Below are 72,089 nucleotides of genomic sequence, written 5' to 3' on the forward strand. Positions count from 1 at the left end.
TTCAGCAAAGGAGTCTTTGGAGCTTCCATGAGCTGGTTCAATAAACAATCTTGCTGCGAAACACAGAGCTTGGTATTTAGAAGGGTTTTAGCTGGCGCATCCACAAAGTCGAGTGTCCCGTCCACCGGCTAATTCCACTGTGCAATGTTGAAATACAGCTCTTAGCTCCAAGAAAGCATGTAGGCCTCTATTTGCATGCAAATCGCTGCTATCCATGTGTGCACTACAGTAGGTAACGGCTTTGCCAGATGGAATAATTTGGGGAAGGGCCATCCTCTTGCTAAAGGACACAGGTATTCACACATGCTACAGTGAGTAGCTCATTCCTCTTTTCCACATCACCTCCTGGGGAATAATCATTTTAATAATGGGCATCAAGGAAAGGAAACTCCCTTCTACCCCGTCATCATCTAGTAAACAAAATGCTACTAATTAGTGTAATACTGAGCGAGTGTAATATTTGATGTAATTACTAAATTGAGTCATAGAAATTGAGAAGGATAACAGGACATGGTAAATTGATAGATCAAGAAACTCCCTAGGGCTTTGAAAGGATACAGATTGCATGCAGCTTTCATAGGAAAACCTAGGAGGTAGTACCGTGTAGTGGTTAGGGGATGTATGTCCTTGGATCAGAAGGACTGGATATAAACATGAGCTCCACTCGGACTAGACAGGGGATTTTGAGTGAGTCATTGAAACTTCCTAAGTGTCAGCTTCTTTATCTGGTAAATGAGACAGTAGACGGTTGAATTTAATCTACACATGAACATGTGGGCTAGATCGATTCAAGAATTAGGATCAAAGGCTAGGTCAGCATTTTTCTCTCTCTTCCTCTTTATTAAGACGTCTTATCCAGGAGCTATTTGCACTCAAGGCCAAGGAGTTCACCGGCAGTGAAGCCAGGGAAGTGACCAGCTCTTTCGGTTCCAGCTGTTACTGCTACTCCAAAGGTCCTTGAGGCATGTCGGCAAACTTCTGAGGACTTCAACCTGAAGAGAGCTGTGTTTAAGTAGCCCCTCGGCATTACAAATGGTAAATTCATTAGTTACGGGTTTAAGTCCATCCAGAGGTTCCACATGCTGCTTCTATTCATGAGCTAACTGACAACCTGTCAGTGCCAGCCCATAGGGTTTTCAGTGGCTAATTCCCCTGAAGTGGACAGCCTGTTCCTTCTTTGTTGTCTGTTCCGGAACTGGAAACTCTGCTGAAACCTGTTCCCTTTAGGTGACCCTGCTGGTATTTGAACTGCCAGGGATGTAGCTTCCGCACCATAAACAAGCCACCGCAGCATGACAAACGTGACAGGCAAGTGATGGTGCACCCAAGGTGGAGGGCCAGCAAAAAAGAGGAAGGCTCTGGACAAGATGGACTGACACAGCAACGGCAACGAAGGGCTTAAACAGGAGAACAATTGTGAGGATGGCGCAGGACCTGGTGGCCTTTCATTCTGTGTACAGAGGGTCGCTATGAGTTGGAACTGGTTAGGGAACACCTAACAACAAGCCCAACCAAAGTTCCATGGAAGAAAGATGGATGACCTTCTCCCCCAAAGGCCGCTCCGTGACAACTCTGTGGAGCACAGTTCTGTGCTAACTCACTGGAGTTGGAATGACTCCATAGCAATTGGTTATGTTTAGGAAAGACCACGAGCAGCTCTATAAAGATACAAGCGAGACCAAATAGAAGTTTGCTGCAATAGCAGAAAGGAGAGATGATGAAGGATTGCATCAAGGTGATGGTGGTGAACATAAAGAAGAGGAACAGATGCAAAGTCATATTTGAGGTACAGCCAATATCAAGTGACTTCTTAGATACATAGTATGAGCGAAGTAGGCAGGGGCGCTAAGGTGGCTTGAGGTCTTCTGCTCAGTTTATATTGATTAGGGGATTCTAAGCAGTATGTGAGAACCAATACATGGAAGGTAGTCCTCAAAAATGGCACTTGCCTGCTTGACCCTCCCTCACATGAATAGATTACTGAAGACATGGGTGCTATAGCAAAGTGGTGAAGAAACTAGATGGTGCCTGGCTATCAGAAGGAATAGCATCTGGGGTCTTAAAGGCTTGTCTTAAAATAAGCAGCCATCTAAGTGAGGTGTCACCTAAGGCCACCTGGAAGAAGCATACCAGCCTGTGTGATCCAAGGATTGTAAATAATATAATCCAAACCTAAAGGCGGACTGGTATCAGAGCTTAAATTGTGAACACTTGGTTTGCAGAAGGCTATGGATGATGGTGGAAACCCCAAATCCACTTGCCAGATCTGTAGAAACCCCTCTGATGTGAATAGTTTTGTTAACAGACAGCACTGTACAGTCAATGATGGCAGACAGAGTTAGGTTAACATGTAATCATTTGATTTCCCTTTTCATCCATTTTAAAGTTGTTCAAGTTTTAAAAAAAGAGGAGGGGAAACACATGTGGATTAAACCTCTGGTGACTCCCCTCTGACCCAAGACCAGGGATGTGAGTATCATGCAGAATGCATTGCAACATGGATCATCGCAGAGGCAGTTAGGTTAAAATTTAACACCTCAACATTTGCTTTCCCTTGTGATCCGTTTAATTTTTTTCTAGTTTTTAATATTTCTGCCTTCTTTTTTACTGAGATTTTTACTGTTTTACTTTGTAATTGTTGTTAGTTTTAAAAAATGTTTTTCTGGATGTGAAATCCCAGATAGGTAAATCTATAGACACAGTAACTGGGTTAATGATTCCTTGTGGGTATGACAGGTGGGTGGGAAATGAGGAGCTATTAACGATGAGTTCAAGAACAAAGAAACTGTTCTAAAACATAGGCAGTGAGGATGCTTGTTCAACTCTTCTTAATGTGATTTAACCATTGAAGTAAATGATATGTGAATTATATGCCAATGAAGCGCTTAAAAATAAATGGGTCTTGGGAAGATAAAGGGAGTGATGAACGAGCTTCTAGAATGGAAAGCAGCCTCTGTAATCAAACAAACCTTCAAAGGAGGACTCACGGTGGAGAGCTCTGAAATCCTGATGTTTTGAAAAAGGCGAGGAGGATTTGTAAGCAGATGCCAGAACACCATGGACTGGATTGCAGGTGGGATGATTGTGGCAGCGACAGGCAAAATTGGAAACACAGAAGAAATCAACATAGAATGGATGACAAAAATATATGACATCCCCCAAAGTGACACACAAATTCTGGAATTTATCAAAGTACATACGTTTTGACTGAAAAAGATCCAGGAACTTAATGAATATTAGATACATAAAGGGTAAAGAAGACCCCAGAAGAATCAATGAATTTGAATTATGATGTTGGTAAAGAATATTGAAAGTACTATGGACTGCTAGAGGACAAAAAATTTGTCTAGAAACACGTATACCCAGAATGCTCCTTAGAAGCAAAGATGGTGAGACTTTGTTTCACATACTTTGGCTGTATTATGTGGGGAGACCAGTACCCAGAGAAGGACAACATACTTGGTAAAGTAGAAAGGCCTTAAGAAGGAGGATGATCCTCAATGGGATGGATTGATCCAGTGGCTGCAATGATGGGCTCAAACATAAAATCAATTTTAGTGAGGATGGAGCAGGACTTGGAAGTGTTTTGTTCTGCTGTGCAAAGGGCTGCTATGAATTGTAATGGACTCAGTGCCTGACAATTTCCAAATGTAAGCCAGTTCCCCAAAGGGAACTCCCCAGAGCCAGTGACATTATTGTATTCACAATGTATTTCTAGAACTTTAAAGAATGCTTACCATATTATAGATCTCAGCACTTATGGAATGAATGAATAACATATTCAATGTGCCATGCTGCTACTGGTTTTTCAGTAAGTTGAGAAACACTAGTCATGATTCATCTCTACTGTTTTTTAGTCCCTTTGTGACAATTGCCATTAATAAAATGGATGACTATGGTTAGGAGATCAATCTATTCATCTCAAAAATAGAGGAATACTTACTAGCTTTCAGGGATCAACCCATGACACAAATCCACTGAAAAATATCCTCTACTAAGAATTAAATCAATGCACACCTAAAATGACCCCAGAAGGAACTGAATCCATGAAACATGAAGTCTGAAAAAGAACGAACATGTATGGGAAACTGATGTCTGAGGCTCTACTGAGGAAAAAAAAAAGGTGTATGTAGTATAGGTATAGTGTTTTAGTTTATTTTGACTGCATATAAAGAAAAATAAATAAGTGAGTAAATAAAGTCACGTATTTAAACATGGGAAGGGATTAGAAGTCCTAGAAATATATTTATGAGAAAGTCTTATGCTACTAAAAATACTTCCAGAGTCACTCAAAACAAATAGGTACTTGGGTAAGTACAGAAGTATTGTCATTCTGGTTTCAGCTCATGCACACACGCATTTATTTTGAACTAATGTGCTTAAAATGTCTGCAATCAGTGGACAGAAACAGACAAGTTATCTCAGCAATGCATTTATCTTAGGACACATACACAAAGGGACTTACTAAAGATCAGAAAATATCTCATGTCTCCATAATCCACATTCCCAAACACATCAACATGCACATGCTGATTGTGCTTCATATCACAGTGTAAGGCAGTCGAGAGGTGCCAGAGACCAAATCAGTAGAATTTGAGCAGACAGGCTTCATTGGGGAGAAAAACCCAGCCTGGGCGAAGTCCCATGGTCCATTGTGTCTGGGCCGAGGGAGTTGCGCCCCAGGCTAAAGGAGTGGTGTTTATATTGCCGGGGAACATGTGACTGGGCTTCCTTGAGTCCATATAAGGTAGACAGGGATTGGGAAATACAGATCTGTCTGGGTTTCTGGAATGTAAGGTGTCTTCCTGGTTCCGGTTGTATTCGTGCGAGGTGGAGGGCAGTGGGCTGAGAACAAAACGGGCCATGAGCCAAACAGGCCATGAACAAAATGCACCGTGAGCAAAAGGAAAAAAAAAAACTTGCAAAGCCACTGACAGGTTACATTAGCCAGCTCTGGTCAGCTCTGCAGGTGTGTGTGTGTGTGATTCAAGGTCATTCGCTGCTAGTTGTTTCAGCCAGCTCTGGTCAGCTCTGCACGGGTGGGGGAGATTCAAGGTCACTTACTGCTAGGAGCCAGCCTGATATTGATCAGGCCAGACACACAGGTTGAACATATCAGAATGTCTCAGCATCCCATAGCCTCAGCTAATCAGTGTTCTTTCTCTCTAATGCATCTGATGCAAAAGTTATTGATTGGCTATACCTTCAAAATGTCTTCTGAGTCTATAGGCTGTTTCCTTCTTTCCTGTCACTTGCTATCATGTTTTCTTGGATCAATAAAATGGTTGATTCTACTCTTCAGCCTTTACCCATATAATACACTCAGGCAACTCTAGTTTTCTTTAAAAAAACTTTTTTTACACCCCCCTCCCCCACACAACTAGTTTTCAAAGAGCAGGGTGAGCTTTTCAGACTGCAAATTTGAACTTGTTATTCCAATTCTCAAAGTTGTCATTGCTTTCCCATTTTTTTAACCTTGGCTTTGCAGTGTTATTTGACTCTTGCCTAGTAACTCAGTAGGCATTATTAATGTTTCCCACAATCGCCACGATAACTACCTATAAATCTTGTTACTTCAGCCATGGCTATACTGATTTTCTTGCTACTCCTGCAGCACGCAAGCTGGGTCTTTGTCAGGGCCTTTCTGCGCACTTTCCCTTCTGCGCGGGGTGCAGTTTCCCTCTCTCGACTTGACGCACTTCCTTATTTCTTGCAGATCTCTAACCAAATGTCACCTACAAGAGTTCTTTCTAAGGTTTGCTAGTGGCACAACAGTTAAGTGCAGGATTGCTGATAAAAAGTTGGTGGGTCAAATCTACCCTGTGGCTCTAGGAGAGGAAAACATGGTGATCTGTCGCCGTAAAGATAATAACCAAGAAAACTCTATAGGGCAGTTCTGCTCTGTCACACGGAGTCGCTGTAAGACAGGACTGCTGTAAACAACAACACTACAACCCTATCTAAAGTAGCTCTACTGGTTATGCCTGTTTACTTCCTAACCTGTTCACGATTCAGAGTGTTGTTAGGGCCATTCTGCCAGTCTGACTCATAGCGAGCCGATGCACAACACCGAGTAGTCCTGAGCCATGTTCACATTTGTTCCTATGCCCGAGTTCATTACTACAGACGCTGTGCCAATACATCTCTTCGAGAACCTTCCTCTTTTTTTTTTTTTTTGCTGCCCCCCACTTTACCAAGTATGATGTCTTTCTGCAGGGACACACCTCTCCTGACAATATGTCTCAAGTATGTTCGGTGGTGTCTTGCCATTCGTGTCTCTAAAGGGGCACCCTGGTCATGTCTCTTTAAAGGCACATTTGTTTGACCGTTTATCAGTCTGTGGCAGTCAGAAGGAGAATCGATGCCTTTGAGTCATGGTGCTGGAGAAGAATATTGAAAGTCCACGGACCATCGACTGCTGATTCAGAGTACAAAGTAATTGTGTATGTGGGGAAGTACATTTATTTACCTCTTTAATGTGTGCCTACCTTATCACAATGTGACTTTTTGAGGAGAGGAATTTTGTTTTTTCATTACCATTGTCCAATCACCAGCGCTTCCTACAATATCTGGCACATAAACTCCCCAAACCAAACGCACTGCCATAGAGTCAATTCTGACTCAGAGTGAATAGTTAACATCAATGTATTATTATTTTAAACAGTCTTATTGAAACAGAAGCCATGCATATTATCCAAGTCAATAGTTCAATCATAGCAACAAGAGTTGTAGAATCATTACCAAATCAATTTAGAACATTTCCTTCTTTCTTGTACTAGCTCGCCATTTCTCCCCAAGCTCCCTTGGCATAGCCCCAAGAAACCACTAATCCAGTTATTGTCTCTGAAGAGACACTCACTCTGGATTTCATATGCTGGAAAACATGCAAAACAACCCCCACAAAAGCTAATAGCAGTAACAAAACAGGGAAAGACCTCAATCAAAAGAAAGCAACAAACAAACAAACAAAAACCAGAATAACTTTAACCTGAGTCATGTTAACCCGACTCCATCGGCCGCAATCTCCTTTCCAATGCACTCTACACGATAACAAGGTTCGGCACACCCCTGGTCCATGGAGGCTCCATCCATGTGCATTTCTCCTTCAATTTCTTTACAGAAATAACTTTTAAACAGGTCAAAAGGGAGGTCAAGTGGGACGTCACAGTTTAACTGTGTCTGCCATGCAGGAGCCTGGTGGTGCAGTGTAAGAGTGGGGCTGCGATCCAAATGGTGGCCAGTTAGAAACCACAAGCAGCTCCATAGGAGAAAGACTGGGTTTTCTACTCCCATAAACAGAGTCTCAGAAACCCATAAGGGCCTTAAGAGTCAGTTTTGAGGTGATGTCAGTGAGTTATTTTTGAGGGAATAGCTATGATCATTATCTCTACAATGCTGTCTGATAACAAGGCGATTTTCATCACTTGACTATGGTCAGAGGGAATTCACTGGACCCTGTAAATAGATTTTGGGTGTCCACCGTCTTCCATAGCCTTCTGCAAACTGGGTGTTCACAATTTAAGCTCTGCTACCATTCCTTTCTTTGGATTTGGATTATATTATTTATAATCCTGGGATCACAGAGCCTGGTGTGCTTCCTCCATGTGGACTTAGTTGACATCTCACTTAGATGGCTGCTTGTTTTAAGAAAAGCTTTTAAGAAAATAAAAATCTTACCATAGTGAATGAAGGGGGAAATGCAGAGTGGAGACCCAAAGCCCATTTGTCGGCCACTGGAGATCCCCTTGCAGAGGGGTCTAGGGGAGGAGATGAGTCAGTCAGGGTGCGATGTAGCACCGATGAAGAATACAGCTTTCCTCCAGTTCCTAAATGCTTCCCCCCCCCCCCAACTATCATGATCTGAATTCTACCTTGCAAGTCTGGATAGAGCAGAGGATGTACACTGGTGCAGATAGAAGCTGGAGGCACAGGGAATCCAGGGTGGATAATACCTTCAGGACCAGGGGTGTGAGGGGCAATACTGGGAGGGTAGAGGGTAAGTGGGTTGGAAAGAGGGAACCAATTACAAGGATCTACATGTGACCTCCTCTCTGGGGGGCGGAAAACAGAAAAAGGGGTGAAGGGAGATGTCGGACAGGGCCAGATATGACAAAATAATAATTTATAAATTATCAAGGGCTCATGAGGGAGGGGGGAGGAGGGAGGGAGAGGAAAAAAAGAGGACCTGATGCAAAGGGCTTAAGTAGAGAGCAAATGTTTTGAAAATGATTAGGGCAAAGAATGTACAGATGTGCTTTACACAATTGATGTATGTATGGATTGTGATAAGAGTTGTATGAGTCCCTAATAAAATGTTAAAAACAAAAGAAAAGCTTTTAAGGCATCAGATGCTATTTTTTCTGTTAGCTGGGCACCATCTAGTTTTTTCACCACAATTTGCTGTAACACCCATATCTTCAGTGATCTCTTTATGAGGGTGAGTATCAAACAGGGCCATGCAATAAGCACTAATTGTTCTTAGATTGGGGTTAGAATTAAGAGTGAGCCCCAAATCCACTCATATATCTCTGGTTATATGTTTAGGAGCTGATACCAAGGGCTCAAGTAGAAAGCAAATGTTTTGAGAATGATGATGGCAACAAATGTACAAATGTGCTTGACACCATGGATGTATGCATGGATTGTGATAAGAGTTGTAAGAACCCCCAATAAAATGATAAAAAAAGGACAGAGGTTGTCATTTTATGTTAGAAAACATTATCAAACATTATCCATCAATTACTTTATGGGGCATACAGTAATTCTATCGATCGTCTCATTAATTTAGCCAATGGTATAGAATTTAAAGCATAGTTGAGAAAAGGAGGTTATACAAGTGTAGGCTGTCTATGTGCTACAATATAGGAATTATTGACTTGTATAGATTAAATTCCTGTGACTGGACACTATTTGCCAAACAATGGGGGTTGGTGATAAGGGAAAAATTTCAATAATATTCATCGACAGTGGCAGAACCAGGACTACCAGATTAATACATATTTTAATAAAGCAATGAGGACATTAAAATAGTAAATACATGGTAGTCCCAGGCTAACATTCACTGACATCCTGAAGGCAAGAGATCTGAGCTAGAGTCGAATGACAGTTCAATTACCTTTGGTACAGCAGGCATCTCCCTTTTCTCATATTAAAACCTTAAGCCCAAGGGCTACAGGTGAGTTTGAGGTAGAGTCTAGTTCACTTAGTGGGGTTTTCACATCAAATTCTTCTGGTCGATGAAGGTTGTTGTGAGTCTTGCAAAAACAAGGTCTAAAATACCAGTAGACTATAGCACATGGTCTGGGTCACTAAGGGCTGGGTAGAAACTAGTTCAAAAGTGTCTAATTAGGAACATAATACCAGGCATATGAGGGAGTACCCAAAAAATCCCGAATTGCGCTGGCTGCAGTGGAGTTTTCAGAATACACATTTTTCCTGCTAGGTGAGCATCAAGCAACTCACTCTGAGTTAGTGTACACAGTAGCGTCACCTGGAAAAGTTCTCTGTGGTCACAGTGAATTTTTACATAAAAGCAGTTTCATTTAAACCTCATTTTTTTGGTGATGGCTGATTTATGAGATAATTAAAAAACAATTACAGCAATAGGTTTATGGGGAACTGCTAGAAATTCAAACCAGATTTAGAAGAGTCAGAAAGAGGGAAATCATTGCTATTGTCAGGTGAATCTTGTTTGACAGTACAGTATACCAGAAAGGTGTTTTGTGTTAGACAGGGTTCTGTAGAGAAACAAAACCAGGAGACTTATGATTTTATATATATACATGTATGGATAGATATATACAGCATGAATAAATGTAACAGCTAATTAGTTCACACAGCAGTACAGAGGGCTCAGTTCAACTCACTTCTGTGGAACAGTTAGTATACTGGAAGTCCTTCAACTCACGTGGGCTGCTACATCCAAGGTCAAAGAAGCAGACAGCTGAGTCTTCCCTAGTGCAATACAGGCAGTCCAGCCACAGGCAGCAAACAGCAGGGTGGGTCACCAACAGTCAGCATCTCAAGAGCTTAGTGAAGCACGCTTGGATGGGATATCAAGCTCAAGTAATACAAGACGACAGGATCCACCAGCCTCAAGCTCAAGTACACACCAGCAGCATGGTGAAGCAGGTCTCAAAGGAACCTTAAGCTCTAGTGATATGATCCATGGGTTGGTTGTCCCACAGGTAGTGTAGCTCACAAGTTGAGGCAGAGAACTAGCTAAAGCAGTCGCATGCTGAGAGCAAGAGAGATTGGGGTGGGCCTTGCTGAGCCATTTATCTCTTTGCCCTCCAATCAAACTGTGCCCTTCTTAATACCACGTGTTCCTACTGACCAGGTTGGCACAATAAACCTACATATCACATCAGAGGAAAAAAAACTGAAACCCATGAAAATTCTGTTCAATGACTTAGGGTTTTTTTTTAAAAAAATGTTTTATTAGGGGCTCATACAACTCTTATCACAATGCATACATACATCAATTTGAGGAAAAGGATCAACTCTTCTAGTATAGAAATTATTCTATCACAGTTTAGAACCTCTTGGGAAATCCTGAGCCACAGTGGTATGATAATTTTAGAGCCCCCACAAAGTTTTTCCCATCTTCTTGCCTACCCAATGACAAATTTTTGGAACCAGTATCCAGTTAATACAAAATATTTAAAGAAACAACTCACCTACCATTCTTCTTGGATGAACATTCTACTTCTGTTTAATAGATCTATCAAGGAAGAATCCACCCCCCCCCCCACACCAATCTAAGGCTCCTGTTTGTGTTAAATACTCACTTTCCATTTTCAATCTTGTACACTTCAGCTGTGCTTCTAGAATTAGGAATTGCATTGAATTTTTCTGTCTCTCTCATGGATTTACTGCTCCCCCCCGGCCCCCACCGTTATTCTTCTTGGGCCTTTCCCAGTTTAACTTCATAGTTGAGGAAATAAATTGATCAAGATTTCTCCTAGCAACTCGTCTCAAGGCATTTCACAGGTCACTAAGTTTGGCTCCACTGCCTGGTCATGCCCAGCATCGAGCTTGTTACTTTTTGCATGCCCTGTCTCAGTTCATCCCCAGAGCAGCCCTTAAAAACAAAAAATTGAATCAGCTGGAAAATCTACGTTTGGATCTTCAGTTTATCTTGATGTTGTTAGCTGGTGTCAAGTTGACCCAGGACTCATGGCAACCCCGTATCCTGCATCGTCCCCTGACAGGTTGTGGATCGAATCCATAGGGTTGCCATTGGCTAACCTTCAGAAGCCTGTTTAACATTAGACCCACATACAAGCTTTCACTGAGACAGGGGCGGTGGTTACAAGTGAAGTGCATATTGGTCAGAAATCGAACCTGGGTTTTCTGCATGGAAGGTGAGAATTCTACTACTGAACTACCTTGCTCTTCCTTACCGACTCTGAACCTAAGGTATTTTCTGGTATACCATACAGCAGTGAGCAGCAGAAGTTCTTTTGGGCTACCATTTCACATTATGTGCTAACACTGACTTGACTTTTATTCTCTTTTAGAAACAATCCTTTGGGCTTTATAAAAAAAAAGTGTGTTTTTTTCCCCCTTCATCAACTTGCCCAGTCCCACCTCTATCCAACTCTGCTTTCAACTTGCACTTTTTCCATGTTGTATTTTAGGTTGTTCATTTGTGACTACATATCAAACCTCTCTGGCTTTCCTTTGATAACTTTGCAGTCTTTATCAGTGTTTGCAGTGCATCTCCATATATTACCATTTGTGAATTTCATTAACAAGCTATTTGCTCCCTCTTTCAGGTCATTAATGAAGATGCTAAGTGAGACTCAATCCGCCAATCCCTGTGCCACCACACTAGAAAACCAGGTACTCAGTGGTTTATGATTATTCCTTGTTCGTGACTCTTCAGCCAGTTCCCAAATCAACTGAGAGTCCTCATGGCCAAGGCAATTTCAATTAATTCTGCAAGGAGAATTTCATGAGCAAAGGAAGCACCTGCTTCTCTAAATCGAAGATGGATCACTTGCATTCACTTAACCTACTAAAATTAAAGTTGTGTCCAAGTAGCAATTATGGGGCATTTCTCTGGTGATAGCCAATCTTTTTTTTCTATTCATTTCCTATTTTCAGTGACCATGGAGTGTTTCTTGAAAAAGTCTTTTTGATTTTCAATTCGACATGTGGAAAGGGATAAAATCTCAGTATGAACATATATGTTCTTTGTCTTTATTATTTAGAAGATTGCTTATTTTTGTTTAATTTATTTCCATCTCTACAGCAGCTCATAATATTCCTGCACACAGTTTATGTGGAAAAAATTTTTATGATCAGCATTGTGTAATAAAAACGTGCAGGCTTTAGAGTCAACAGACTGAAATTCAAATCTTTGCTCCACTACTTCTTCACTGGATGCTTTTGGACAAATAACTTATTTCATGCCTATACAAGCCTCAGAATAATATTTATAGCATAATAAAATTTATGTAAATGACAGAAACATAAGAGTGATAGCTCCCATCTTACTATCTTTCAGAATTTTCACGCAGATTAAAATTGGTGGAAAGCAATAAGTACTCAACCAAAAAGTAGCCATTATTAAATTGAAATTTTCTTCTTCGTTTGTGAAGATTTCTGTCACTACTCAAAAAATAAGTAAGCCCAATATGAAAGAAAAGATCAGTCTTAGTAGGAAAGAATTAATTTCAAATGAAAAACAGTGAGAGCCTATTTCATATGCATTGGACTTACATACATTTCATTGGCCAGGATTTACATTATTAGTGTTGGCAAAGATGTTTAGAAATAAAACACACACTGTTTGTGGCAATGTGCATAACCACCCCTTTTCTAGGTTACAAAAAGATGTTTTCCAAAGTTGCATATCAGCATGATTAAATGATCATGATGCATACAAAGAGAAGCTCATTCTATCAGGATATTCGTTAGAGCATTTGTTACAAGCTTAAAGGAATGGGAGTAAATAACTTCCTGGAATGGGTAAATGATATAGAACTAGGCTATATTCCTGAATGAAATTCTAGAAGACTGTATGTGATAAAAAAACAGTCTTTATACCTTAATCAAATAAAGATTTTGTTTTTCTCAGAAAGAAATCTGGGGCAGGAACACTTGTCATAATAGTTCCACAAGGCCATTGAGAACCCCAGCTTCTTTACTCCCCTTTCTGCCCTATCCAGCATGCTGTTGTCACCTTATGGTTATTATACGGCTGTGCTGGCACCATGAATTGCATCTTCATATCAGGTAGAATAAAAAATAAGAAAGGAATGAGGAGGAGGAAGCAAAAGCATCAGAAAAGAAGGCTTTGTTGAGTAATCTGAGTAGATTTTTGCTTCCATCTCATTAATGACAATTATCATAATCTCTGATTTTTCTTCTGCCTCAACAGCAGCCATTTTTTTAGCCTCGTGATTCTGCGGGTTGACTGGGCTCTTCTGCTGACCTTAAGTGCTCATGTTCATGTGATTGTACTCGGAGGCTCAGCTGGCACTAGATGGTCTAAGAGATACCCTCTTGCTTTTCTGGAATGTCATTGGAGACAGCTGAATGACCAGCACAGCGACTCCTCTCTCCACGTGCTCTTTCTTTCCGGTTCCTTTGCAGCATGATGGCCCATGGCTTGAGAGGATGAGAGCAGGAGTCCCGAGACCTCTTGAAGCAGAAGCGCAGAAGCCTGCACAGAGCCCGCACTCCATTGCATTCCTTTAAAAAAAATTCCCCCCGTCAATTAAAAAAAAAGTCTTATTGTGAATTGGGTGAAGATTTACAGAGCAAATCAGTTTTTCTTTTATTTTTTCAAACGGTTTTATTGACATAATGCACACACCATACCATTCAATAGTTCAGTACGATCAAGCAGTGTTGTACAATTGCTACCACAACCCTTTTCAAAACATTTTCTTCCTTCTTGTCCTCCTTGACATCAGCTCTTCATTACTGACACCGCCGCCCCCCACCCCGCAACCATCCATCCCCTGCCATATTCCCCCAGAATCCCTATTCTAGTTTTTGTCTCTATAGATTCACCCAACCTGGGTTTCTTATGCCAAAAACACAAGAAAGACCCATCAGATTGTCAATAACACTACCAACAATAACAAAATACAACAGAGATAAGCCCTGATTTAAAAACAGAACAGAACAAAACTGAAAATATTAAAAAGCAGATCAAGCTCAAAGTGTATCATAAAGGGATCAACTGCCAAAGGCCTGCCCATTCAGGCCAGGTTTATCATTGTAATTGAATAAAATCCTCTCTCCCAACTGCCCTGTCTGATCACCAGCTTATTCCCAGCCTGCACTTACGTTCAGAGGGAAATCACTGGAGGCTTATTCCGTGTGCAGATGCTGTGAATGTATTTTAGACTTCCTCTGTCATCTATACCCTTCTGAAAATCATAACTTGACAATTAAAGCTCTGGCAAATCAGGTTTTAATGAAATAATTCACATACATTTTCATATCATTGATTAAAAGCCTCACAATATAGCATTCCTTATTTTACTTTTTCTCTGTGTTTCCTATTTACATTTGAGGTAGTTTATGGTGCCAACCTGCCTGATAAATACATGTGGGGTTGATTGAAAGGCGGAGGGATAAATGGCTCGGTGAGCCTTGCCTTTCCAGTTTTCAGGTCTCTTGCTTTGTGATGGTCGGACCAGGGTATAGCTGCCTTAGCCAGTTCCCTGCATCAGCTGGCAAGGCTCACTTCCTGTGGGACATCCCCAAGGAGAAGCCACATGGACCTACCCTGATGAAGCCCAGGGTGCTGGAGCAGCCGTGTGGAGACCCCTGCCAGCGCTGAGATGCTTACATGTTCACTAATTCCATTTCCCCCCTGTAGCCGGCATTATAATGTGTGTTTCGTGAGATGGAGGAGGACTTTGTGGATTGGTGTCAGACATACAGGTTAATGGGTTAATGTTGGACTTGTGGGCTTGGGCAGCACTGGGTTGGGGTGTTTTCTTGATTTGCACTTAACTTTTATATAAAACTCGGGGTTTCTGTGGATTTGTTTCTCTAAAGTACCCAGACTAACACACCATTTCTCCTTCTTTCCTAACTTTTTTGAACTCTGTCGTTGGCTAAGTGCTGCACTTTTGACCTCAAATGGTTGATTATTCTAAGGAGTGCATACTTCTCTAGTGTTATTTCTCCCCTTCTAGATCTGGGTATTGTTTGGTTGAAATTGAGCCGTGGGGATGTGTTCATTTCCAGACCGGAATGGAGACTAAGGGCTATAGTTTCGGAATTCTACCAGCCTCTATTGGACTAGTAAGCCTGACCTTTTTATGGATTTTGAGTGACTTTCCACCTTTTCTTCCCGTTCTATTCAGGGTCATCTATGCAATCCCGTTCAAAGCAGTTAGAAGTGGTAGGACTGGCATCATCTGGCTCTTCTGGTCTCAGGGTCATGGAAATGGACATTTGCATGGTCCAGTGGCCTAATTGTTTCCACTACATGTGGTTCTTCTTTTAAACCTTTCATTGTGAAGTAGGTGAAGGTTTACAGAGCAGATCGTGGTTTTACCGTCAAGGATTCATATACATTCTGATTCAACTCATCCATTGTAATCCCCTCAGTGTGCCCTCACTTATCTCACTTCCTCCCTGTGTTTCCCATTTCTATCCCACCTTCTTTCCCAGCCCTCTGAACATAGTCCTTGGGTAAATGCTGCCATTTTGATCTTCAATCGGTGAATAGTCCAACACAGAAGTGAGGTCAGTTTTAGACCTGAAGATTTAGCCTTGGGTCTGGTCATTCTCTGTCCAACCAGTAAGCTTGGTCTTGTATGATTTTGAGTTCTTTTTCACGCTTTCCTCCCATTCATTCCAGGACCTTCTTTTTAAAAAAATCATTTTATTGGGGGCTCGTACAACTCTTACCACAATCCATACATCCATCCATTGTGTCAAGCACATTTGTACAATTGTTGCCATCATTTTCAAAACATTTTCTATCTACTCAAGCCCTTGGTATCAGCTTCTCATTTTCCCACCCTCTTCCCTCTCCCTCCCACCCTCCCTCATGAACCCTTGATAATTTATAAATTATTATTTTTTCATGTATTACACTGACCAATGTCTCCCTCCACCCACTTTTCTGTTGTTCATCCCCTTACATAGATCATTGTGATTGGTTCCCTCTTTCTCCCCCCAAATTCCCCTTATCCTCCTGGTATGGCAACTCTCAATATTGGTCCTGAGGGTTTATCTGTCTTGGATTCCCTGTGCTTCTAGCTCTAATCTGTACCTATACACATGCTCTGGGCTAGCCAGATTTGTAAGGTAGAATTGGGCCATGATAGTGGTGGGGAGCAAGCAATGTGATCCCTTTTCAGGTAGTTGGTAGTGGTAGCAAGGCATCTCCTCTCTACTGGTTTCAGGGTTGTGGAGACTGATGTTTGCCTGGCTCATTAGTCTACTGGACTAGGGGTTTCCATGTGTCTTTTGATTTTCTCACTCTTTTTTCCTCTGAAAGTAAGAGACCAATCATTGTACCATAGACAGTTGCTCATATGCTTTTAAGACTCTGGTTGCTACTCACCAAATTAGAACATTGTCTTTATAAACTTTGTTATGCCATTTGACCTTGGTGTCTCTAAGTCAATGGTCCTGATGCCCTGGTCTTGTGACTTGTTCCCTTAAGGTGTTTTGTTTCATCTAAGAGGTTTTCATAAAGGTGTCCCCTGGAACCCCTGGATGCTCCACTTCTGCCGGTGCCTCTGAGTCTTATTTACCCTTACTTTAGTGCAAGAAAAGGCTCAAAGACCCTCAATGCTTTAAACACTGAATGTGCAACAAGCGAAGATGATTGTGATGAAGAATGTCTTGCCAGGCAACAAAGTCCACATGGAAGAAGCACACCCGCCTGTGTGATCACGAGATGTCGAAGGGATCAGGTATCAGGTTTCAAAGAACAAAAAAACCCCATATGATTGTGAATGAGGGGGACTGTAGAGTGGGGACCCAAAGCCCATCTGTGGACCACTGGACATCCCCTTACAGAAGGGCCTCAGGGAGACGAGGAGCCAGTCAGGGTGCAGTATAGCAATGATGAAACATATAATTTTCCTCTAGTTCCTAAATGCTTCCTTCCCCCACCCCCACCCCTATCATATCCCAATTCTACCTTATAAACCTGGCTAGACCAGAGGATGTACACTGATAGAGATAGGATCTGGAAACACAGGGAATCCAGGATGGATGATCCCTTCAGGACCAGCGGTGAAAGTGGCGATACCCGGAGGGTGGAGGGAAGGTGGGGTGGAAACGGGGAACCGATTTCAAGGATCTACATAGAACCTCCATCCTGGGGGACAGACAACAGAAAAGTGAGTAAAGGGAGTTGTCGGGCAGTGTAAGATATGACAAAATAATGATAAATTATCAAGGGTTCATGAGGCAGAGGGGAGCAGGGAGGGAGGGGAAAAACGAGGAACTGATGCCAGGCACTTACTTAAGTGGAGAGCAAATGTTTTGAGAATGATGAGGCTAACGAATGTACAAATGTGCTTGACACAATGGATGGATGTACGGATTGTGATAAGAATTGTATGATCCACCCAATAAAATGATTTAAAAAAAAAAGAATGTCTTGCTAGGAGGGGATGGTTCAGTCCTTTGAAAGCGAGGGCAAATTTACATAACATTCCAGGGTAAGTAGGGCTTGTCTTTAGTTCTGACAGTTGTAACCTGGGGAAGGCCGGTAGTTACCTTATTAAGAATATATGAGGGGGCCAAGGGTTGGGCCAGCAACGGTTAATGTCTTCTCCCTCTATTTAGAAGTCAAAAAGAATTCAATTTATCCTTATTTATCAACAAGTGTCCATTTTGAAAGTAATATTTGGATCAAACACCGAAGTAACACAATGATAATCACATTATGAACCAAGTGACTTGATAATGATAAAGCCACATGCAACATAATAACACGTGTTCTTTATGGACATCTCCTATTGTGGACAGCTGTCCTTCTATTGGCCCTCCTCCCCCCACGGTGACCTTACACATAGCAGAACCAAATATTGCCCAGTCGTGTGCCGTCTCCATGAGTTTGGGGATGCTTGAGCCCATTATATGAAGGATGAAAGAAGCATATTTGGAGAAGCCGTACACCTCAGGAGAGGGAGCAAGGTAAATAAATCAGGACTGGCCACCCAAAGTAGGTTTCATTGTTTCCTTATTGTGCGATATCTAAGCAGGAACTGTGAGGTTAAAAAAAAAGGTAAAATAAATATGAATACATCTTCTAAGATGATATATTTTAGAGTCTGCTTCTCAATGATCTCAGTTTAGTTTCACTTTCCAGGTGCCTATGTGCAATGTGCTTTGATTTTTAATGTCTTTTCTGTCCCAAGCTTTTTAAATAGAAAAAAATAGATCCTGAGGTGACAATCTAATTAAATCTATCTCTATAATCATTTTCCAAGAATGAAATCTGTCACTTAAAATCCACAATAAATATTTTGAAGGGGAAATATAATAAGAAAACACAAATAAGGGTTTGCTTTTGGCAATCTGTTAAAATATTTAATTTTGAGTAAAAATGAAACCGTCAGCTTCTTATGTTATCCAGAGTCCTCTGAACTCTGAAATTCTTGCAGAGGAAATTACAAAGATGAAAACTAAATACCATTTGATACAAGAAGACAGTTGGTTTTTTTATTTATGTATTTATTTTAGTAATGTGCGTTGTGTTATAATGCTGTGTTATGAAAATATATTGTTACACAGAAGTGATAAAGTCTACAAAATTCTTTCTGACTTTTTAAAGCTAGTTAAAAATACTTCCCAGCAGCAATGGTGAGATAATAAAGACCAGTGTAACTGATAAAAAAAGCGTTTATACCAAAGATTATTCTAATAACTCCATTTTATTTGTTTATACATTTATTCAATAAACGTTTATTAAAATGTTTTAAATATATGGGATCTTTGCCCTGGTCAATACTCTATTGAATACTTAGTATTGGGATGCATTAGAGATTTTAGGGAGAACATGGTGTGTGTGTGTGTGTGTGTGTCTTGAACTCAATCCCTGGCTGGGAATTTAACATGTGTGTGTGTTCCATTAACCCCTTCAGCGGTCTAAGGAAAGTGATGGATTCTTTTCCTAACCAATGCTTTCAGATATTTAAAACAAAATACACAGACTTACAAAGTAAGCAATAATATGAGAACAAATTATAATAATAGCTACAAACTGTGATTAGTCTGATGGGAGCTTCTTGGGATGGATCATCTCATAACAGCCATGATTTCAGGGTAATGATGTTGTGATCATTCACCGCCATCCAGTCTACAGGACAGAGCCCTGGCGGGTTTTTGCGGCTGCAAATCTCTGCCAAAGCAGACTGCTTCATCTCTCTCCCATGGAGTCATGGGGTGGTTTGTGAGCTTAAATTGCTGCTGTTGTCATTAGCAGCTTAATTCTATGCCACTATGTCACCAAGGCTCCCAAATGTAGTGATAAAAATAAGTAATATGTTTTGTGATGACAATTATGATAGTAAATGATAACACATGGGATTTCTAGTAGTGACAGAATGACAATGGAGGCCTCCCTCAATAGGTTAAAGTTCACTTAGAGGTTAATGAAAATTGAGATGTAATTTTTCCAATCCAAGTTCAGAACCACGAGGGGTTCATGTATCTCATACTTGGAAACATTTGATCATTGTTGTTTTTGTCTTTGTTTTCCATGTTTTTATTTTTAATATATAGGAAATCAGGATGAGTGGATCTATGAAAAGAACAACTGCATTCATCATTACCTGAGAGTGTGGAAGGGGAGCGTGTGGCCGACAGGGAGTCAATAGCAGTGGGTCCTAGAAGGAAGGAAATGTTCCAAAGTTGATTGTGGTGATGATTGCACAATCCTGCTTAACATGATTGAATGGTTGAATTGTGGGACATGTCAATTAGACCTCAATAAAACTATTTAATAAAGATTCCCAGCCTTGGAAACCTTGTCGGGCAATTCTGCTCTGTCTTACAGGTTGCGTTGAATTGGAATTCACATATAATTCGGTAGAGTATTATATATGCTTAAAATTTTTTTAATCGTTTTATTAGGGCCTCATACAACTCTTACCACAATCCATACATACATCAATTGTGTAAAGCACATTTGTACACTCATTGCCCTCATCATTCTCAAAACATTTGCTCTCCACTTAAACCCCTGGCATCAGCACCTCATTGCTTCCCCTCGCCTTCCCACTCCTCTCTCCCTCATGAACCCTTGGTAATTTATAAATTATTATTTTGTCATATCTTGCCCTGTCCATAGTCTGATTACAAGGATCCACGTGTGACCTCCTCCCTGGGGGATGCACAACAGAAAAGTGGGTGAAGAGTATTATATATGTTTTCTTTGAGCCCAGGAAAGTCAAGGAACTAGAGTGTGAGGCCATGGAATGGCATGACCACATGCAGAGTTGAAGTGCCCACAGCAACAGACTGAGAGCGGGAGGGCAGGCTAAAAGTGCACAGCTCTTGGTTGATTGCCATTACTCACAGTCAAATTAACTATCAGGGTTTTTTTTTTTTTTTTGATCTGGGAAACTTCTGCTCATATTGCCCCATATCTGAATGTTTGGACTCATGAAAAATTCTGAAAGATGATAGTTCCTCTGCAGATTAGTTCTAGTGCTCTTTTTGACTCAGCCTTCACTTATGAACATTTCTGTTTGCACATTTAAGACTATCTTACACAATTGATGTTATGTGTGGATTGTGATAAGAGTTGTGAGTCCCTAATAAAATGTTAAAAAAAAGACCATCTTCAGTTTATTATATCGTCATCAGGCCTCTCTCTCTTGACATTATTGCAGGGGCAGATAAACCAACCCCCCCCCCCCCCAATCTGCTATTCAGGTGGAAAACTGCTAGCTTCTGAGAGGGTGAAACTTCTTCAGGTCAGGCGGCTGGTTGAAGGTTTCTCTCATGTCTGGAGGTGAGAACACACAACGGGCACACAATTGAGAGAGAGAAAGGTAGCTTTGTAAGAACATCCATATAAATTGGATGCAGGCCACACCACAAAGGAATTCCCCTCCCAACTGATGGACTACCCATCACAGCCTACAAAAGGGAGGACAATTGTGTACTATCTGCCACACTAATGAGAATCATGGCCTAGCTAAGTTGACACAGACCATGAATGATCATAGCGAGTCTCCCAGGATTACAGCAGATGCCTTATTGTATAACTGAGCATGGCTTTCCGAGTCACTGAGTTAGAGGTGGATAATAAGCAGATATCCAATCCCATGCCCAGCTATCTTCTGGGTGATGTTTGCTGTGAGATCACCTATGGGTGTCTTGTTTCAGCACCTTGGGCTTATTAAGGATGGATTAGATGTCTGCATCCAGGTTTTCTTAGACTTTTTATGTGTTTCTCAGACACTGTGGGTATTGCATTGCAGATATTAATATGTGGATTGCTAGCCAGATGCCATTTGTACCAGCAAATTTACCTCCATCCCTTTTTGGTAAGGATATTTTAAAAAGATGGTTACATTCTTCAGCAAGACTGATTCTAACCTACAATGTGTGCTATTTCAGTTCTGCTTTTGTCAGTTCAGAAATCTTAACTTTTTTCCAGCCAACTCTCTCACTGTCATTTCTAATCAACCCAGCATTTCCCTCCATGCCTGTATCTGTGTAATTACATTAATAGGATAGTGTCTTAGGGGATTTCATCAATATTCTATCTTGAAAGTGAAGAATCAAGGATCTTGTAAGTTCCCATTTCTCACGAAACCATCTTCAAAGGGCTGAGCACATGCATATTTTTGCAGGCTTTATCAGCTTATAAAACATGGTTACAATGAAACTGATTCCGCCTTCACTGTGCAGAGCAATAATTGGCTTTCTTTCAAAGTGCTAACCCAATTCTTTCCAACTTATTTTAGATAAAAGGGAAGTGTATTTAGAGAATGTATTTACAGGTGAAATTTAGAAAGATGTAGGTAAGACTGAGTTTGAACGGATGGCATGACACTTATTAAAAAGTGAGCTTTAAACCAAATCCGTTTGCTCCTAGAGAAACGTTCTCAAATGTTAAGATTCTAGATTCAACCCCAGGTCTACGGTGAGAATATCTATGTGTGGGAACCTGGAATCTGAATTATTAAAAAACTTCCCTGACCACGATTTTCTGGTGTATACGTGTCTGTCTCATCTCCACTTTGAACTTCCCCCCGACTTCTTGCTGTTGGGTGTCCTTGTGTTGGCTGTGACCTTTAGGGACCCTATGTGTAACAGAAAGAAGTATTGCTCAGTCCTGTGCACATCCTCATCCCAGTGGGGATATTAGAGCCCATTGTTGCCGCTACTCTGCCAACCCATCTCATTGAAGGTCTTTTTCACTGGTCCTCTGCCTTATCAAGCACGATGTCCTTTTATAGGGCTTGGTGTCTCCTGAAAACATATCAAAAGGAAGTGAGATAAATTCTTGCCACTTCGATTCTAAGTAGCATTTTGTCTGTAGTTCTTCCAAGACAGAGTTGACACACGGAGCACTGATGTCTAGGATTAGCAGAGCTGTGACCCCAGATTTAGAAGAAAGAATTTGAGTGAATTTTAGCACATGCAAAACAGAAATGGAGTGTTTTCATTTTTGATTCAGTCAACATTACTGAACTTCTACTTCTATGTATGTAATATAATAGCAATGCATTTTCCCAGTAATCAAGTTTACCAAAATGTTCTAAGAATCTGGACTAGCAAAAAAGACCCTATTGCATGACAAGAAATAAAAATAGCTCTCACTAAAGCCATGAATTTTAAATTGCCACTGAAATTTGTTTTTAGTCTATTAAGTTTTCAGATTTAGTTGGCATGCTTGTGCATTTTCTTTTATGAATTTTTTTCTAGTTATAAGGTGTAATGGTTTTGTGTGTGTATGTGTGTGTACATGACACCTATAAGAAGATATGGGTGGAGTGTAACCTGATGACGTCCTTTGCAGGTGTGACTGAGATAAAGGACTCACTGGAGGCCAGCCCTCCCTCTTCCTTCCTGGTGGTCCTGGTGGTCAGACCAGTGTGATCTAGCTGCCATGCCTCATCACCTGCGCTATGCTACCTGTGGACCATGGTGGACTGCGTCCCTGTGCCATGCTGTTTCACACCGCAACACCACCCCACCTTGCTGTGTCTGCTGCCTGTGAGGGACTCCACTCATCTTGCCACCACTCCAGATGCTGCACCTCCCGCTAGCCACTTTGCATCGCTACACCATGAGGTTATACCGAGACCTGCTTCACCACACTATGCTACACAACTGATATCTGCGACACCTCACCAACTCATCTTCCTACTGTCTGCTTCCTTGGCTGCGTGAGTTAGAAGGACCTTCAGTATATTAACTGTCCCACGAAAGTGAATTGGACTGGGCTCTCTGTACTGCTGTGTGGACTAATTTGCTGTTTTCATACTTTTCGCTATATAAACTTATATCTATATGAGCAATCCGAAGTTTGCTTCTCTAGAGAGCCCTGTCTAACAGATAAGAAGAATGGACTATGGAGCTGTGTGTGTTGTTGGAAAGCAAAGGAGGGAGTGAGACTAGACCTGGTAACCAGCGAATTGAGCAGTCACATTCTGAAGCATCATTAAATAAGAAACACTGCATTCAGGGCACTTGGAGTCATATTACTTAGGAGAAATTTCACTGTGCTAGTTCTTAAGAACATAGCTACATAATATAGCTAAGCAGGAATTGGTTTGCCTAAAGATGGGTCAGAGTAATTGCAAAGAGTTGAAATTATGCTCAGGGCCATCTGGTACAGATATTTTCACCTGCTTTACTGCATGACAGATTAAAAAAAAACCCAAATAGTTTCTGTTAAGGCATAGATTCAAAGAACGAGGAAAAAACATGCTAAAAAGAAGAGAAGAGAAAACCAGATTTGTGTTAAAGCAACGGGAGTGTTGCTGCTTTTCTTTTATTTACAGCAGTCAAAGGTGTCTGCGATAGTTAAGCTTGGTGTCAACTTAGCAGGACACTGATCCTCAGTCGTGTGGCAGCAAGACCTCCCCCATAAGGTGCAGGTCACAGCCTGGTGACATCTCTCTGGGGTGTGGCCTATTTCATATCTATAAATGGACTGGCTCTCTCTCTATCATGTCCCTTCTGGCCTGGATCCTGCGTCTGGTCTCTTAGGATGCACGTAGGTGGCCAGAGATATTGCCTGCTGATCTTTGGCCCGACCTTTGGCCTGCCATAACATCTGATCTGCTGATCCATCTCTGCCTTGACTGTCCTTGGATCTTCCAGCCTCCAGCTTAATATTTGACAATCAAACCAGAATTAGCTGCTTCTACAACTGTGGAAGCCATTTTTCTTGATAGAAACTTCTCTCTTTACATACATATATAAGTCGCGGATTTTGCTTCTTTAGAGAACCTGGCCCAACACAGTGTCACATACAAGGACCTACTTTTGGGAATCAAGTGAAACAGATTCAGATGTAGATATGTTTCATTGGCTTGTAGTAGGCACTCAGAGGAGTTTCTGCCAGCTTTTGGTTATAAAATTTTGAAAGCAGACTTTTACAGGAGGAGAGAAAGGGCCCAGTGATTGAGAATGATTCTGGGCAGTTCAAATACATGATGGAGATTATTTTCTGACAGGTTTCTTAATTTCCATCTCTGATATAATTAATAGAGATATCATATGATAATGTGGATATGACACAGCCACTTGACTTTGTGCTTAATATACACCATCATATTAAAGCATCACAATAGCCCTACTGGGTATGTATCATCATTTTAACTTTATATAGGTAAGGACATGGAAATGTAAAGGGATGAGGAAACTCACTGAAGAGCATAACTTGATAAGTGACAGTCAAGATTAGAACATATGTTTTTGAAATTCAAATCCTTACTTTCAAATGCATGGAAATTAATTGGGAAAATATTTCAGGAAAGTAATTATTTCAATTAACTTGGAATATCACCAATCTGTTCATAATATTGTACAATAATAATATTTTCTGTGATAAAACACATCTCAAAAATTGCCTGTATAACATACATTTTTATATTCTCAGTTAACAAGTTCCAGATGAAAATTCTGTTGCTCCTGTGAAAAGTTTCTGATTCAGAGGAGAAAGGGAACTGTTCACAAGGATCTACATAGAACCCCCTCCCAGAGAGATGGACAACAGAAAAGTGGGTGAAGGGAGACATGTCAGTGTGACACATGAAAAATAATAATAATTTATAAATTATCAAGGGTTCTTGAGGGAGAAAGAGTCGGGGAGGGGAAATGAGCTGATAACAAGGACTCAAGTACAAAGAAAGCATTTTGAAAATGATGATGGCGACAAATGTACAAATGTGCTTGATACAATGGATGGATGGATGAATGGATTGTGATAAGAGCTGTATGAGCCCCAATAAAATGATTTTTAAAAGTTTGTGATTCTACTAGTTTTTATTACACATGATATGCATACACTCTAAGTGTGCTTCTGCTGTATGTTCACTGTCTACTGACTTAGACAGCGAGGAGTGAAGAGTTACATTTGCACTTCTTGTGGTTAGGCATCACTTACTGCACAACAGAAGGAAAAGTTGCCCGTCGTGTGGCCCATTGTTGTAGCCACGGTGTCTGTCCATCTCATTGAGACTTCCTTCCTTTTTCTTTTCCCAGTTTCCCACCCTCTCCTTTACCAGGCATCATGGCCTGGCTATCCTTTGGGAGGGACTGGCCGCTCCTGATAATTTTTCCAAAGAAGAGAGAAGGTTTCACCATGCTCACATCTTTTATTTGTTTGTTTATTTAATAGTTTTCTTAGGGGCTCACACAACTCTTATCATAATCCATACATACATCAATTGTGTAAAGCACATCTGTACATTCACTGTCTTCATCATTCTCAAAAATTTGCTCTCCACTTAAGCCCCTGACATCAGGTCCTCATTTTTTCCCACTCCCTCCCTGCTCCTCCTTTCCTCATGAGCTCTTGATAATTTATAAATTATTATTTTTTCATACCTTTCCCTGTCCGATGTCTTGCTTCACCCACTTTTCTGCTGTCCATCCCCCAGGGAGGAGGTCACATGTAGATCCTTGTAATCGGGTCTCTTTACAACCCACTCTCCCTCTACCCTCCCAGTATCACCACTCACACCACTGGTCCTGGAGGGATCATCTGCCCTGGATTCCCCGTACTTCCAGTTCCTATCTGTACCAGTGTACATCCTCTGGTCTAGCCAGACTTTCAAGGTAGAACTGGGATCATGATAGTGGGGGGAGGAAGAATTTAGGAACTAGAGGAAAGTTGTATGTTTCATCGGTGCTACATTGCACCTTGACTGGCTCGTCTCCTCCCCTAGACCCCTCTGCAAGGGGATCTCCAGTGGCCGACAAATGGGCTTTGGGTCTCCACTCTGTACCACCCCATTTATTCACTATGGTAAGATTTTTTTTTTGTTCTGATGATTCCTTATACCTGATCCCTTTGACACCTTGTGATCGCACAGGCTGGTGTGCTTGTGGACTTTGTTGCTTCTGAGCTAGATGGCCTCTTGTTTACCTTCAAGCCTGTAATGCCCCACATGCTATCTCTTTTGATAGCCGGGCACCATCAGCTTTCTTTGCCACACTTGCTTATGCACCCATTTGTCCTCAGCGATCATATCATGGAAGTGTGCACCCAATGATATGATTTTTTGTGTTCTTTGATGCCTGATAACTGATCCCTTCGGTACCTCGAGATCACACAGGGTCATGTGCTTCTTCCATGTGGGCTTTGTTGCTTCTGAGCTAGGTGTGCACTTGTTTACCTTCAAGTCTTTAATACCCCAGACACTATATCTTTTGATAGCTGGGCACCATCAGCTTTCTTCACCACATTTGCTTATTCACCCATTTGTCTTCAGCGATCTTATCATCACCATCCTCACTTCTAAAGAGCATTCTGGTCGCACATCTTTCGAGATAATTTTGTTTATTTTTCTGGCTCTTAGTGGTACTTTTAATATTCTTCACCAATGCCATAATTCAAATCATTTGACTCTTCTCTTGCCTACTTTATTTATTTTACAGCCTTTGCAAGCATTTTTCTAGAATGTAAGTACAGTTTAAAAAATACTTTATTTGGAATTGCTGATCCATCTTCAAATAATATCTTCTTTTAATGAACATGGGAACATATGATAGGGCTTCAAAAACATAATTTACAAATTCCATTATATTTTAACTCTATTTTTTTAATTCATTTTTGAAAGCTTCATATATTTTTGACTCTGAGTGAGCTATATACAAAGTGATTTCTCTCAATTTTAAAATTATTGGTCAATCATAGCAAAGAATGGTGTTAATAAGTACTGCATTTGCCCTCAACAAAAACACAGACACTCACTGAAAGTGTTCTAGTGTCTCTCAAACACATTATTTTCAGGAAGGGAGAACAATAGTTGGTTAAAAAATATAGTTCTCATATTTAGATGTATCCCTAATTTGTTTTTCATGTGAATGTATTATTATTCAGCTACGTTTATCAAGATGAAAAAAGCAGTTTTATTTAAAGAACACTTCTAGGGTAACGGGAAATACTTGTGTCTTAATAGCTTAGCATATTGACAACAACAATATCCATCGCTTGTCTGTCAATCTGCATGCCTGTCTAGTCTACGGTAGTGGCCAGGGTGTGGTTATGGTGCTGGAAACTATGCCACATGCATTTCAAATGCCAGAAGGGTCACCCATGGTGGACAAATTTCAGTGAGATTAAGACTAAGACAGACTGGAAAGCAAAGCCTGGAGATCTACTTCCAAAAATTAGTCAATGAGTATTGTTGACTGCAACAGAACATTATGAAAATCACTTCCTTTGGACATGTCCTCAGAAGGAAGCAATCTCTGAAGAAGACAACCTATTACCAAATATAGATGGCTAATGAAGGCAAGAGAGACACTTGGTGGGATGAATTGACACAGCCCCAATGATGGATGATGGCAAGGGTGCTGCAGAGCCAGGCAATACTGTTTTCAGTTATATAGTGGACTGCCATGACTCACAGTGCACTTGAAGGATTCAATAGCATTACATAATCTGTCATCAATTTGAGACTATTAAGAGTGAAGTGGTGGAGTTTAGCCTGTCAATCAGGTCACAGATTAATGAGGCACTAAGGAGATAAATAATCCACTGGAGGAGGGACACATGTTCAGTCTCTGGGAGACATTCCTGTTGACAAGACACATGGAGCTACACTAGAACCCTGGAGCTGGAGGAGCCAAGTGGGTAACCACACCAGTGCTGAGATGCTTACGCCGCCACTGGAGCCACAAGATTTTCCACCCACTGACCTGTAATCTTCCTGCATTTGGTGACATAGCACGTGTTGCGTGAGTCTGAAGAGGACTTTATAGATTGGTATAAGACATATAGGCTAATATTGAATTGATTGGCTTGACCTGGACTGGGATGGGATGTCTTCTTAATGTACAATTACTCTTAGATATAAAGCTCTTTCTTATACATATGAGTGTCCACAAATTTGTTTCTTTAGTCTACCTGGGCTCTTTATTTACCAACTTTTCTGTCTGTATTTCAAGACACGTAGATAGCATACATTCTTAATGTAGAATTCAAGAACCTTAAATAATAAAAGGGAGTCCACATCACTTGGAAATTATATTCAGCATTTTGGATACATGAAAATTTTCTTTGAGTTTAAAGACCCATTTTTAAAAGCAGATACATTTTCTAAAAATATTCCCGAGAGCTTCCCAGAAAATTCAAGAAATACCCCATAGAGTGAGAATGCTTTATTTCCAATTGGTGTCTGTGGCAACAGTTTTTAGACCCAAACTGTATGTCTTCATTAAATTAAAAATTTTTTTTTAAAATTTTAACAATTTATTAGGGGCTCATACAATTCTTATCACAGTTCATACATATACATACATCAATTGTATAAAGCACATCTATACGGTCTTTGCCCTAATCATTTTTTCTCCTCTTTTCTTTTTTTACATCTTATTAGGGACCCATACAACTCTTATCACCATCCATACATATACATACATCAATTGTATAAAGCACATCCATACATTCCCTGCCCCAATCATTCTCAAAGCATTTGCTCTCCACTTAAGCCCCTTGCATCAGGTCCTCTTTTTTTTTCCCCTCTCTCCCCTTTCCCCCCTCCCTCATGTGCCCTTGGTAATTTATACCTCGTTATTTTGTCATATCTTGCCCTATCCGGAGTCTCCCTTCCCCCCTTCTCTGCTGTCCCTCTCCCAGGGAAGAGGTCACATGTGGATCCTTGTAATCAGTTCCCCCTTTCCAACCTACTCACCCTCCACTCTCCCAGCATCGTCCCTCACACCCTTGGTCCTGAAGGTATCATCCACCCTGGATTCCCTGTACCTCCAGCCCTCATATGTACCAGTGTACAGCCTCTGTCCTATCCAGGCCTGCAAGGTAGAATTCAGATCATGGTAGTTGGGGGGGAGGAAGCATCCAGGATCTGGGGGAAAGCTGTGTTCTTCATCGGTACTACCTCGCACCCTAATTAACCCATCTCCTCTCCTAAACGCCTCTATGAGGGGATCTCCATTGGCCGACACTTGGGCCTTGGGTCTCCACTCTGCACTTCCCCCTTCATTTAATATGGTATATATATACATATACATATACATATACACATATATACACACACTTCATTAAATTTGTCAAATACATTTTTCTTGGTCTTTCTTAGCAGAGGACATTGACTATAATCAGAGCTTACTTAATTTCAAAATCCACTAATAGGAAATAAAGTCTTCATGGAACAGAGGTGCTCTGGACCAATTTGAATGGAACTGAGCTGGAGAGAAGAATGAAAGAGCTGCTCACCTGTGAGGACAGGTTAGCATGGCAGCACTCTAATAAGGAAAGGAAGCCAGGGAAGAGCAGGTACAGGGCCTTGTTTAACAGGGATGGCTTCCCTGGTCTCTTTTGTACATGTGGGGAATTCAGCTACTTGGCACCTATTTATATATTCACACTATGTTGTTTGATGCCAAAGGGAAAGACTTGCCCAGTTTTCCACCCACAAAATAATTCTTTATTGAAAAATTGAATTCGTCAAAGAGAAAATTTGCATTTTTTGTGCCATAAGATATAATTTATGCACATAAAGTACTTTGGAGATTGAATGTTCCTCTTTTATGAAAGAGAACATATATTTTTGAGATGTACACAGAGTATATACAAGATATATAATGCAGACAGCTCTTCAAAAGTTTCTACAAACACTAGAGACTATGATGACCCACTCAAGGTTATTCAGCTGTGATTCTGAGGGGAGGGGCCACTTCCCAAACTTTCATATACAAGTCAAATGATTTGTCCAAGATAAACTCTCTGCTGGTTTTTCCAGCAGAAACATGTTACTTTCATCTCGTTCGTTAATGCTCCCTCCCTCCCCAATATCATGACCACAATTCTACCTTATAAATCTGACCAAACCATATAATGTACACTGGTACAGATAAGAGCTTGAAACACAGGGAATACAGGGGTTAATAATAAATCTACTGTTTTCTAAAATTACCCCTGAGCACGGCTTCCTAAAAAACACTTACCTGAGTTTCCCTCTCAGTGGCTCTTGTGTGTTACTTGGTTTATCAGGACCAGCAATGAACACAGAAATCAACACAAGAGGAGTCTCTCTGCTTGAACTCTCTGTTGTCAATCCATTTCATTGAGGAATTTCCTTGTTCTCACTAACCCTCTACTTTACCAAATATAACTTGGTCCCCCTAGCAATGGGTCTTTCAGGATGATGTGTCCAAATTAAGCAAACTAGAGTGTTGCCATTCTCACGTCTAAGGAGCATTCTAGTATGGGTGATACAGACGATATTACTGACAGCCACATTCCAGCTCATTTCTGCTTTCAAGCACAACTATGGCGAACAATTCTGACTATCCTTACGTTGCCAGTGTACCACCTTAAGGTACAACATCAGACCCTTCTATGTTGCAGGAGCCTACGATGCCTGAACAGAAACATAGTCCCCAAGCAGGAGGATCTGAGCATCCTGGAGACCATAGCTAAGAATTGTATACACAGAAAATTGCAGAATCTATGCTTGTAACTCACATTCTCTCGAGAGGTAAATGTAGTGTTCTTTCTGTAGATGATGACAGATTAACCTGCCAACATATGGACTAGCTCTATCGCACACACATACATACAATTTTATCATAAGCATGCATATTGCATATAAGTATATATGTACATGTGCACACAGTTACCTATCTTATAGAATGCTGTTATCGATCAATATAAGATAAATTGAGTTGGGTGAAGATTCACTGAACAATCCAAACACATTTTTGTTTCATTCCAATGATTACATTCCTCACAATGCAATATCTTCCCAGTGCTTTTCATTTCCAATTCTTTCTTAACTCTTCCTGCCTTCTGAAATTTGTCATTGGGCAAATTCTGTCCTGTGTTCTCAAGTGGTTGATTATTCTAGAATGCACATTTACCTGGTGTCATTGCTCACGTTATAGGCTTGTCTAGTGTTGGCACAAAACTGAGCCATGGTGACTAGACTTGACTTGAAGGGTGGCTAAGGGTGACTAAGTCTTGGAGGATCAATCTGCCTTTATGTAACTAGTAAGCCTAGTATTTTTTTATGATTTTGAGTTTTGTCCCACATTTTTCTCCCACTCTATCTAGGATCTTCTTATGTGATTTCTTTCAGAGCATTTCTGAATGGTGGCCATGTACCTTCTAATTCTTCTGGTCTGAGCGTAGTAGAAGCCGAGATTCAAGTGGACCATTAATCCAGTGGACTAATTATTTTCAAGCATCTTTGGTTTTCTTCCTTCTTCTTTGCCCCATATGGGAAGAGACCACCATTTGCATCTTTGATGACTACATACAAGCTTTTAATTGGAATTCAGGATGGATAAACCCCTCAGGAACAGCAATGGGAGTAGCGATACCATGAGGGCAAGGGTAAGGTGGGAGGAGAAGGTGGGAAACGGGGCACTGACTACAATGAGGTACAATCCCTCCCGCCCTTCCTAGGGGGGGTGAACAATAATAACATGGACGAGGGGAGACAGTAGCAGTGTAAGATATGAAAATAATAATAATTTATAAGGGGTCCATCAGGGTGGGATGGTGAGGGAAGGAGGGAAAAACAGGAGCTGATACCAAGGGCTCAAGCAGAAAGAAAATATTTAGAAAATGATGAAGGCAACAGATGTACAAATGTGTTTAATACAATTGACGCATGGATTGTTATAAGAGTTCTAAGAGCCCCTAATAAAATGATTTATTTTGTAAAAAAAAAATCCCATTGCTATTCATCAAAGTAGGATGTAGAATAATGTCTTTTTAGACTATGCTTTGCAAGTTGACCTTGATGTAGCCAAAGACTATGGTCCTGATCCCCTAGGCCCAGTTACTCATTCATTTAAGGTGTTGGTTATGCATAGTTCAAAAATATATTTGCAGTATATAAATCTTATGTCAAACTCATACATAATTCATGAATATTGTCACGTTCTTCTTTTTATACCTGTTCAGCTTTTGTGTCTGTCTATTTACTTTGGACATACAATCAGGAGAGACCACTACCTAGAAAAGGATATCGTGCTTGGTAAAATAGGGAGGTAACAAAAAAGAGGAAGACTTATGATTGGTGAAAGGCTGGAGGTTCAAACTCACTGAGAGATAGATACCTCAGAGGACAGATCTGGTCATCTGCTTCCAAAGGATCAAAGCCCTGCAAGCCCTGTGGAGTGCAATTCTATTCTGCCACACTCAGGCTCACCATGAGTCAGACTGGCCTCAATGACGATCAATTTTATTACCATCTCCAAGATGCTGTTCCAGCTGCTGGGAAAACAGCTGTGAACAAAAGATCTCCTCCCTCATGGATCTTGTGCATAATGGAGAAGAAAGAAAAACAAACAATACAATAAAATCAGATAAACAATAGGTCAAAATGCAATATTCCCCTGAAAGAAAATGAATCAGGAGAGCACGAAAAGGGGTATCGGGAGGCAGGAGCAGGAGTGTGCAGTTTTTAAATCGACTGGCCTTGTGTGTTGGTGACATTTGATGTGGAGACAGGAAGAATATAGAGGAGTAACCCTTGTTATCTGACAAAGAGCACTGTGGCAGAGAATGTAGAACGACAAAATGGCCTGTCCAAACGTTTCATGTGAGGATCTTGCTCTGATGCCTGGGGCATAAAATCAATGCTAGCAACAGTCAGGCAGGTGAAAGAAAAAGTGTGAAGGGAGCTGAGCAAAAGAAAGAATGGACATGACTTTGTTGAGCTGTGGAATGACTGTCCATGAGGACTCTCCATCGAAAACAAACCATACCTATAAAATTTCAAAAGTCACAATATTTTAAAGTATAAGAAAGACAATGGCAAACAAAATTACAGCACTGGGGAGCAAAGAAAATACACTTGAGCAGCCATTTTCAGCCCCCTGGGCCCTGTAAGTTACAATTGAGTTGGTTGTGATCTCATGCACAACTGAAGGAAACATGGCTTGTCTGTGCCATCTTCACAATGGCTGATGTGCTTGGGTCCGTATTGGAGCTACTGTGCATTTGGAATGCCTTCCAATGGAGAAAGCTATCATCTGGTTTGACATCAGAGAAGGGCTTGTGATTTGGGCTTAGGCCATTTTGGTTTTGGTTCAACCCCCTGCTGGGAATTTGCATTTCTAACAAGTTCTCAGATGGTGCTAATACTGTTGGCTAGGGACCAACAGGTAGTTAGAACAGTGAGAACTGTTAGTTAGAACAGTGGTTCTCAAAATTTATTATGCCTGGTGGTATAAAAATGTATGAATGTTCAGGGTGGGGATAAAGATAGGGCTCTCTACTCCCATAAAGGCTGAGAAACTCACAGGGGGCAGTTCTTACCTGTTTTATAGGGTTACTATCAGTCAGCATCAACTTGATGGCAGTGAGTTTGACTTTGGAGAAGAATCACAGAGATCTTGTCAAATGTAGATTCTGATTCAGCTTATCTGGGGTGGAAATGAAAATTCTCATGAGGGGGTTAGACGGAAACTAACCCGTCGAAAGCCCAGGTTGTGATTCATGTGGTTTTTGTTGGCTAATTTTTTGAAGTAGATCATCAAGCCGTTCTTTCTAGTCTGCTTTAGGCTGGAAGTACTTTTGAAACGTGTCAACCATGGGTTGATATAGGAAACACTGGCGACGCCATGCAAGTCCCCACAGCACGACAAAATGATTATTGCTTTTGTTAGGAAGAAAGTAGAGAAAGGTGGACACACATGTACACATACACAAACACCTAAGCAAGTGTGCGACCTGGGGAAAATATTTTCTGTATTATGTATGTTATGGTATACATTCATCTAGTCCAAATGTCTATGTACTATAGGAGTACTATACCAAATATTGTGGAGAAGGAAAACATGATAGGGAAAAATGGGGCTTTGGGATTAAAAAAATAAATCATTTTATTGGGGGCTCTTACAGATCTTATAGCAATCCATACATCAATTGTATCATGCACATTTGTACATATGTTGCCATCACCCTTTTCAAAACATTTTCTTTCTACCTGAGCCCTTGGTATCAGCTCCTCATTTGTTTCCTTCCCTCCCTCCCTTCTTTCTTTTACGAACCCTTGATAATTTATAAATTGTTATTATTTTTCATGTCTTATACTATCTGATGTCTCCCTTCAGTTACTTTTCTGTTTTCTATCCCCCAACTCTTATTATTTTCATGAAAAAAAATCCTTAAATTTAAGAGCAAGTAGAAAGCTCAATTTAAGGGCACAGCCTAAGTGGGTGTCTGGTCAGCTTTCCTCAAAGATTTTCTTGATTATGTCAGAATCTAACATGATTGCTAAATAAAAGTTTCCAAATTGGGCAACCAAGGTGGCAGAGAGAAGGATAATGATGGTACTTTTTTTTTTAGCCCATTTAAAAAATTAACGAGGTTAAAAATAAATAAAAATAGGGGAAAATAAAGAGAAACGCAAGCTTCCAGCATTGCTCCTTTAATGTATGCCTGAAATCCATCAATTTATGCAAATGTCCATAACCTGTAATTAGACTTAAATTTTTTTAAAAAAACCAAGTTCCTCAAGTGTGGGCACTTAGTAAGTGATGATAATTATTATTCTGTATAATAATAATAAAAAATCTGAATAACCGTAATTAGGGAAAGCAGCAGTTTTAACTGCCACCTCTTGTGAATCCCAGGTGAGTTTCTGAATGCTTATCTATGAAACTTTTAAGCCTTTACATCCCTTCTTCTGCCACGTGGTCTCCTTTGGAGACATTCAAAGTAGAGGCTAGCCCACAAAATTGCATAACCTAAGCTGGTAAGAACCCCAGAGAGCCTCCAGTCTTCTGATTTCACTTATTGTGAAACAAAGGTTAAGTGTGTTCTTCAGGTTGGGAGCCAAGTCTAGAAATCAGGTCTCTTCATTTTAAGTGCAAAGCTTTCTCTGATGTGTCTGTGAGCTTTTGAGTTAATGAGAGGCCCTGGAATGTTAGCAGTAAATAGTGTCTGTAGACTGAGTACATGATCTGCACGTCTGTATTCCTTCTTAATTCTTCCCAAAATGTATGTAGGTGTCGCTGGTATTATTTTAAAAAACTTAAAATTTTTGTGTGTGTGAATTAGGTGGGGGGATTTACATTTTAGATAATTAATTTTTAATTTTAATACTCATCCAACCTCCAAACATCTTGTCCTGCCCCTCTTTGGTTTCTCTTCTCCCCCATCTTATAACCAGTCTACCTTCTAGTCTATTGCTTCTCTCTAACTCCCTCCCCCTCCCAGCCCAGATAACCTCCTGTGTTAGTCTGTTTCTTTTGACATGTGACACATTTGCCTTGATGTTTCTTTTATAATAATAATAATCCCATACAATATTTCTCTTTCTGTGATTGACCAACTTTATTCAGCATAATGCCCTCCAAATCCAACCACGTCATGAGGTGGTTCAGAGTTTTCTTAGTAACGTGTCAAATTCCATTGTGTAAACTTTAGTTATCCCTCTCCCACGGATGGGCATATATCGTTTCCATCTTCTGTAGCGCTGTGATGAGCATGGGTGCGCATACGTTGTTTGTGTTAAGGCTCTTACTTCTTTCTTGTTAGGTGCCATTGAGTTGGTTTCGACCCATAGCGTCCCTGTGCACAACAGAACTGAGCACTCACTGCCTGGTCCTGCGTCATCCTCACAATTGTTCCTGTGCTGGAGCTCATTGTTGCTGCCACGGTGTCAGTCCACCCCCTTGAGGGCCTTCCCCTCTTTTGATGCTCCTCTATCAAGAATGGTGTCCTTCTCCGGGGGCTGGTCTCTCCTGACAACATGTCCAAAGTATGGAAGACAAAATCTCGCCATCCTTGCCTCTGAGAAGTACTCTGGCCGTTCTTCTTCCAAGACAGATCGGTTTGTCCTTTTGCAGTTCACGATGCTTTCAGTAGTCTTCTCCAGCCCCACAATTCAAATGCCTCAATTCTTCTTTGGTCTTTCTTATTCAATGTCCAACTTTCACATGCCAATGAGGCAATGGAAAATGCCTCGGCTTCGGTCAGGAGCACTTTAGTCCTCAAAGTAACAGCCTTGCTTTCTAATACTCTAAAGTGTTCTTGTGCAGCACATTTACCCAATGTAACACATCTTTGCTCTCCTGACTTTTTTAGGGCATGCATATACCAAGGAAAAGAATTGCTGTGTCAGATGGTATTGGGATTCCCTGTTGTTGGAAGAAGTTCCATACCGCTTTCCACCGTGGTGGCCCAACTTTACTGTCCCTGCAGTAGTGTGTGAGCATTTCATCTCACCTTAACCTCTTCAGCATTTATTTTCTTTCTTCTTCCTTCCTTCCTTCCTTCCTTCCTTCCTTCCTTCCTTCCTTCCTTCCTTCCTTCCTTCCTTCCTTCCTTCCTTCCTTCCTTCTTTGCACACTTTGCTATCAATGCCTAGTGAGGTGGTATCTCATTCTTCTGATTTGCGTCTCTTGGAAGGCTAGTGACTGTGAGCATTTCTTCATTTGTTTGTTGGCTGCTTGGATGTCTTCTTTGACGCACTGTCTGTTCATGTCCTCTGCCCATTTTTAATCAGATCATTCATCTTTTTCTTGTGGAGGTGTTGTGATTTTCTGTAAGGTTTAGAGACTACGGTAGTTCCTTGCCCATGTACCACTGCTGAAAAATGTTCTCAGTCTGTGATTCTGTTTTCACATCTTTGATGGTCTTTTGATGCACAAACATGTCTTATTTTAGGAGGTTCCAGTCATCCATTTTGTTGTCTGCTATGTGCTTTTCATTATGTTTGGTAGCATACTTATGCTCTGCATGAAGACCCTTATGTTTCTCCCTGTTCTCTCCTTGGTGGTCTTCATAGTTCTAGGATTTACATTTAGGCCTTAATCCTTCTGGAGTTCTTTTTTTGTATCTGGACTGAGAGGCGTGTTACTGTTATTTTGAATATTAATGAAATTATTCAGCAAATCACTCTGAGCACACCCATGCACAACGACATAAACCCAGTTGCTGCTGACTGGATTCCTATTCATGATAAATCCATGTGTATCAGAGTATAACTGTGCTCCTGAGGTTATTCATTGGCTGATATTATGGAAGTAGATTGCCAGGCTTTTCTTCGGCAGCACCCCTGGAGGGCCCCAAAGCTCCAGTTTTTCAGTCTGGTGACTAGCACATGAACTGCTTGCACCACTTAGGGATTAATCCTTGTTGGTGCAGTTTATTGAATAAGGTTGGATAGTGCAGAGGACTCTGCTTATTGTCATGGACAACTTTCATAATCCAGGAAGAGAAGAGAGTGGTCATGGACCCAGTGGTGTGATGTCATTTGAGTGCCAAGGAGGATCAAGACTACTCTAAGTACCGAGTAACCGGGAGGATGGAGGCGCCATTAAGAAGAGGAAGCTAAGGTAAACAAGCGGCCATCTAGCTCAGAAGCAACAGAGCCCACATGCAAGAAGCACATCTGCTTATGTGACCAGGAGATGTCAAAGGGATCAGGTATCAGGGATCAAAGAACAAAAAATCAAATCATTGTAAATGAGGGGGAGTACAGATTGGGGACCCAAAGCCCATCTGTAGGTAATGGGACATCTCCTTACAGAAGGGTCACAAGAGAGACATGAGCCAGTCAGGGTGCAGTGTAACAATGATGAAACATACAACTTTCCTCTAATTCTTAAATGCTTCCTCCCCCCACTATCATGATCCCAATTCTACCTTACAAATATGGCTAGACCAGAGGATGTACACAGGTACAGATAGGAACTGGAAACACAGGGAATCCAGGACAGATGATCCCCTCAGGACCAGTGGTGAGAGTGGCGATATGGGGAGGGTGGAGGGAAGGTTGGGTAGAAAGGGGGAACCAATTACAGGGATCCTCATATAGCCTCCTTCCTAGGGGACGGACAACAGAAAAGTGGATGAAGGGAGACATTGGACAGTGTAAGATATGACAAAATAATAATGATTTATAAATTATCAAGGATTCATGAGGCAGGAGGGAGTAGGGAAGGAAGGGAAAAAAGGAGCTGATACAAAGGGCTCAAGTAGAAAGCAAATGTTTTGAGAATGCTGATGGCAACAAATGTACAAATGTACTTGACACAATGGATGGATGTATGGATTGTGATAGGTGTTTAAGCCCCTAAAATGATTTTAAAAAAATGAAAAGGAAGAATGAGGCAGGAGGGTGGGGTGAGGGGGATGTCTGGACTGTGGATAGTCAATGAATAAAAGGCTTGGGTTTAAGTAAATTCAGCTTGTGATTCCAATGAGATATTCAAGTTGAGTGTTGAGTGGGCAATTGGGAATTGCTGGAAATAGATAAAAGCTGATTCTAGTTAATAGTGTTGTGAATTGGCTGAAACCCTGTAGACATGATTCCCCTTTACTTTAAAGACTTCAGGGTGCATTTCTCAAGTGCAAATGAATTTTTGTATAATCACAGTATGGTGATCAATGCTGTTAGCTAATCTATATTTAAAAAGCAAACAGACTCACTGCTATTGAGTTTATTCTAACTAATAAAAATCCTACAGTACAGGGTGGAACTGCCCCTGTGGATTTCTGAGACTATCACTCCTTACAGGAGTAGAAAGCCTTGTCTTTCTCCTGAGGAGTGGCTGGTGGTTTTGAAGTGCCGATCTTGGGGTTAACAGCCCAAAGCATAACCACTCTGCCATCAGGGCTCCTCAGCTATCGATAAACACAAGAAAGCAAACTTTGTGCCATCGAGTCAAATTCTAAGTAGAACTGTCATGGGTTTCTAAGACTGTAACTCTTAAAAAATATATCTTATTTTTATTTTTTCAGAGTGAGACTATAAGTCTTTATGGGATTAGAAAGTCCTGTGTTTCTCCCACAGATTGGCTGGTCATTTCAAACCGCAAACCTTGCAGCTCGCAGTCCAATACACGACCCACTATGCCACAAGGACTTTCAGCTGTCTATGCTATTAATTAATCTACAAATCATATTCAAACATCACCAATAATCCCAGTGTTCTTTCACACACACACACACACGCACGCACGCACGCACACACACACACACACGGAGTCTAGGATAATCAAATCCAGAATCAAGTATTGTAATTGCATATCCATATGTATGTATTTTCACAACTCCAGCTGGACTGTAGTATATGTTACCCACCAGAGAATCTTAGAGAAAGGTACACAGGAGTTCTTCATATACTTGTACCATTCCTAGATGTTTTAAAAGATTTGAAAAATAAACAGTTACCAAAAAAAAGTGTTGCTGGATACATCGTAGATAAAAAATACTGCATTTCATTGGCAAAAATTAACAAAAGTTTGATCTTATATTAGAATTATGTATATATACACACACACTCATACACACAGAGAGAACTATATATCTACATATTTTAGTCTATATGTAAAGGCTTATACCAAATATTGAGAATATGTTCCAGGATATTATAATTTACATGGCAATGTTAATTCTCATGGGAAGAACACTTGACGAATATTGAAAATCTTGACTTGTCTTCAGGGCCCACCTTCACCTCTGTCCTCGTCCAAGGCATTTTATCTTCCTCTGTTATAAAGCTTCATCATAGCAGGGATCCTCCTATTTTGTTCATCATTTTGTCTCCTCTGACTAGACCACTATTCAGTACATATGACTATTTAAAAATATCTCATGAATGAGAGTATAACATGTTTTGTATTTATTGAAATATGCTCTTCCCCCCACTCCCCAAGTAATGTGCCTGTGGGCCTTAACAATGTGAAAGGCACCATTCACAGGTGGAGCCCTGGTGGTGTGAGGAGGTCTGCGGTGGGCTGCTAGCCAGGTCAGAGTTTGAAATCACCAGCGGCTCCTAGAGAGAAAGATGAGGCTTCTTGCTCCTGAAAGAGTTGCAGACTCTGAAACGCACACGGACAGTTTTACCCTCTTTTACAGGGTTGCTGTGAGCCATAATGGACTTGATGGCCGTGAGACTGTTCTAATGGGAAGAGTGGCTGTGAGACCATATGGCCCAGGGAAATGGACAGGTACTTCCTCAGGTCTTTGTGGGATGTGGATGGGGTAATAACATAAGCGGTGAGATTTCTCTCGCCCACCCCTTGCATCAATTTTGGCATGTGTCTTTGAGATGAGGAAGTAAACGGTGAGCAGATAAGTTTTGGAAATTTCTCAGACTTTTAATATTCCAACTACTTCCAAGATCTAGTGAAAACAGACTTGGATACAATTCTTATTCTAGGGGCCAGAGTGAACTCAGGCCCTGTCTCCCCCTCTGTCACAATATGTCAAAATCCAATGGAGACTTTCTCTCCAAAGGTTTTTCAATAACCAACAGTTAAAAGACGAGTCAAATAATTAAGATGACTCAATTTGACATACCCAAGAAACATTGCTCTGGGAGCAGGGCAAAGAGCGAATTACTACTCTCTTACATAGCAACTCTGCCAAATTGTAAATGAGTGAATGAGCAGTAAAGGGAGCATTCAGAATTTAATACTAAATGCCAACTCCATACTAGGCATCTTGCTGGAGGCTGTGAGGAACAGTAGTGACATGAGATGTCACAATCAAGGTGACAGGAGAGACAATTACTAAAGATGAAATAAATGTGTGTTCAGGCAGAATGATTGATGGGCGGTTGAGAAGGGATGAGAATGATTGAGAAAACTGGAGGGTGGGGCAGGTTTCAGCAGGTAGCACACGTATTATATGGTCTGGAGGAGCTCCCATGGCTCAGTGGTTAAGTGCTTGACTTCTAACCCCAAATTTAGTTGTTCAAACCCACTGGTAGCTCCTTGGGGTAAAGACTGGGCCGCATGCCTCATGAAGATGACCGTTTGGGCATCTCTATGAGAAAATTCTACTTTGTCCCATCGGGTCACTATGAGAGGGGCATATAGTGCAACAGAGATGAGTGAGGAGAATTTACAGGGAGAATCTTAGCAAAGTGTAGCTTCAGAGCTAAGATGGTGGAAGAGCAAACTTTAGTTCTACACTGACTCTACCACACACATAGCTACACCAAGACATTCCCTTCTCTGTCTCTCTTCCTTGTCTGTACAGTGGGGAGTGGGTTGAGAAAGGCTTGCTACATGTTGATACAGGTAGAGCGTTAGCACAGGTTTCAGACCTAGTAAGTGCTCAGTCAATGCTGGTCACTATGGCTGTTGAGATGTGATGTGATGAAGATTAAGGAGTACAGCCGGCAAGTGGACTACAATTCAAGAAGACCTCCAGCCTCCCAATCGGACCATAAGGTGACATCATGATCAATGGAGTAAAGGTTGAAGTTGTCAAGGATTTTGTCTTGCTTGGATCCATAACCAATGCTCATGGAAGCAGCCGTCAAGAGGTCAAAAGATGAACCGCATTAGGTAAATCTGCTGCACAAGACTTCTGAGAGTACTGAAAAGCAAGGATTGTTTTTGAGGACTAAGATGCACCTGACCCGAGCCATGGTATTCTCCTTGGCATCATATGCATGTGAAAGTTGGACATGAATAAGGAAGGATGTAGATGAATCGAAGCATTTGAATGGTGGTGCTGGAGAAGAATATTGAAAGTACCATGGACTTCTCCTTGGGCGTAAGGAGGGTGAGACTTCATCTTACCTACTTTGGACGTGTTGTCAGGACAGACCAGTCCTTGGAGAAGGACACCATGCTTGGTGAAGTGGAGGGCAGCGAAAAAGAGCTAGGCCCTCGAGGAGATGCAACAATGGGCTCAGGCACAGGAACAATTGGGAGGACAGAACAGGACTGGACAGTGTTCGTTCTGTTGTGCGGGGGTGGGGGTGTTGCTGTGGGTCAGAAGTGATTGATGGCTCCTGAAAACAACCATAATATCACTGTCTGTGTTCATCTGGACACTTTAGAGAAGCAAATCCACAGCAACACATGTATAAGAGAGAGTTTTATATAAAGGGTAAGTGCACATCCAGAAAACATCCCAACCCAGTGTTGCCCAAGCCCACAAGTCCAACGTTAACCCATTAACCCATATGTCCAACACCAATCCACAAAGTCCTTCTCCATCTCACAAAACACACACTACGATGCCGACTGCAGGAGGGAAGCCAAGTCAGTGAGCGTGTAAGCATCTCAGTGCTGGCAGTGGTCTCCACACGGCTGCTCCAGCACCTAGGGCTGCATCGGGGTAAGTCCATGTGGCTTCTCCTTGGGGATGTCTTGCAGGAAGTCAGCTTTGCCAGCTGAAGCAGGGAACTGCTAAGGCAGCTGCACCCTGGTGCGACCATCACAAAGAAAGAGACCCGAGAACTCCAAAGGTGAGGCTCACCGAGTCATTTATCTCTCCGCCCTTCAATTAACCCCACTTGTGTTTATCGGCTAGGTTGCCATAATAAACTAACTCACCATTGTTATTTCCCATTTTAACCAGAGGTAAATTCTTGTGCACAGCTGCAGAGCAGCCAGAAAAACACGGGCCTAAAATGATGAAGGTATGCACGTGAAGTGATGGAATTTTACCCATGTGGGAAGCTTGTGGTAGAGCACTGATGCTGCACAGGATAACAAGAGTGGGCAGGGCCCAGATGTGAGCCAAATGTGGCCCTCAGGGAGCGAAAGAGACAAGAAGACATGCCCTTCTGAGTGCAAGGAAGACCGCGTGTAGAGATCCTGAGAGAGGGTGCAAAACTTGCCAGGAGAGGTAGAAATGATCAGGTCCACTTGACAATGCTTGAACATGGTGATGGGTCTTAAAAACAATTACTTAAAAAAAACCCAAAATCTGTTTCTGTCAAGGAGGAACTGATTACAAGGATCTACATATAACCTCTTCCCTGGGGGATGGACAACAGAAAAGTGGGTGAAGGGAGACGTTGGACAGTGTAAGACACGACAAAATAATAATTCATAAATTATCAAGGGTTCATGAGGGAGGGGGAAGCAGGGAGGGAGGGGAAAATGAGGACCTGATATGAAGGGCTCAAGTAGAAAGCAAATGTTTTGAGAATGATGATGGCAACAAAAGTACAAATGGATGGATGTATGGACTGTGTGTGATAAGGGTTGTACGAGCCCCCGATAAAATGATTAAAAAAATCAGTTTCTGTCTCTGGCATTGGCAGCTGTGTAAATCATTCAACCTCCGTACCCCTAAGCCTTCTCTTTTATTAAATAGGGATGATGTAGCACCGGCTGTCTAGAACCTTGTGGGTTTATGGAAGGTCGTCTCTGTAAGGGGGCTTACATTGTATGAAACCAGGGCTCTCGTTCAAGGAATCCTTGTTATTTACTACGATTATTTCTAGGCGATCTTATAGAATCAAAAGCATATTGTTATAGATGATCTAGTTTGATGCTCACAACATCCTGTGACTCTGGCAAGGTAGCTCTCAGTTCTCTTTTATTGATGAGGACACTGAGGATGGTGGGAGACAGGTTTTATCAAATCATCACTGCTCAGGGTCAGAGTCAGGGCTTCACTCAAAGCGAATGCCTAGGTTTATGCGTGGTAGTCCCTACGTCATCCTTCAGAGGAGGCCCTCATGATGGTGGCTTGAAATCTATGGTTTCTTCCGTGTTGTCAGAATTTCTTTGATTCACGTGAAACCTTCTGAGAACTTCAATCTGACATCACCGCCAATAGATCCAAGACTCAAAAGTTCTGTTCTTTCCTGTCTCTCCAACAACTCCTTGGAACCTACCTGGAGGGAAAAAGAAGTGAAGATCTGGATTTAGAACCACAGAAAACAGTATGTGTGAGGCCCTGGCTGCCTGGAGCGTGGTGGCCTTTTCACAAACTCTGGAAGACTCTGAGGCCCCAGCCATTCCCAGAAGCTCCCGCAGGCAGCGCGGTGCTGTGGTGCTGTGGTGGGTGCAGAGGCTGGGTGGAGAGTTTTGTCGGAGAATGCCTGGTCCCGTGCCGAGGAAGTGTTACAGTTACTGCCTTTGAGTCAGTCCTGGCTCATGTGGGCCCCGAGTGTGCAGAGTAGAATTGCTCCATTGGGTTTTCAAGGCTGTGATCTTCTGGAAACTGGCCATCAGGCCTTTTGCCTAGGCAACGGATGGCTTCCTAAGAAGAACTAAATAGGTAAAACTCTCAAAAACAGAGACACGACAAACAACAGCAGCAACAACAAAAACATCTCACTGCCCTCAAGTCCATCTTGATTCACAGCAACATTTTAGGCTCCAGTGGATTTCTGAGGCTTTAACTCTCTACAGGACTAGAAAGCCTCGTCTTTCTCTCGTGGAGTGGTTGTTGGCTTTGAACTGCTGACCCTGCAGTAAGCAGCCCAACCTCGAACCCACTATGGCACAAGGGCTCCTACAAAACAGATAGAAGCGATTTTATAACAGCACTAGCAATAATATTAATACAATTCTAATGAAAACTCTCATTCTGTATTTACTCTCTTCCCGGAATCCGAACTTTCTCCATAAAGCACACCCCTTGTTGGAACTCCAGTCTCCTCTTCTCTCTCCAGTCTGCTCTCACACTGAGGATCGTTGCTGTTTCTGATGTCAGTCCCTGGACCCCTTTCACAGGAAAGGCTCAGGTTCTCCAATTAGACCAATACCAATTGACCCAGGCCCTTCGGCAATCCTGGTGCCTTCCACATTAATTTGACATCTGCACTTCACCTTGAAAATATGCTAATTACAACAGGGATCTGAAGACTACACGGAACACAGGTTTGCAAGAGTCTATGGTGTGCTAGGGATAATTGCAAATTTAATTCCCTTTGAGAAGATGTACAAAACCTGACCACTCCCATTAGCCCAGAAGAAATTAGAATCTCTGAAATCAATTGAAATGAACCAAGTGATGGGAGAAAATATTTCTTTTCAAAAGGAGAAAAGCTCTAAACTTGATTATTTAAAATCTCCTTGAACGAAAACTTTGGTTCTCTGACAGTATTCTTTAGCCTGTTTGTTTCTGTTAGGCAATTAATTTTTTCAGAATTAATATTCTGAAAAAGTAAATTGGTTCCATCTTATTGTTCAGAGGCATGTTTAATTTAAAAACCAAGTAAATAAAGCAAGGAGAGTAGTAGCCAAAAATTCATTGTGTTTTTATTATCATCAAAGGAGCACTCATTTAAGCTAGGCCAGCAGTGCCATTGCATAATAAAAACATAATCTTAATTTTTAAGAACAACTTTATTGAGGCATATTTTATGGATCACAAAATTCACCCATTTCAAGAGTACAATTCAATGAGTTTTTGTCACTTGACTAAGTAGTGGAACCATCACCTTACATCACCTTTCAAACATTTTCACCCCCTATGTTATGGATTTATGTCCCCACATCCGAAGATATATTGAATCCCTAAGCTCTGTACCAGTGCATGTGACCTTGCTTGAAAAGAGGGTCTTTGAAGATGCTGAGACCAGTTAGCAGGAGGACTTACCAGAGTAGGAAGGGTCCTAAGCCCATCCCAGTTGGTGCCCTGGTAAAACAAAAAGGCAGACCTCTAGAAAGAGGATGGCTGTCCATGAAGATGGAGGAAGAGACTGCTGCAGCTGCAAGCCCAGGAACACCTGGGGTGATCAGCTGCTGAGTGAGAAAAGGAAGGCTCTTCCCCGGGAATCTTCAGAGGGAACAGGGCCCTGAGGACATGGTGCATTTGGACGTCCTGCTTCTAGAACTGAGAGACAATTCGGTTCTGTATTTACAAGACGCCCCCTTTGTGGCCCATTGTTCTGGCAGCCCCAGTAGATGATTATGCCCCCCAACAAGACCTTTTGTGCCCATCTCCATTTGCTATCCTGCGTCAGACTTGGGCAATCACACATTTACCTTCTTCCTCTATAAATTTGTCTTTTCTCCACATCCCATGTACATACTAAGAGATGGTCTTGTGTCTGGCCTTTTCCACTTAGTTTTGGGTATTTGTCTATAGTGTATGTTGCATATGTCAGTCCTACTTTCCTTTTCACAATCCATTGCATAATTCCTTCTCCCCCAAACCCTACTACCGTAGGGTTGATTCTGACTTCTAGTGACCCAATATAGGGGCTTCTGAGATTGTAAATCTCTGGGGAGCAGACAGCCTCCTCTTTCTCCCATTAAGCAGCTGCAGGGTTTGAGCAACCAACCTTGAAGTTAGCCATCCAATGCTCACGTGACAGTGCCACAAGGGCTCCTTGTATTAACATAGAACCCCTTTTGTCTCTCCGTCCTTCAGGTGATGGGCATTCAGCTTTCGATTTTTGTCCTTTGCAATGTAATCTTATTTTTACAATATCACATGTGCTAACAGTCAGGTCCTACACGGGTTCTTGGAGCTAACACAACATGGCATGTTCTCGTCCCTTATCAATGCTTCTGAGGTGCCTATTTTTTTGTCACCTCTGCTTAACCGTCTTCTTCAGATGATGAGCAACATTTGCCACCCTCCCAGAGCACAGTGCAGTCTAAAACTACAGAACCACAGACTATATTAGTGAGACAGGGGACTGCTATATGTTCCATGGTACGTGGTGGGAAATTAGCCTTCATGTCAATGTTCCCATTCGCACTTTGCAAGTTTTCCTCTCTGTCAAAATTTCCTTCTCAGCTAATTGAGGTAATGTATCAGAGTAAGCGACGGAGTGACCCCAGCTGAAACGATACATTCTGTCCATTCGTGCCCACATATTTAATATAAATGTGAAGCGATCATGAAAAGTGTCAAGAACTCAGCTGGTTGTACTTTCATGGTTATGCTTTGCTGAAGCAACATTCTCTATCTCACCCAGGATGGCTCCTAGCATTTATGCTCTTAGGCAGGAGAGATGCAGAGATAGTGATAGTGATTGGGACAGAGTCCGAGATAGAGACAGAGACAGAGTTAGAGGGCTAGAGAGGGGAGCAGAGAGAGGGGGAATGAGAGGGAGAGAGTGAGCCAAAGAAAAAGAAAAAAAAAACCACATTAAACTCTAGACATTTTCAATTGCACAGTCTGCATGTGATAGAATCCATTTATTTTGAGCAGTCAGCATTTACTGAATACCTAGTGAAGACACATTGGGCTGCTAACCATAAGGTCAGTAGTTTGAAACCACCAGCTACTCTGCAGGAGAAAGACAAGGATTTCTACTCTCACAAAAAGTCACAGTTTCAGAAACTCACAGGGGGCAATTTTATCCAATCCTATAGGGTTGCTATGAGTCAGAATTGACTCTGTAGTACTATGTTTGGCTTTGGTTTTATTGCATGTAGAGTCCTGACATAATGGGGACATAATGATAAAGGGTTCATCCATTTGATCAATAACAATGTTTATTGAGTACCAATTTTGTGTCATGAACCCTTCTACTCACTCCTCAAACCAAAAAACAAAAAGCACCCCCCCCAAAAAAAACCCGAAAACCAAACTCACTGCGATCAAGTCAACTCCAACTCATAATGACCCTAGGACACAAACCGAACTCATTGCCATTGGGTTGGAAACTCGCTGTGGGTTTCCAACACTGTAACTGTTTACAGGAGTAGAAAGCCCAGTCTGCCCCAACTGCTGCCTATGTGGACCGCAGCCTAACATATAACCATTTTACCAGCAGCGCTCATATAGCGACCCTATAGGACAGGCTAAAACCACCCCTTTGAGTTTCTGAGACTTTAACTCTTTATGGGCTTAGAAAGCCTCATCTTTCTCTGGAGGAATAGCTGGTGGTTTCGAACCACAAACCTTGTGGTTAGCAGCCCAACGTGTAATCACTACAATACCAGGGCTCCTGTCATGACACTAGGTACTAGGTATCCAGACTCAACAGGAGTGTTGTGCTTTTCCTTGTGGTTGGTAGTCAGTCTGAGCCAAGGAGAAGACAGCAAGGAAAGAAATATATATAAAACAATGCACATGTTAAAGACTGCGAGGGAGCAGTGGTGGCAAAGTGGTTACATGTTGGGCTGCGAAGTGCAACTGTTTGAAACCACCAGCCTCTCCTTGGTAGAAAGACTGGGCTTTCTACTCCTGTAAAGAGTTACAGGTTCAGAAATGCTCATGGGGCAGTTCTACTTTGTCCTATAGGGTCGCTATGAGTTGGTATCCACTCGATGGCCGTGAGTAAAGGCTGTGATATAATAAAGACACAAGAACATTGAGCTGGAGTATGAGGAGTGTATTTCAGACTTTCATGGAGATGATTTTAAAGTCAAGACCTTCAAGAAAGGAAGTCCCTGGGTGATGCAAATTCAAGATTGGAAGCTGACTCCATTCAAACACAAAACGAAGCTCACTAGCATCAAGTTATTGCTGTCTTATGATGACCCTTTAAGACAGAACAGAACTGCTCCTGTGAGTTTCCAAGACTATCACTCTTTACGGGAGTAGAAAGCCTCATCTGTCTCCTGAGGAGCAGCTGGTGATTTTGAACTACATACCTTGCAATTAGCAGCCCAACTCATAACCACTACACCACTGGGGCTTCTTGAGCCTACTTAAAGGACACACACACACACACACACACACACACAATTTCCAAACACCAGCTCTTGGCAATTCTATAGAGCACAGGTCTGACATAGAGAGGATCACTATGAGTTCAAATTCACTTACTCCATGGCACCCGCTTGTGAACGGAAAGGAATGGATACAGCCAAGGAATGAATATTCTAAGCAGAAGAAAAAAAAATAGAATTCGTACCCAGGGAGGGAAAGTTAAAAGCTCTGCTCTTGTCCTCAGGGACGTTACCGTCTACTGTGGAAAACAAACACGACACCATGTTGAAATGCTTTGTTTTTGGAAGTGCCATGGACAAAGGATGTACAGGTGCTATGCATCCAAGAAAGAGTCCCTCAGAAGAGTGCTTTGCAGGTGGGAGTAGACACATGAGAAGTTTGAAGATTAAACTGATGATCCAATAAATCACCAAATGAACAGCTGGACTGACCGACTGGTGAACTAACTGATTGACTGATAGATGGACAGAATGCATGAGAGGATCAAGGGAAACAAGCAGTTTTGGGTTGGTGGATAGAGGATGACATAAAGATTTTATAATCTAAGGATTGTGAGAAAGAGAGCATTAAAGACCAAGTGGAAAGGAAAGAGCGAGATGACTGAGAATATTTTCCAACCTTACAAGTTTTCCTCCCTAGGGGCTAGCTCTGAGTAGCTCCTTGCATTTTAATTTGAAGAACCCTTCCCCACACAATTTAGGCATAAAATGAGAGCATCCTCCACCTCAGTGACAGCTGCCTGGCGAGCAAAGGAAAATTAATTAACTGGCACAAATGGCCTGCAGGTCAGATTTTTCACATAAATGGCGCATAAAACAATTGTATCTTTTAAGATTGGATTCATCTTGAGAAAGCAGAGGAGGCAGGCGATGTGAACTCAGAGTATTTCAGTGACAGTGATCTCCTATAGACAGACAGACACAGACACACAGACACACAGATGTATTTGTTGACTTTGTTTTTCTTTAGTCTTTAGACATAAAATGCTGTGTTACAAGATTAATAAGAGAGACATAGGCAGTATCTGCGGCCGTGCCAGGTCATACAAATCCTGGTTGTGACATCCTCCTGTCTCAGGCCACACAGCAGTCCTGACCACTGTATGAGCTACGTGATAGTTGTTAGATGCGGTGGGATCGAGTCGGACTTGTAGTGAAACCAGGTGTACAGAGTAGAACTTCCATGGGGATTTCAAGGTGGTGATGTTTGGGAAGCAAATCACCAAGCCTGTTTTCCAAGGTCCCTCTGGGGTAGATTTGAACCGCCAACCATTACCACTGATAGTGGAGCACTTCACTGTTGGTGCCTCCTGGGGACTCGTCCTTATAGACCCTGGTATTAAAGAAATCACTTGTACACTCACAGCCTGCCGGGTTCTGTATATATCTAGAGAAAAAGACTAGGTGCTTTTGGAAGCCTGGACTTTTTGGTTTTCTTCCAGAATTATTTACTTTTGTTCCAGGAGGAAATGAATGCATTACATCAATGCAGGAACCCTGGAGGGCAAATGCAATTTCCCACAGCACAAGCAGCAACTCCAGAAAAGGCACTTAAATGCCTCGCTTATGCCCAGTCAAACCCCCTTTTTAAACTTTCTGCTGGTGTTAATAAAAATGACACACAGAGCATTTGTTCAAGTGGCGAAGTGGAATATTCCTGGCTCTAACCTTTGTTTAAATCATACTCCTATTTTATGTTATAGTTTCAGATCCAAATGAAATTAACATATCTGGAGGCCACAGAGAGCCGGTTACCATGAAGGCCCTGACCACAAAGGGTTTAATAAAATCGTAGCCGACAGAGAGCAGTTGTTCTTCACCTGGCCAGAGGCTATGGATGGAGGGCTGAGCCTGGGTCCTGATGGTGGCAGAATGAGGTGGGAAACAGGGTCAGCACATGGAAATCAAGCGTCTACTCCTTTGTATGAGTCTTGCCATTTATTTTTGGGGGAACATTTTATTGAGGTTTGGATGGAAGTTTACAGAACTCATTTGTTGCCATGAAACAGTTCATACTCAGGTTGTCTTGTGACATTAAGGGCAGGCCCCTCAAGGTATCAGCGCTCTTCCCAGTCCCTCCCTGGGTTCCCATGTCCCTTTATTCTTCTTTCCTGCCTCTTCCTGCCTCCTGAACTTGTGTGTGGGCAAACGCTACCCTTTTAGCCTTCATGGTTGATTGGAGGAGTTTGTGCCTACAGGTTTCACTGTTCACCGTATAGGGCTCTTTGTTGTTTTGTTTAAAGGGGATGAGGGTGGGCGGGGGTGGGGCGGGAGTGGGTGAGTTCTAGATTTGAAGGGTGACTAAGGGGCATGCCCTTCAGGGATTCCATCAGTCTCTAGCAAACTAATGAATCTGGCCATTTCATGATTTTGAATTTTGTTCTCCATTTTCCCTTTACTTTGTCCAAGTATTGGGATGCAGATCAGAGTGGTCAGTGGTGGCAGCCGGGAACTATGTAGTTCTTCTGGTCTCATGCATGACCTTCCCTTTTAAACTTTAATTCAGTTGTTTATCCCACATTTCAGTCACTTTGATGACTTCTAGTTGGTTTTCCAAGCACAGTTAGGCATCTTCTCTTGGGCAAAGTATCTCTGAGCCTCTCCTCTCTGTCTTCAGAACTGGGATCTCCCCCCCTTCTCTTGGAGCACCTTGTGCTTATCCACCATCATATCACGTATCAAAAACTTATGTCAATTGAGATGGAAAAAAGTGGGGTCTGATGTTGCCGGATGTTTCCCCCAGTATGGTGTTGTTATTAATTGTTTTTGCGTTGGCTCTGACTCACAGCAGTCTCATAGAACAGAAGAAAATGTTGTCTAGGCCTGCACCATCTCCATTTTTGTTGGTGTGCGTGAGCCCGTTGTTTTGGCTACGGTGTCAGTCTCCCTCTTGAAGGCCTTTAGCTTTCAATGACCCATTACTTTACCAAGATGATATCCTTCTCTAGACAGTGATCAGAGGGACTTCATGGGAGCCTTAATCCACATGGAGACCCTGCACATGGGTTTGGGTTTTCATTGTCATCCATAGGCTTCTGCAAACCGGGTGCTCAGAAGTTAAGTTCGAATACAGTACCTTTTGTAAGCTTGGGTTTTATTATTTCCTGTCCTTGGACCACACGGGGTGGTGTGCTTCTTCCATGTGGATTTAGCTGACACGGACTTGTGATAATTTTTGTTTTCTTTACATTGAGTTTTAATCCACACTGAAGGCTTTAGCCTTTGACCTTCATCAGCAAGTGCTTCAAAAGATCTTCTTTTCAACAAGCAAGGTTGTGTCAGCTGCATATTGGAGATTGTTAATAAGTGTTCCTCCCATCTTGATGCCACATTCTTCTTCATATAGTTCAGCTTCTCGGATTACTTGCTCAGCACACAGATTGAATAAATATGGCGAAAGAATATAACTCTGACACGCAACTTTCCTGGTTTTAAACCATACACGATCGCCTTGTTCTGTTTGAACAACTGTCTTAATTCTACAAATAGCTCTGTATGAGCACAGTCAAGTGCCTGCAATTCCCATTGTTTGAAATATTATTCACAGCTTGTTATGATCCATACAGTCGAATGCCTTTGTGTTGCTATAAAACATAAGTAAGCCTCGTTCTGATAGTCTCTGCTTTCAGCAAGCTATATCTGATATGAGCCATGAGATCCCTCGTTGCGTCCCATACTAGATCTGGATTGAATTTCTGGCAGCTCCATGCTAATGGATCCTTTCTTTAGGTCCACGCTGCGACTTTTCTTTATAAAATTACTCAATACTATTGTCCTATCATGTGGGATTAATGATATTGTTTGATATTTTCTGCATTTTGTTGGGTTGCCTTTCTTTGGAATGGGTACAAATGTAGAGCTCTTCCATTCTGTTGGTCAAGTAGCTACCTTCCAATTTCTTGTCATAGCTGAGTGAGGGCTTCCCGTACTGCATCAGCTTGTGGAAACATCTCATTGGTGTCCTGCCAATTTTTGGAGCCTTGTTTTTTGATAATGCCATCAACGCAACTTGGATTTTTTTCCCTTCAAAACTATCAGTTCTTGATCATATGCTACCTCTTAATGTGGGTGAATGTTGATTGACCAGTTCTTTTTTGGTTTAGTGTATCTAATTACTTCCATCTTCTTTCGTTGTTTCTTGCACCATACAGTATTGGGCCCATAGAATCTGCATATGCATAGGAGATGACTGAAAAATACATGGCTTAGATTTGTGCTCTTCCGGGACATCTTTGTTCTTTCATACTCTAAAGAGGCCCTTTGCCGCAGATTTGGGAATGTAATTGGAGGTCTGCGTTCCTGACTCTGTTTTCATTTATGTTGCAGATATTGAGTGAAATAAACATCCAGTGAAATAAATAGGGAGACACACTGATGCCTTCTTATTGTAGAATTTTTCCCTGAATCTGAACTTTTGTCTCCATTTTAACTCCCATTTAGTCCACACCAATTTTGCTATACTCACATATGTGGCTTATTTTCAAAAGGTTTCTTGAAAAAATTCTTATCAAGCAATGTTCTGTTGCTAATCAGCGCCTCCTGCCTGGATTCCTGGAGTAGTCAACCTTGCATCTCAAGGATGTGTTTTGTTCCTTCCCAATCTACCCTCTAAGGCGTGTGCAGACTGACTTTCTAAATTCCTCATCTTCCCCTTGCTTTAAATGGAATAAAAACCAAGCAAACAAGCAAGAAAAACTCCATTACTTCTTACTAATGCCATAAAGAGAAGACCTCCACTCTATAGCTATGCTATTGACCAGGAATTTGGGTGGCGTTGTCAACTCTATAATCTACTAGCTGTGTGAACTTAAAAAAAAGTTTTATTCATTCATCAAAAAAACAAGACTAATAGAAGTAATGTTAGATTTCATGGGTGTGAAATACTTCGGTTCTTGGTTTTGAATGAGACCAAGTGAGTTTTTATAAAAGGACGGAAGATGTTGTAGGTTATACAGTCACTGAACACGGGCAACACACAGGCCTGCACACCCTCACGTGGTGGCCTGAGGCCAGAGAGAGTGGGGTCACAGCAGGGCCAAGGCAAAGGCAGAGAAACAGCTGAAGGGGCGGGCAGTCTCGAGGTCCCGGCATTTGGGGCCGTCGTCTGGGAGGCATGGTTGAAGGTAATGGTTGACTCCATTGGTTGAATTAAGCCCACCTGGCTTTAGTTTGGGCCCACCCAGGTGTACCACCTACCTGGCTCAGGGACCTGAATTGACGCATGCCCCTTAGACACCCCTGGTCCCTGTTCTGCTACCTAACCGTAACAGGTGGAATGTATGAAATAGATTAAGCCAAATATTTGGCTTTTTATAATCGATGCTACTTTTGATCTATTCTAATTTTTCTTTACCCTTTCTCCCTCTCCTTATTCCTTTCTTATATTTCCTTCTACTAAGCTGATTGACACTTAATTTGTTTTTAAGCTTTTTTCAGAGATCATAATTTTGCATTTTAACAGCTGACAAACATTTTGCTTCAACTCATCCCTGTGATGCCCTCAATGTACCGTGACCATTGCTTATCCCACAGCCACTCCGTGTTTCCCGTTTCCACTCTCATTCTGTCTCCACCCTGTGAACTTTGTCCTCGGGTAAATGAAACTGTGCCAAATTTGGAATATGATTCTAGTGTGTGTATTATGATGTATATTTTGGTTGGCTACTTGGGGCATGAGGCTAATAGGGAATTTTGATGTGACATATCTGGTCTGGCACAGAGGATGGCCATGTCCTGGGTATGGATATGTGAGAGATATGAATAAGCAAGAGGGCCCCTGTGTGTTTAGTAGAATTTTTCACTGCACGGATGGCATGTGAGTGTGAATGTAAGATTGTGAGCCAGTGCTCCTGTGGTACATGCTGTGTACATGATGTGTGTATGATGCCTACCTGATGGGTATGGCTGTGACAGACAGGTAGGGCTGTGAATGTGAGTTACAGATGTGTTTCTGCCTTTTTACCTGTTCAATTTGGGTCTACCAACTGCAATGCTCAAATACCCAATAGCTCAGAATAGTTCTCATAAACTAAAGCTTGTGGCTTCCCTATTTCAGTAGCATAGAAAGAGGCCACAATGCTCTCTGTCAAGGTGTTGATTGCTGGAGGGGAGGCTTTGGGGAGATTCCCACAACTTTCTGGAGACATGGCAGATGACTCACCACCTTGGATCAAAACACCCCTGAGATCTTATTGTTTCACATGAATCACAGCCCCAACTCCCTAAGAATAGAACCACCAGGATCTTATTTTAGTCTTTGTATTGACTCACAAGCCCCAACTTTCAAATAGTTTCCAAGGAGAGATAGAAAGTTGGCAGCAATTACAGAAATATTTTTTTCTCAGCCAAAGCTAACTTTATTTTCCCAAATGTATTTTCTTTGGGATATTATGCTGTATTAATTTGACTGTTGGTTCCACCTACACTACTTACACCGCTTTGACCTTGGCCCATGCCAAAATGTATCCTGCCGTCATAGGGAAGGGATTAACATAGGGTGCCCTTGTAAGTCTCCTGAATGGGAACTTTCCTTTCAGAATCCTCCCGTGCCATATAGGAACTGCCGTGTGGGCCAAGAGTGGCTCCTTTTCCAAACCTTCATTGACTACCTGTTGATGGGCAGAGATCCCTTCTCTCTGCATGCTTAGTTTCTTACCTTAACCTCCAGACTTGGGGCACATAAACCCACATTTGTAGTGTAGTGTGGAGTTATTTTCTACTGGAATGTGAGTTTCTTCCTTAATTTTTTGTGTGTTATAATGTATATAATGAAAAATTTTGTCACTTTATTCACTTTTACGTGTGCAGCTCAGTGACATTAATTACAAGCACTGTATTGTGCTCCCATCACACTCTCCATCTTATCACTGCAAGCAGAAATGACATAGGAGATATGTGTCTCTTTTCCTCTCCTCTCTCAAATGGAAGCTTTTCTAGTAATCCAAACAGAAATTGTATACATATATACATATCTAATATACACAAACATATATAATGTAGATAGACGCATATAAGTAAATAAGGCATTTGCAGCCTCTGTCAAAAATGTTAGGAAATAGAGGAAAGAACTAGGAGGCAAGTTATAGAGGTCTAAATGCAGGCATGTAAATATGTAAATATATTTATATATAATGATAGGGAAATAGATCTATGTACACATACTTTTATGTTAAGTATTAAGGTAACAGACAGACAATGAACCTTGACTTAAGTACTCCCTCAACACAAGAGCACTTTGTTCTAATGACCTGGCATTCCATGATGCTCACCTTCCCGACGCGATCGCTGAAGACAAAGTGGGTGCACAACAAATCTGGTGAAGAAAGCTGATGGTGCCTGGCTATCAATAGATAAAGCGTCTGGAGTCTTAAGGGCTTGAAGACAAACCAGAGGCCATCTAGCTGAGAAGCTACAAGGTCCACAAGGGGGAAGCACACCAGTCTGTGTGATCATGAGGTGTCAATGGAGTCAGGTATCAGGCATCAAAGATCCAGGACAAAAAAAATATTATCAATGTGAATGACGGGGAGTGCGGAGTGGAGACCCATAGCCTATCTGTAGGCAATTGAACATCCCCTCATAGAAGGGTCACAAGGAAGAGATGAGCCAGTCAGGGTGCAGTATAACACTGACAAAACACAACTCTTCTCTAGTTCTTTAATGCTTCTCCTGACCCTCCCCAATATCATGACCCTAATTCTACCTTACAAATTCAGCTAGACCAGAGTGTGTACCCCAGTACAGAAAAGAGCTGGAAACATAGGGAATCCAGAACTGATAAACCCCTCAAGATCAATCATGAGAGTAGCAATACCAGGAGAGGAAGGGGAATATAGAGGGAGAAAGGGGGAACCAATCACAATGATCAACATAGAACTCACTCTCAGGGGGACAGACAACAGAAAAGTGGGTAAAGGGAGACATCAGTCAGTGTAAGACATGAAAAAGTAATAATAATTTATAAATTATCAAGGATTCATGAGGCAGGGAGGGGAAAAAGAGGAGTTGATACCAAGGGCTCAAGTAGAAAGCAAATGTTTTGAGAATGATGATGGCAACAAATGTACACATCTGCTTGACACATGGATGGATGGATGGATTGTGATAAGAATTGTATGAGCCCCCAATGAAGTGATTTAAAAAACAAATACTTTCTAGGACATTGCTGTATGGGTATGTACACACATACACAGACAAGATATTTATTCACTTATGAAAATTCACAAAGCTCCTGAAAAAAATTGAAATTAAGGGTACCCTGTGGAAAAAGGCTGGCAGTAGTGCTAGGCTTTGATATGGGTGTATTGCACTACTATTGGTTTGGCTAGGAAACCTGGGGGCACAGTGCTTAAAGCATTAAGCTGCCACTCAAAAGATCAGTGGCTCAGACTCACCCGAAAAATATAGTACTCCAAGGTCTCAAATAGAAAGTAAAGGGTTTGAAAAAGGATGATGGCAACATATGTACACATATGCTTGATACAATTGATGTATGGATTGTTATATGAGCTGGAAGAGCCCCCCAATAAAATGATTAAAAAAATGAGATGTGGCTGCCTATTTCTTTTTTAAGAAAAGTCATTTTATTGGGGCCTCGTACAACTCATCACAATTCATACATCCATCCATTGTGTCAAGCACTTTTGTACATTTGTTTTCCTCATCATTCTCAGACATTTTATTTCTACTTGAGCCCTTGGTATCAGATCCTCATTTTACCCCTCCCTCCCCATCCTCTCTCCCCCATGATCCTTGATAATTTATAAATTATTATTATTTTGTCATATCTTACACCATCCGATGTCTCCCTTCACCCACTTCTCTTCTGTCCATCCCCTAGGGAGGAGGTTATATGTAGATCCTTGTAATATGTGCCCCCTTTCTCACTCACCTTCCATCCACCCTCCTGGTATCCCCACTCTCACCACTGGTCCTGAGGGATTCATCTGTCCTGGATTCCCTGTGTTTCCAGTTCCTATCTGTACCAGTGCACCCCCTCCAGTCTAGCCGGAGTTGTGAGGTAGAATTGGAATAATGATAGTTGGGGGAGGGGGAAGAATTCAAGAACTAGAGGAAAATTGTATGTTTCATCATTGCAACACTGCACCCTGATTGGCTCGTCTCCACCCTGACTGGCTCATCTCCATCATTTTTTTTTTTAGAACATCCCCGCTCCCATGGCTGAGTTATGAAATCACAATCCAGACCTTGTGAATTTGTTGTTTAAGGCAACAGTTATCTTGCTCATTACTGACTACTGAAGCTGGGGAAAAGATAGAGAGAAGTTTCCCTCAACCACGGGACTATTATTGCAAAAACAGGTCATGTGGAATACCATGGCTGGAAACGTGGAGCAAATGAGGACCTTGTTCCCCTGAGGCACATGAATCACCCTTTCAATAACATAAAAATCCCACCCACTGTTGTAGAGTTAGTTCCTACTCACAGTGATCATATAGCTCAGAGCCGAACTGCCCCACAGGTTTCTCAAAGCTCCAATTCTGTAGGGAGCAAACTTGCACATCTTTCTTCTGAGGAGGGATAGTGGGTTTGAACTGCTGACACTTCAGTTAGCAGCTGAGTGTTTTGGCTTGAGGTTCCAAGGCTTCTTAAGTTGAAAGGATACAAACCCTGTCACCATTGGAAACCTACATATTGCCATGCTTGCAGACCCTCCAAGGGTGATTGACCAAAGACTCATAGCTGCTGCATTTTGACGTCCACTGTAGCTTTTACGCACAATGTTTCTTGCTAGCTGTTTCCAAGCAGTAGCTGAGTGTGACAGGGATACCGAGGCAGGTCCTCTCCACGGAGACATAGGACTCCTCTGGTGCATTTGGCTTGATGGAAGACTCTGTGATGACCTTGTGGAGGCTTCCTAAGACTACAGGACAACCCCCCTTAGTTTCTCCTTTATTCTGAGTCAGACTTGCTCCATAGTCTGATTGCTTCTCCCAACTTCCCAGCTCCCTTTCCATTTTCTTTCACTTCCGCCTTTCCCCTAATAATGTCCGTGAATGTTCAATCCCAACCTGGTGTCCATTTCTTAGACTAACATTTTTTTTAAAATTTATTTTTATTTATTTATTTTTAAATAATTTTATTGGGGGCTCGTACAGTTCTTCTCACAATCCATACATACATCCATTGTGTCAAGAACATATGTACATTTGTTGCCTTCATTATTCTCAAAACATTTGCCTTCTACTTGAGCCCTTAATATCTGCTAATCATTTCCCCCTCCCTCCCCACTCCCCCCTACCTCATGAACCCTTCATCATTCATAAATTATTATTATGTTGTCATATATTACACTGTCCAATGTTTCCCCCGCCTTCTTCTCTGCTGTCCCTCCCCCAAGGAGGAGGCTATACATAGATTCTTGTAATCAGTTCCCCCTTTCTACCCCACATTCTCTCCATCCTCCAGGCATCGTCACTCTCACCACTGGTCCTGGAGGAGTCATCTGTCCTGGATTCCCTGTGTTTCCAGTTGCTATCTGTGTCTATGTACAACCTCTGGTCTAGCCAGATTTGTAAGGTAGAATTGGGATCATGATAGTGGGGGGAGGAAGTATTTAAGAACTATAGGAAAGTTATATGTTTCATCGTTGCTACCCTGAATCCTGCCTGGTTCATCTCCTCCCCACAACCCTTCAGTAAGGGGTGTCCAGTTGGCTACCATTGGGCTTTGAGTCTCCACTCTGCACTCACCCACATTTTCAATGATATGATTTTTTGTTCCTTGATGCTTGATACCTGATCCCTTTGACAGCTAGCTCTTGGTCACACAGGCTGGTGTGTTTCTTCCATGTGGGCTTTGTTGCTTCTGAGCTAGATGGCCATTTGTTTATCTTCGAGCCTTTAAGACCCCAGACAGTATATCTTTTGATAGCTGGGCACCATCAGCTTTCTTTACCACATTTGCTTATGCACATGTTTGTCTTCATTGATCGTATCAGGGAGGTGGGCACCCATTGATATGATTTTTAGTTCTTTGATGTCTGATAACTGTTCCCTCTGCACCTTGTGGTCAGACAGGCTGGTTTGCTTCTTCCATGTGGGCTTTGATGCTTCTCAGCTAGATGGCCACTTGTTTATATTCAAGCCTTTAAGATCTCAGAACATTTTTAAAAATGGTGATCTTTTTATAGAATACCTTTAACCTGAAATTTAGAGAAAGGTTGGCAAAAATTTATTTAAATAATTTTATTTAAAAATATATAGTTAGTGATTCCTTTAGGAAAGACTCGAGAGCCTTGGTGGTGTAGAGGGCTCCACACTGGGCCGCTAACCAGAAGGTCGAGAGTTTGAACCCACCAACCACTCTGCAGGAGACAGATGAGGCTTTGACTAGGTAAAGAGTTAAAGTCTTGGCAATGCCCAGGGGAAGTTCTACTCTGTCCTACAGGGTCTCGATGAGTCAGAATCAATTTTAGGGCAGTGAGTGAGGTAAGAAAGACTAAATTAAAACTAAATAAAACTCCCTCACAGCTTTGCCTTATTGTATAGTTGTCCTTTCCCATATTGGGGATGTTATCACACCTCAAATCTGTTAAGTTTAATTAGTTGCCTTCAAGGATGGTTCTTTTTAGCCTCCATTGGTTGGAAGTACCTTTTCTCAGAAGCTTTGTCCTTTAAAAGTCATTGATTTGGAGAAAAGTGGAGAAGGGAATTTTCTGCAGCTTATCTAGTGAAGAATCAAGTAGCTAAAATCCCACCAGGTAGGATTCTCTCTCTCTCTCTCTTTCTTCCATTGTTCCCTCTTTCCATCTATTGTTAAGCTACTCAAAAATTAATTTGGTTGGTGCAGCCTGGCAAATATGATATCTCAGGTGATATTGATTTCAGATAATGATCAAGATTGGGCTACCAGAGAAAATCTAATTTATTCCAAACAAGAGGACCATAGTATCTCTGAGTGCCTGGTGCTGTGGTCAACCCTGGCTGAGTAGAGTGTGGTTGATGGTGAAGGAATGTTTGGCTAGGCATGTCCTCTACGTAGGTGGTCTCTAAATTGTAATGGGGCTTGAAGTTTACATGGCCCTGTGGCTTTGATTCTTGGTTTCTGCTGGAGTACTAACAACACGGATCTTTCAGTCTTAAACAAGGGCCAGTATATTTCTGACACTTTTTTCTGTTGGGAATTTTGTCAGGTGGACATTAATAGCCACTGTTATATTTGTCTTTTCCTTCAGGTTGGCATAAGCACAGCAGTGAAGCAAAACTATTCCTTATGTATGCAGGGGTATATGTATTACGGTGCTGCACAGACTCATCTAAATAAATAGAATCAATGATGACAAATAGTGTCTTCATAAACACAACAAGAAAAAAGAAAGAAAAAGGAAAACAAAAGAACGAACTCACTGCCATCAAGTCATTTCTGATTTTTAGTGAACCAAAGCATACAGGGTAAAATGCTCCTGTCAGCTTTTGAGCTGTAACTGTTTATGGGAGTAAAAAGCCTTGTTTTTAATTTCCTGAGGAGCGGCTGTTGGTCTTGAACTGCGGTCTTTGAGGATAGCAGCCCAACTAGTACCAACTACGCCACCAGGGCTCCTCAGTCTCTTCATATTATAAGCTTAAAAATCATGACCATATATATTTTAGTCCTAATTGTAGCATTGAGAAGCAAATGTAATTATCTTCATTTTACAAAGAAGGAATTAAGGGTTGATGAAGTTAAGTGAGAAAAAAAAAACAAACCCTTACAACCAGAGAGAACAGCCTGAGAGGGTCTGTCTAGGCTTCCCTCTTTTTAGTTTATTCTTGACTGTGCTCGAAAAATATATTCAAATCATTAACACTTAGACACTCTGGTTTTGGATGGTCGATAAGTCTCTTAAAGTTTGAAATTAATATCTTTCTTTTTCTCTTATTAAGGGGAAAAAAGCAAAATAATATTGTTGAGTGTTTATGACCTGGCAGCATAGTGGCTTATGCCTTGGGTTGTTAACTGAAAGGTTGACAGTTTGAATCCACCAACTGCTTCAGGGGAGAAAGATGAGGCTTTCTGTTCCCATAAGGATTTAGAGCCTCTGAGTCAGAATTGACTCAATGGCAATGAGCTTTTTGTTTTGTTTTATTTTTTGTGTGGGTGTATAATTACTAGGCAATGTATACTTACAATAAGATAAGAATCATTTTTATATTTACATAATCTTTACAGGATCACACTTGATCTTCATGATAACAGTTTGGGAACAAATTATCTCTACTATTTAAAAAGTAGGACATATGCTGAAAACTTATGAATGCTTTCAGAGATTGCTAAGCCAAAACAATAAACTTTTGTGGAGAACTCACCACACATCAATTCTATGATGGTAGTTAAAAAAAACACATTGTTGCTACTAGGATCCAGTTCACACAGACACAGATTTAGTCCAAACAAAATGTGTGTTAACACATCTCTATGATCAGTGGATAGATGCAGACAAGTTTTCTCAAAAATATATGGTCTTAGGCTCTCAATCCATAGTATTTTCAGTCTCCTCATATGTGTGTGAAATTTGGACATTGACTAAGGAAGGCTGAAGAATTGATGCACTTGAACTGTGGTCCTGGCAAAGTACCACTTTCAAAGTACCATGAACTGCCCAAAGAAAAACACGGCTGTCTTGGAAGGTGTAAAACCAGAATGCGCCTTAGAAGCGAGGATGGCACAACTTTGTCTCATGTACTTTGGACATGTTGTCAGGAGAGACTATTCCTGGAAAAGGGCATCATGCTTAATAAACTTGAGGGGCAGTGAAAAAGAGGAAGGCCCTTGGTAATATGGATTAACACTGTGTCTGCAACAATGGGTCAAACAGAAGAACATTTGTGAAGGTGACACAGGACCAGGTGGTGTTTAGTTATGTTATATGAATGGGTACCCCCCCAAAAACCACAGAATGTTTTTTCAAAGTTATGTATTTAAATTTTTTATACAAAATAATCTTACCACGTTCAAAGTACTGTCCATTACACGTCATGTATTTGTCAAATATGCAATACCATTCTTGGAAACACTTTCCAAATTCATCTGTTTGGATGGCTGACAGCACCTACCTCGTTTCTTTCTTAACCTCTTCTACATAGTCAAATCAATGTCCTTTCATTTCCCTTGGCATTCGTGGAAACAAAAAGAATTTGTATGGAGTGAGGTCAGGTGAGTAGGGTGTGTGGGGCAAGAGAGGCATGCTGTTGTGTTTTTTTGCCAAAACTTGCACACTGAGATGGCTGCCTGAGCAGGTGCCTTGTGTGGTGGCAAAACCAGTCCTGTTTGCCACAAATCAGTCCGTTTGGGTGACACATTTTTATGCAATCTTTTTAGAACCTCTAAATAGAAAGCTTGATTAACAGTGTGACCTGGTGGAACAAACTCCAAATGTACCAAGAGTTGATATTTTCATCTGTCTGGGAAGTTGACAGATGTCCAGAACATCTGTCATCAGTCTTGGTCATCAGGTTTGTCATCAGTCAACATTTCACCTTTTTTGAAATGAGAAAACCACTAGTACACTTGAATTTTCCCCCAGCGCTGTCCTTGTAAGCTGTGATCAACATCGGAATAGTTTCTGTGGCATTTTTCCCGAGTAGGAAACAAAGTTTCACAGTCACATGCTGTTCTCTTATATCAGCCATCACAAAAAACAAGGTTAGAGTAAAACAGCTTTTATGAAAACATTCACTGTGACCACAGAGAACTTTTTCAGGCAACACCACTGTGTGCACTAACTCAGAGAGAGTTGCTTGATGGTTGCCTAGCAGGAAAAATGCAAACTACAAAAGCTCCACTCCACCCAGCGCAATTCCATTTTTGGGGGGGTACCCTCTTGGAGTGTCAGTGAGGACTATTGAATACACTATGAAATGTCAGAGAAATTCAAAAAACCTATCTTATTAGTATAGCCAGAATTCCCAATATTGAAAGGTTCCATGTGTAGTCAAAAACCACAAAAAAACATCTTTCTGGTATTCGCAGCTTTCAGCCAAGATCCATTTGACACCAGCAATGATATTTCTTGTTCCACATCCTGCCCGAACCTCTGGAAGCTCTCTGTCGATGCACTGCTGCAACATTGTCGGATGATCTTCAGCAAAATGTTACTTGCAGGTGATATCAGTGATATCGTTCTATAGTTTATGTTGGATCACCTTTCTTTGAAATGGGTACAAATATGGATCTCTTTCAGTCAGTTGGCCAAGTAGCTGTCTTCCAAATTTCCTGGCATAGATAAATAAGTGCTTTGAGTGTTTCATCAGCTTGTTGAAATAGTCCAGTAGGTATTCCATCAATTCCTGGAGCCTTGCTTTTGGCTAATACTTTTAGTGTGACTTGGACTTCTTTCTTCATTAGTTCTTGGTCATATGCTACCTTTTGAAATGGTGGATGGTTGTCTAGTTATTTCTGGTACAGTGACTCTGTGCATCTTTCCATCTTTCCTTGATGCTTCCTCCATCATCCAATATTTTGCCCATAGAATCTTTCAATATTGCAACTCATGGCCTGAAATTTTTCTTGAGTTCGCTTAGTATAAGTTACACTGAGGGTGTTCTTCTTTTTGGTTTTCTAACTCTAAGTCTTTGCACTTTTCATTGTAATAGTTGACTTTGTCTTCTCGAGCTGTCCTTTGAAATTTTCTGTTCAGTTCTTTGACTTCACCATTTTTTTCATTTACCTTCATTACTCTATGACTGTGAGTCTCTTCTGATATCCACACTGGTATTTTTTTCTTTCTTGTCTTTTTAGTGACCTTTTGCTTTCTTCACGTATGATGTTCTTGATGTCATCCACAGCTCATCAGGTTTTCTGTCATTAGTGTTCCATGTGTCAAATCTGTTTTTGAGATGTCCTCAAAATTTAGGTGGGATCTGCTTAAGGCTCCATTTTGGCTATTGTGGACTTGTATTAAGTTTTCTTCAGCTTCAACCTGATCTTGCACATGAGCAATTGATGGTCTGTTCCCTATTTGGACCCTGGCCTTGTTTTAGCTGCTGATATTGAGTTTCCCCATCGTCTCTTCCCACAGATGTTGTCAATTTGAGTCCCGTGAATTCCTTCTAGAGAAGCCCAACTGTGGAGTTGCCTTTTAGGTTGTTTAAAAAAGATATTTATGATGAAGAAGTCATTGGTCTTGCAAAATTCTATCCTGAAATTCCCAGATTCATGTCTATCACCAAGGCCATATTTTCCAGCTACTGCCTCTTTTTCTTTATTTCCAATTCCCAATAATGATCAATGAATTCTGTTAAATGTTTGATCAACTTTAGACTGAAGATGTTGGTAGAAATCTTTAATTTCTTCCCCACTAGCTTTATTTGTTGATGCATGAATTTGAATAATAGTTGTATTGACTGGATTTCCGTGTATATGGATAGCTATTATCCTATCACAGACTTGTACTTCAAGATAGATCTCAAAATGTCATTTTGATGATAAATACAACACCACTCTCTTGCATCTGTCATTCCCAGCATAGTAAACCACATGACGGATTGATTCAGAATGGCCAACACCAGGCCATTTCAGCTTACGAATGCCTAGGACATCAATCTTTATGTATTCCATTTTATTTTTGATGACTTCCAATTTTCCTAGATTCATACATTGCAAGTTCTAATTATTAATTGATGTTTTCAGACATTTCTTCTCATTTTGAGTCATGCCTTGTCATCAAATGAAGGTCCCAAGGCTTCACTCCCACATGCTTTACGCCATCCATGTCATTGTGGTCTGCTTTACTTTGAGAAGGCAGCTTTTCCTTATTTGTATTTTGAGCACCTTCTTATCTGAGGTGCTCAACTTCTGACACGATCTCTGGCAATAGTCTGCTGCTATCCACGAGGATTTAGTATCTGAAGTAGAAAGTAGAGAGCTTAAATTCTCCAGTTTTCGAAATGGGAAAGGGAATATTAAGGAAGTAATCTGTCATTCAGAGTTTTTGATTTCAGATGCGAAAAACAATGATAAACTTTTGAAAAAGTGATAATTGATTGGCAGGATATTGGAACCCTGCATTCCATTTAGATTCACAAAAGGGAGAACTCCACAACATTTGAAAGGGATTTTGTTTTCAGGTTAAGAAATATGAGGATACTTCCAAAAGTTTATTGAAAAATAGAATTGAAAGATAATAGAATTTTATATGAACTTTTTGGAGCCCCAGTGTATCAAAGATGGAATGTATTTGATGAGCAAATCTTTCTTATACTTAAAATGTGAACTCTAGAACTCCTAGGCATCTAGCTTCAAAGCATCATACTATGTGTCTTCTCTTCACTCTTTGCTGTTGGTAAGAGCCATCGATTCAGTTGAGACTTACAGTGACCTGAAGCATAGCAGAAAGAAGTGTCACCTGGTCCCGCACCATGCTCACAATTGTTCTTATGTTTGAGCCCACTGTTGCAGCCACTGTGCAAGTCCACCTTGTGAGGGCCTTCCTCTTTTCTACTGACTCTCTTCCAAGAACAATGCCACTCCTTAGGGGAAGTCAAAACATTCATATAAATGCTCAACCAAACCCCAAACCAAGTGTCAACCCCAAACCAAACTAGGAGCTGACTCAGAATGATCCTATAGGACAGAGTAGAACCCTCTCTCAGGGGGTTCAGGACTATGCCCCTTTACAGGAGTAGAAAGCCCCACTTTTCTCCCTCAGAGAAGCTCATGATTTCTAACTTCTGATCTTGAGGGTAGCAGCTCAATGAATAACCACTATGCCACCAAGGCTCCTCAGGAACCTTCTGAGAATACTTACATTTTTTGAAAATAACTTTCAAGTGTTTTGCCTTTGTAAGTCTTATTATCTCAGCACCGTTTTTTCCTTTTTTTTAAATTTTAAAAAATGTATGTTCGAAAAGGTACACAGTGAAACCTACTCCAACCTGACAATTCCTACAAATCCAATTTAGTGACATTGTTTGAACACAAAGTTGTATCCTCATTCGCATTCTGGCTGTTCCTTCACTATTCATGTGAACTCACTGCCCCCTAAGTTTCTTCTCTAATCTTTGGAGTTACTGTTGTAGCTTTATAGTCTGTCATGAGGATGAAGGAAGAAACCTTTGCTAAAGGTGTTTTAAGCTTCCTTTCAGGACCACTGGACTGGAGGGGGCAGGGCACGATGGGGGCCGACACACATGGGTTGTCTCTCCCTGTTCTGTAATTCTGATTCTCAAGAAGTTACGAGTATTTCTCTTAATGGTTTCCTGCATAATTTTTAGAGGGTCTTCAGATTTTTTTGTTCTTTTAAAAATGATTATTCCTCTGAATATTAGTATTGAGAAATCTGTCTTGAAGCTGATTAATTTAACCTTCCATTAAATCAGTTCTATTTCTTTGCTCTTTCAATGTATTAACTATTTCTGAGGTCTTCTGGGTTTATATATGCCATTTTAAAATGAGTTCTAAGTTTTAAAATATTTCGTCATTTTTTTCTTGTAGTGTTTTCCTGAATTCTTCTCCTAATGTTTCCCCTCACCTTGATATCATCTGCAGCTTTCTTGACATTTCTCACAATCTTTTGCAAGTACCTAAGTATCATACTTTTGAATTCCTTATCAGGCATTTCTAATGAATTTATCCTTCAGAAAGATCTTTTGGCTCAGTGTTTCAAGATCTCATAGCTATTAAAGAGGGTAAAATATATAAACGATGCAAGTTCTTAATCTAAGCGCCATATAATAAAACAAGTAACACAAGTGACTTCACATCACATTGATAATATACTAAACCTACTTTACTTCTATGTTGTTTTTGTTAGATGCCTTTGAGTTGGCTCTGACTCACACCACCCTGTATACAGTAGAAAATACTTTACCTGGTCCTGCACCAGCCCCACGAGGGTGTTCTGTTGAGTCCATTTTTGCAGTCATTCTGTGACCTCCATCTTGTTGAGGATTACTTGTTTTGTATTGATCTTCTACTTTACCAAACACAATGTCCTTTTTCCAGGGAGTGGTCTCTTCTGATAACATGTCTGAAGTCTGTAGAATGTGGTCTTGCCCTCCTTGCTTCTAAGAAGCCTTCTGGCTGTATTTACTCCAAGACAGAGTTGCTTGTTCTTCCAGCAGTCCATGGAATGTTCGATATACTTTGCCATCACTGTAATACAAACCCATAAATCCTTTCCCAGTATTCCCTATTAATTGTCCAGCTTTCACATTCATATGACGTCATGAAAAATATCATGGCGTGGGTCAGGAGCAAAGGAGTCCTAAAAGTGACATCTCTCTCTTTAACACCTTCTAAAGGTTGTGTGCAGCAGATTGTCTCAATGCAATACATCATTTTATTTCCTGGCTTCTGTTTCTATGAGCGTCAATTGTGGATCCAAGTGAAATAAAATCCTTGAAAAAAAAAATATATATTCCATTGATCATGATGTTGCCTCCTGGTCCATTTGTGAGGATTTTGTTTCTTTCGCAGAGTTGTAATCCAGACTGAAGGCTGTAGCTTTTGATCTTCATCAGTACGTCCTTCCAATCGCCATCACTTTCACCAAGCAAGGTTCCATCATTTGTATGTTGCAGGCTGTTAAGGAGGCTTCCTTCAATCCTGATGCTTCATTTTTTCTTCAGATAGTCCAGCTTCTCAGACAACTTGCTCAGTATACAGATGGAATTAGTATAGTGAAAGGATACAACCCCGATATGCACCTTTTCTGATTTTAAACCAGGCACTATCTCCGTATTCTATTTGAATAATTACTTCCTGTGCACAATTAAGTTTTCTGGAATTCACATTCTTTTCAACGTGATTTATAATTTATTATGATACATGCAGTTAAATGCCTTTGCATACTCAATAAAACATAGTAAACATATTAAATATAAGATCCCAGTTGATGTCAACAGTGAGATCCCACATTCCACGTTCTCTAATGATTCGAGCTTGAATTTCTGGTTGGTTCCTGTCAATGTGCAACTAAAACATTTTTTTTTGGAGATACCCTCAACAAGATTTTACTTGCATATGGTAGTATGATAATGCTCAATAATGCTCTCATTCTGTTGGGTCACCCATATTTGGAAGAGCCACAAGTATGGATCTCTTCCAGTCAGTTGGCCAAGAAGCTGTTTTCTGAATTATTTGGCACAGACTACTTAGTGCTTCCTGCACTGCCCCACTGCTCTGTGATATTTCAGTTGCGATTCCATCAATTCTTGGAATCTTATTTTCCACTAGTGCCTTCAGTGAAACTTAGCTTCAGCCTCCAATACTATCTGTTCATGATCATATGCTACCTCTGAAGTGGCTGAATGTTGCCCAATTATTTGTAGTCCGGTGACTCTGCCCCTCCATCTTCTTTCGATGCCCTCTGCATTATTCAATATTTTGCCCATAAAATCCTTCAATATTTCAACTCGAGGCTTGAATTTATTCTTAAGCTCATTCAGCTTGAGGTATGCTGATCATGTTTTTTCTTTTGATTCTCTAACTTTAGGTCATGGCACATTGCATTATAATACTTTACTTTGTCTTCTCCAAGTGCTCTTTGAAATGTTCTGGTCAACCCTTGTACTTCATTACTTCTTCTGTTTGCTGTAACTCCTCTACACTCAAGAGCAAATTTCAGAGTCTCTTCTGACATCCTCTTTGGTATTTTCTTTTTCATTTCCTTTGCTTTCTTCATGAGAGATATTCTTTTAATTTTTTATATGAGTGATATTCTTGATGCTATCCCAAAGCATATCAGGTCTTATGTCCTAAGTGTTCAGTGCACCAAATCTTTCCTTGAGATGTTCTCAAAATTCAGGTGGACTCTATTGAAGGTAGTATTTTGGATCTTGTGGATTTGTTCAAATGTTCATCAACTTCAATCTGAACTTTTTACATGAGCAACTAGTCTGTTCCACAGTGTGCCCTTGGCTTCGGTTTGACTGATGATATTGAGCTTCTCCACCATCTCTTCACACCGATGTACTTGATTTAATTCCTTTTTAGTCCATCTGGCAAGGTTCATGTGCTTCCATGTCACCATGATACTGTTGAACAAAGGCATTTGCCATGAAGAAATTGTCGGTCCTGTGCAACTCTCTCATGGGATCTCCAGCGTTGTTTCTTTCACCAAGACTGTATTTTTCAACTACTGATCCTTATTGTTTTCAACTTTTGCATTCCAGTGACTAGTAAGTATCAATGCTTCTTGATTGCATATTTGATAAACTTCCGACTGAAGAAATTGGTAAAATTAGTGTTGGGGTATAAATTTGAATAATAGTCGTGTGAACTGGTCTTTCTTGGAGGTGGTTTGATATTCTCCTATCAAAGATGCATTGTACTTTATTATCAATCTTGAGCAATTAAAAATGATTAACATGATGCCATTCTTCTTGAACTTGTCATTCTCGGCACCTTAAACTATGTGATTGTCCAATTCAAAATGGATAATACCAATTCATTTCAGCTCTGTAATGTCTAGGTTATTGATCTTTATGGATTTCATTTCATTTTTGATGACTTCCAAGTTTCATAGATTTATTTCTCATATGTTTTATGTTCTAATTATTAATGACTTTTCTATTGGTTTCCTTTCATTTTGAGTTGTTTCCTGTCAGCTCATGACTTGTCCTGAAGCTTTGCTCCATCCATATTTTAGCCTTCCAACCTTATTTGGCTTACATCCACATCCCTTGACAGAAAAAGCTAACACAAACTACCAGTGCCCTCCTGGCGATTAAAAAAAGTTTGTACTTCCGTCCATAATCCAGGGTAAAATGTTTGCTTTTGAAGTGCTCCCTGGATAATTCCAACTCCCCTAGGGGGATAGCATGCACTCTGGCAAACACGGATCCACATCAGATTCTACTCTGAGGAGGCAGTTCATCTATAGTCGTACTTTGAACACCTTGTAACCTGATGGGCGCATCTTCCAGCACTACACCAGACAATGTTCTGCTGCTATTGATGCGGCTTTCAGTGGCTTATTTTTCAGAAGTGTACTATCTCTTCCTTCTTCCTACTCTGTTCTTTGGAGCTTTACTGTAACCTGTCCACCATGGGTGACCATCCTGGCATTTAACTTACCGGTGGCGCAGCTTATAACATCACACCCATACGCAAACCACCGTCGTACAACAGATGTGTAGACAAGTCTTTCTGTTATTATGAAATAACAGATCAGTTTGCTATATGTTATATATTAAAATTGATAGTGACCCTCCCTGCCAGCGACATACTTACATTTGACTTTTTAACCTGTTGTTCACTCTCCCCCAACATACCCCAGCATTGCCAGGAAAAGACATGTAGAACGACATTATAGAGTTGTGATTTAGCTAAATATATTACAAAACATTAAATGCAAAACACACTTCCCCTTCATTCCCGCCCCGCGTACATTTTTAATCAACCATGGTTTCAGTTGTAAAATGGGCTTTTGTGTGTGGCGTCAGCTATAGGGCCATACCGTTTTCTGATGAAATTATGGTTGGTTTTTTCAATAGGGAGAAACATTTTAATGAGTAGAAAGAAATCTATATTGTTTAAATTCCATCATGAACTGTAACGATACACCGGATTCATGCATATTGGAAGGATGCTTTCGGCTTGTGTAATGCTGCAAAAGATTTTTGCTTCTAAATAACAAGGGATTGCTGGCTACTTAAAGGACAATTATAAGCTGCTTTTACCCAAGAAAACACCCTTGAATGGAGGAGGAGTGGCCTGGAACGTTACATACATTCTTGCCAATAATGTAAATACCCTCTTTTTTGGATGGAAGCTAGCCATGAACAAAATTTGTTTCAAATGCCATTACATACCATATTTAGATTTGCAGCCATCATTTTGTCAGAGTCGATTATCACACGATTGGAGCAATAAAATAAATGGATTGGGGTTTAAACTTTTATGAAAAAGCACTTATATTGTGGAATAAGACTTTTTAATGGAGTGCAGGCATTAAACAGACCTGGTATTGGGCTCTGAAATTAATGGGTCACTGTATAACTTTCTAGTTTTCATAGCTTGATAAGATTAATGCTTGCTTATATAGCGAATTCAATGGCTCATTTAATTTCATATGAATGTTTAAAGTTAAATTGCTTTTGGATTAAGTCTAAACTCATTATTCATCTTAATGTCTGAAAGAACTTTCATTTTTCTTTCATTTTATTTAATCAAGTGCA

The sequence above is a fragment of the Tenrec ecaudatus genome, chromosome 18 (assembly GCF_050624435.1).
Source record: "Tenrec ecaudatus isolate mTenEca1 chromosome 18, mTenEca1.hap1, whole genome shotgun sequence".
Classification (NCBI taxonomy): domain Eukaryota; kingdom Metazoa; phylum Chordata; class Mammalia; order Afrosoricida; family Tenrecidae; genus Tenrec; species Tenrec ecaudatus.